Source organism: Alligator mississippiensis, chromosome 7 (genome assembly GCF_030867095.1).
Source record: "Alligator mississippiensis isolate rAllMis1 chromosome 7, rAllMis1, whole genome shotgun sequence".
In the NCBI taxonomy this organism is placed as follows: domain Eukaryota; kingdom Metazoa; phylum Chordata; order Crocodylia; family Alligatoridae; genus Alligator; species Alligator mississippiensis.
The window spans coordinates 48654760-48726848 of record NC_081830.1 but is presented as its reverse complement, the minus strand read 5'-3'; positions in this window follow the sequence as shown (position 1 = coordinate 48726848).

The following is a 72089-nucleotide window of genomic DNA, read 5'->3' as shown; positions in this document are numbered from 1 at the left end:
GAGAAGTTCACACTTAAACATCAAGTAATACCAATTTATCCAACATCCCAAATCAGTCTCCAGCACTGACTTACGTGACTCAATGAGATTACTTTAAATAGTAAGGATCACACATATCACTCAGGGCTGGAGGACTGTGCACTTGCTGTACAGCACTACACATACTGCAGCGTATAATTTGTATCATCATAACAGATCAATACAGTGGACTGCCATGTTACATTTTAATAGCACAGAAGTAGCCATTAGGTTATTGTGTTTCAGTTCCATGACTTGTTGATTGATGAGTTCATGATACCCATTAGTGCAAAACATCAAAGCTATTATGATGTATTTTGTGTCAATAATCTGTGGCACACAGTAAAGACTAAAATTTAATACCATGCATTGTTGTCATGATTTATGCTCAATGGCTAAAAATTAATGGATTGATTCAATGCCTAGGCTAGACACATTGTAAAAGTAACATGCAGCAATGCCTGAAGTAAATGATTATCAATGGCTTGTAAATCCAACCCTACCTCTAACTATTAGAACCTACAGATAGCTCTCTATTCATATTCAATCCTTTAGTATTTAAGAACTAAGAATATACTGTAAGTGTATCATATTCTCTTGCTTTGGAACCGCACCAAGTTACTGGGACCACAACATATCCCCCACACTTTTCTGCCACGCCTTGATGGAAAGTATGTTTGGGAGGATGGATGTTCTGGTGTGATGGCTGTATGTGTTGTATGGCTTGCTACCACTGCCCTGAGCCCGTCTGCCTACAGATGGTGACAGGGTAGACCTTGGCTTTGGATCACCTGGTCCGCCAGGAAGTTGGTCTGATGTTTTCTTGCCTACCATGACTTTGATGAAATATATTCCCAGGAGGCACTGTCCATGGTGATCCTGCCTAGTCTCAATCCCTGTTTGTGGATTAGGTACACCCTTCCAGGGCTGGTCTTGCCCTGTACTCAACTATCAAAAGAAAAGGCAAAAAAAACAAAGAAAACCCCGGCTGCTCTCAGCCTCCTTGTCAGGCTCCATCCATGTCTCCTTTTACCCGGGATCAGGTTCTCAAAATCTCAGTCACAACGATCAAGAAAATCCCTTAGTCCAATCTTTGTTATGCGCCAGCCTACCCTGCACCCCTATGAACATTCACAGTCTACTTGGGGTCTCCCCCACATGCAGGAAGGCTCTACCTGTAACTGTAGTTTTCTCTCAGGCCCTCCTCTGGATCCTCTGTTGAAAACTCCACTCTGGAGATTATCACAGACCTTGTGGACTCCCTCTCTCCGGATCCTCAGCTGCAGCTCTGATCCGGAGATTATCACCAGCTTCATGTGTGCAGGCCTCCCCCTGCCTCCTGCTCAGGGTCACTCGCGCAGCATTCCTCTGGCAAGTTCTGCAGCCCTTGCCTGCCAGGATGCTCAGCTCCTCCTCTCTCCCTGTGGCCTGCCTCTGCCCCTCTTTGGGGCTGGAAATACCTTTGGGCAGCCTCATTCCTCCAATCCTGAGCAAGATGCTGCTCCAGAAGTGTGGTGGGTATTTTTCTTCCCTTCCAGTTTCCAGCTTCAGCCCTGCCGGCCCTCCATGCTGTGATTTTTGTCTCACTCCTTCACATCTGCCTTGGTGGCCCATCTGATCCCATCACAGATCTTCTGTAGGGCTCCAACCTCCCCTATACCCTACCCCTTTAGTCTCAGGTGGATGGTCACTATGCTCCGTGGGTGGTGAGCGGAGACTGTTCTGGTCCATCTCTCTCCATCTTCAGCTCACAGCATTTCTATCTTTATCATCAGTTCATTCACTCTAGGAATATATGACTCTTCGTATCAAAAACTCATCATTTCTCCAAAGTCCCTTGGAGTTATTCCCATGTAGGTCTCCATCCTTTGACCCTAACTTTCTCAATTGTCCCCTCTTCGGGAATCCGGTCCCGCTTCTTTCTTAACTATAACTCAAATCTTTCGGGAAGGATTTTCCCTTTTTCTTGCTCCCCTCTTAGTATTTGTCTCCAGTGGGAATGAATTAAATCAACAACAACAACTAAACCCTCTTAACCATGGCTCTCAACCCAGTTATTACTTTATAGACCAATGTTCACAAGTACATCCCTCAGAATTTTTCTCCCTCCTCTCGGGTAGGTTCTGCCATAGACTCCAAGCCTCTGCTTGGTTCCCCTCACCAGCAGTGCAGGTTAACCCTCACCTTTAAGCCAGCTGCCTCAGTTTCCCTCTCACTTCCCTCTCTTCCTGGTACGCTGGCTTGTTTTCTCTCTCTCTCTCTCTCCTTCTCTCTCCTTCACTCAGCTGGGGTATACCAACAATTTCCCATGGGATTCTCCTTCCCTAGAATCCCAGCTTGTGTTCCTGCAGGGGCGATTCTCTGTATCACTCCCCACTGTTCCAGTTTACTTATCACCTAGGAAGGATGATCCTCACTTCGGGTTGTCCTGGTCCCAGCAGCTCCTGAGGATGTGTAGGGTTTTTCTTTGTAGGTTTCACCTTCTGCAGGCACTAGTGTTTTTCACCTAGGAATGCTGAATGCCAAGCTTCCCTTGGCATCCTCCTTTTAAACTGTCACTTGCCATAGGCCAATCAGGGCCAGTTCCCCAGAGTGCAGGTTCCTGCACTCCCAGAGTTGCTAGCAGCTGTGCTCCTCCAGACACTGGAGCTGCCCTGCACATCAGGACCAGGACACGTAAATTCTCCTGCCTGCAGGACTGTTTCTGCGGGAGTGGCAGGGGCCAGGACCCTGTCCCTATGACAATACCAAAAGATTCTGATAGGATTTGTCTTGGCATGATTGAGTACATTAAGGGATGAGTCTCAATCTTAGCTCAGAATCCTTATAATTTTTTTTTTTTCACATTTCATTTAGATCCTAAGGGGAAAACTTAGAGGTGAGTTTCTGCTTGGCCTATAATAATGTAGAAAATTATGTAGACTCTGCACCCATATTTTCAGGTAAAAGTACTTGCTAAGAACATAAGAATGGCTATTTATTGGGTAAGACCATAGGTGCATCATGCCCAGTATCCTGTGTCACACATTCCAGTGTAACACAGGATGCCCTTCCGCCACCCTCCCCCCCACCCTCCCGCCCCCAACCTTGAAGCAAGATCCTTCTATTGTTCCTCACAGTCCACCATGGTCTTTACCACTGTGAATAATTCTATGTCATCTGCAAATCTGGCCACCTCACTACTTGTCCCTTTTTTCAGATCATGTATTAATACATTAAACAACATTGGTCCCTGGCTCTTTACTTCGTTCCATTCCCAAAACTGACCATTTATATGCACTCTTTGTTTTCTATCTTTAAGCCAATGTCTAATCCACAAGTGGAACTTCCCTGTAATTCCAGAACTACCTAATTTCATTAAAAGCATTTGATGGGGGAGTTTGTCAACAGCTTTTTGGAAGTCCAGGCATACTATGTCAACTGGCTTACCCTAATCCACCTGTGTATTGACATTCTACTCTAACAAATTTATAAGGCATGAATTCCCTTTGCCAAAACCATGCTTGTATATGTTACTGTAAACCTAAAAAGTCAAATTCTGATCTATATGAAAAGATTAAATCTTGAATACAAATTTCATTGATCTAATGTAAAGTAGAAATACAGATTCTAATAACTGCAGACATTTCAGGACTTAAAGGGTTTTATCAGGTGTCAATATGTGGCCAAAGATATTTACCTATGGTGTGCATGAGAAAATCATTTGCTTGTTGATAAGAAAACTGCCCTTTGAAAATTCCATTGTTGACTACAATCTGATGTCCTGGATCTGATAGCATTTAGTGTCACTTTCATCAAGTCTATATAATGGACAGTTGTAGAATAATCCATCCTAAACTAGATTTAGTGAATGCCTTATGTATAGTTTGTAACAGAATGGTTTAACTCCATTTACTAGACTGTCATGAATGTTCATATAACTATTTTATTTTGTTAACATCCTACTAAGATCCTGGCTTCAGTGATAACTTGTGGCAATAAGTTCCATAAGTTAATGTGGTATTGTTTACAAATATCTTGGTATTAACAGTGTTACCTATTTTAATGGTGAATATCCTTGCATGCCCTTTTCTTTTTTTGTGTATATGAAAGTATAAGTAGGAGCACTCAGTCAGTTTCTTCTAACTAGAAAAGTTCCTTATGACTCTTGATTTTCTGGCTAAAGCATACATGCTTTGCAGTAGAAGTTAAATTCTGAGTTATTCACACAATTACAGCATTTGTCAAATGACAAATATATATAGTTAATGACCCTTTTCATTAGCTTCAACTGTTCTCCTACTCTCTCCTAACCTATTTAGGGATTCACACAGGAAACATCTCCATACTAAATAGCTCCAAGAGACAATGGAATCCCAAATAGGATTTGGAATGGTGACTTTTCTTTTGAAAATGTAACCTGTTGCCTTAAGGAATAGAAATATGATCACAAGCTATTTCTACTAGAGCTAGTCAATCCAAGATTATTTGATTCAACATACATGAAATCCACCAAACAAAATATGTTACAATAAAAGAAATGGCAAATCAATGTTACTGCTAAAAGAAAAGCAATAGGTTTAAACACAGTTATTGTACAAAATTGGGGAAAAATAGGTAAACCTTGGTTGTTTTTTTTTAATTTAGCAACTTTGGAGTTCAAGCCCCCATTCTTGCATGACTATTCTTCATAATCTCCCATGATACAAAGACAAAAGTGAAGATTTAAGTTCAGTTTCAACTGTCCACTGGAAAGCTTGGGTCAGGCTGCTACAATTTAAGATTTGTCACTGTATGGGATAAATTAACTGTTCCTTACAGCTCTAATCATGATGTACAACACAATTTTGGCCATGGCTATTTCCTCTCTGTCAGACTTCTATCCATTGTTACTGTGAGACTCCCTGTGCATGAGTGGATTGATTTCTTGACATTCTGTCAGTGCCACTTCTCCCTGCATGACCGCTGATCTGATTAGAAAAAGAAATTTGCCTTGGTGAAAGGCATGTGTTCCATTTCCTGCCCTTGGCAGCAATAAGCTCTGCAGGGTTCCCCCTTCAGCTAGTGTTCAGCAAATCTCCTTCCCTCCCTACCCCTGAACCCACTCCAACATGGAGTGATTGAAAAGAGGAAGAAAAAGTTGTAAAATAAATAAACAGCCTAAGGAATTAATAGGGGCAGGGAGTTACTCTCTGTCCTTAATCCCTTTTCTCCTCTTTTAGGAACATGGCAGCTTAGATTAGCTTGATTTTAATATTTTTCAGCCCAGGATGACACACAGTAACAAAATGATAATGGTGCGAGATGCAGGGATACAATATATTCCCATGCTGTGATTTTAAGCAACACAGTACATGAAAAGCAACACTTACCTAATTTCCCCACACTTAGCCTTTGAAGAGCAGTCTGAAGAAAAGTGGATCAAGCTGAATGACAAGTATTGCTATAGTGAGGAAGGACTGCACACTGGAAAATTGCCTGATTATTGGTCCTAATAAGCTCTTCACTATAGAAGTCTGCAAAGGTGTGACAGGGGACCTTCCTGGGGCTAAATCTCAAGGTAGCCCACCCACCTGCCTAGAGCAGTATGCCCTGACATGCCTGCCACATCTTGAATATTACTCTGATATATTAAGTGGGAGGCTTCCCATTCACTACCCCGATGCCAGGGGGTGCTATCCATGGCTCTGAACCTCCCTTACATCATGGTTCATGCCTCACAGATGGCATCCAGATTGGTATTGCTCCTTGGTCTGAGCCTGAAGCAAGCTCAGTCCTTTGTTGGCCTCTTCCACACACACTCACTCACACTGCTCCCCTCTCACAGGGGCCTCTAGAATACTGCCCATTGCTGGGCCACTCCCTATTGCCCTTCCTCCCCTTGAGTGACCACTTTGGGCCTTCAGGCTTCACTATTCACATCTCCAGCACTACCATGCAGCAACTTTAGATCCTGGGAGGTCGCCTACTCTACATGGTGTCACTTTGTGCCGACACTGGGCTGCTTCTGCCCCTAGCTCCCCCACCACACTGTCTCGGACGGCCGCAGCCGACTAGAGGTGATTTAGAAATTGCTCGTTCGTCAGGGCGGGCTGGTGAATGGAGAGGCAGATGAGGTTTAATGGTTGTAAAAAACTTTACTTACGTCGCGGGTGGTTGCGACGGAAACGGTCTGGTCGTCTGAACAACAATGCAAGTTGCTCCAGCTGGCGAGGCCAAAGCCAGCAAATTCGTCCGTAACTTAAGCCAGCGGGAAAAGGGTACGTCTGGGATTGCGCTCAGTGACGGGAAGAAGGAGCGATAGGTGATCAGTCTATCGACCAGCTAGCCACAAGTCAGATCTCTTTAGAGGCACTCTGCAGCATGCTCAAAGTTCTTCGACTTGGGCGGAAGTCGCGCTAATTTTTAAATGGCCAGCAAGCCAATTACCGGCCGCCACGTGTGAATAATTTAGTACTAGCCAATAGCGGGACACAAATTTGCATTCGAATAGCAGGAACTCTTTGCACCGTGCATTTCTGTGCTGCAAAGGGAAAATGCATCCTGCAAAGACAGCTGCAAATTGGCGGGAACTCTCTCCTGCACGTGGGTTCTTTATGCAGCAAAAACCCTCGCTGTGCAAGAGGCTCTCATGTGATAAGAAAACTCCGTAGTGCCAAGGCACCAAAATCACTGGGTTATGACATGCCCCCTTGCCGACGGCACAACTGGAATTTTCGACACATGAGCACATCATATGGCATCTTTGTTAGAGGATTCACTGACTTGGCAAAGCCTTCACAACCAATATCTATCTATCTATCTATCTATCTATCTATCTATCTATCTATCTATCTATATAAATACATAAACAAATAACTGTGAACACATAACAACAACTGTTGATCATTGTCTGATCGGAGAACATCCGTTTCGGTCCACCTTCTCCTATAACAGACAATGTCAGTAAACACTTAACAAATGAAAATAGTGTCATAACAAGTCCTGAGCAAATGGGCTTTTTGCCATCTCAGTGTCTCCCTCACAGCCATCACTCTTTAGCTTCGAATGGACTGCAGTCTGGTCTCACAATCAAGTGGTTGTGGATTACCGCTTTTGCTGGGGTCAAACCCGTAAAAAAAAACAAAATAACAAGACAAAACAAAACAAGAAAGAATCATCATTGGCCTCACTGTAAGGATACTGGGTGAACGTCGGAACGGCGAGTCATCCAGTTGTGAGGAATGATAATAGGAGGACAATCAGGCTTCTCTTCCAATTGGACAGAATAGGTATTGGGATATTGTCCCGACCGTTGAACTGTCCCTTTGTGAACTTGTGGATGAGACTGATGGGGGTGCGGTATTGAGATCCACACTAACTCGTCAGGTTGGAATTTGGGCTCCCAAGGTGGGGGCTTCCGGACATTAGCTTCATCCCATAACGGTTTAGCAGTGTTTAGTGAGATAAGGACATCGTGATTAAATTTAGTCCAATTTTTAAACGTCCCTCCTCCTCTAAGGCGAAGCTGCTCCTTGTATAGACCTATGTGTCTCTCCACAACGCCGTTGGACTGCGGGTGGTACGGCAGATGAAGATGCCAGGCTACATTATGAAGACGAGCAAATTTATCCAGAGCATTACAGTTAAACGGAGGTCCTCCATCGGACTGAATTTCATGAGGAGTTTGCCAGGTGGCAAATACAGCAGTTAAGGCAGCAATAACAGCAGTGGCATTGCTCCTCCGTAAGGGAATAACCTGCAACTGTCTGGTCCCCAAATCAACCACAACTAGTCCTTTATTTGGTGGTTTAGACCCTGGGAGGGGTCCCAGCAGGTCTACCTGCCAAACTTTTCCTGCCTGAAACCGTGAAGAATCGAAAGCTCCGATCTGATGTTTGGTTTTATGACACTTCTCTTTAGCACATGTTTCACAAGCCTGACCTACCCTCTCCCAATCACGCCGAGCCCCATATGAGGCTGGCTCTGTAAGGGTTCGACACCAACGTTGATGACAAGCCCGTGGTCCTGGGTGACCCCAATTTTCATGAAGCCATGCGAGGAATGGATTTACTTCAGGACCGGAAGCAGATGTGATAGGCAAAACCACGTCAGTCCAGAGTGGATTTTCCAAAAGCTTATCAATAACCTCATGTACTGGATCAGTATCCGGACAGTGGGACTTAGTGTGCCTAACTAACGGAAGGCGTACAAATCCAGTTAACGTCCTCCAGATGTTCTGCCAATCATCCAAGTGTTCGGTGGGAAAAGCTATGCCAGTAAGAATTTTATAGATATACTGTGAATCAATGGCGATAATTGGAACGGGGAGTGTATCGTCATGATGTGTCAGACAATGCTCTAGTACCTTTAGGAATCCTAATAATTCACATTTTTGGGACGAATTATCATCTGGGTTGGCTTGGAATATTTCCTTATCGTGACAAGCTTTACAGTAGTATCCATAGCCTCCGCCATGTCTGGAGGTTCCGTCTGAGGCCATCCACGCTGGGGCTGAAGTTCCATACAGTGTAGGAACCTTCTCCTCATCTTCTGGGCTTGGACCAGGTACCGTGTCTTCCAACTTCCAACAAAGACAATTATAATGGTGGGTAAGTACTAGCGTATTCCAGGTCTTAGACTCCCCTTGAAAATGTGGGTCGATTCTTCCCGCGTCCAGCAAGGGTAACAATGTGGCACCAGGAGCGCGTAACATCCCATGCCCCCTTGCTAATGGCTCCACCAGTTGTTCAGCTAGAAGAATCTTTCCCATAGCTCCATACCGATGTTGTGCCGCTTGAAACGTTTTATGGGCCGTGTATACTAGCTCATCGGGGGGTTGTGCACGACAGCCCACACGTGGTTGGTGGTGAATCCAAGGGTTACGGTTAGTGACTCACCCAGATCAATGGCATGGAGTTGTGTACCTTTAACCGTGGTTAGCAGGTGAAGCAGATTCTGCTGATCCCTTTTCCATCCAAGGCGTGGACTTTCAGGACTTGTCACGAATCTGTCGCTGTAATTTAGTGAGGAGTGCCAAATCGCTGGGTTCAACATAATGTTGATACCAATTTAAATGACCCAAAAGCTGTTGGAAATGCCTCTTAGTGACAGGGTGGAATGTTTTTAGCGGATCGATGTTAGGACCCTCATGCAAGACTCCGTGGCGGATGGAACCGGTGTATCAAGTGCCAAGGAACGTAATGTCATCTACAGGATGTAGGCTTGACTTTTCCTCGTTGATTGTCCATCCCTCACTTTGAAGGTGAGCAACTAGTTGGTTTGCTACACTGACAACTATGGAACTATCACGACCCATGATGGCAATATCATCAACATAACTCCAAATTTTTAATTCTTTTTCTGGGGGAAGAGAGTGCAAGGCTCGAAAATTCTTCAGGGTGTTATTCATGGCACCAGTGGCTAATGATGGAGCACTGCGATATCCTTGCGGACAAACTGTCCACCTGTACATGATGCCATCAATACACTTATTTAATATTCCTTCCGGGTCAGTTATTGGGATGGAAAAGAACATATTTTTCAGATCCAATGTGACTCCGACCCACTGACTTTGCTGGAACTGTGCCATCTCAAACATACACTGTGGCAGCATAGACGGATTAGGTTGTTGAAGTACCTGACACCTTTTGTTGACTTCTCTATAGTCCACAACCAACCAGGCTTCATTAGGCTTCCCAGGTTTCACAACTCCCCATCCTGATGATAGGTAGGTACTGGCTGTTACGGTCTTAATACAGCCTCGTCGCTGCAGAAGGTCAGTAAGGGACTGTTTTAGAGAATCCTTAGTTGGGATTGGCCGATATCGCCAGGTGGAAGTGTTACGAAGTGTTGGTTGATGCCAGTCCTGTTTTGGGATAATAATGGGTAATGCCCGTAGCACTTGTTCTTTAAGGTCAAGTGCTTTTATCCCTGGGATTCCTAAAATGTTGATGCCCCCTAGAACAGCCTCTAGGGGATATCGGCGATCCTGGATCCAAAACTTGACCTTCGTTGTGACGGCGATAGCGTTAAGCCCTTGTACCTTGATCGTCTTGGTGGTCTTTTGATGAGGTATCATTGAGGTAATCACATTGGTCTGAGCTCCAGTATCAAGAAGGAAGAATACCTGTTGTTGGTCATCCGGATCGGTAGGGTTGTAAACAGTGAGTTCAGTGTATGGACAAGAATCAGTAGGATCGGGTTTGAATTGGTGAAGGCCGCCGGCAGAGCCGACGGCCGTCACTCATTTTTTGGCGAGTCCTCGAAATTAAATCCCAATGCTTCAGCCATACTGGCCTGGGCCTTGTCTCCCAAAAGTCTCAACTGAGCCTTTTTTAGTCTGGAGTAAGTGAGAAGAAATCCGAACATAGTTCTTTCCTTCAGAGTTCTTTCCTTTGAGGTTCTTTCTTTTGGGGTCCTTGGAGGTGACCCCCATGGCTCTCGCCGAGGGGTATACCCTTGACGCCTAGGCCTCAATGTTGCAGCTAGGTACGCTGAAGGTCGATCCCTTATGTCATTAGAAGCTTCCTCACCTTGCTTCATAAGTGCCTGCAATCATGGGAGATGGCCTAAAAGATTTCCTACTGGTTGACCTGCCATCAGGTTCAAGAAGAGTCGGAGTGTAACAGCATTCGCTCCTCCGTATACCTCCACGTAGGCATCTATACCTTCCAAGGTCGTTGGAATTGCCCCGGGGTCCGATAAGTGACGATGAGCCCATCTCTCCTTACGCTGGACTGCTGTTAGTCCCATTGGATTTGTTCTTGGGCTCCATGAGAGATACGACACTCCAACTATAGCCAGGAGAAGTTGTTCTGCAGTAGCCTTTTGCGGGCAACCCTCGTGCCAGGTGTGAAATTTGTGGGTTACCTGTCCTACCACAAGTGCCGGGAGCAGGATGGGCCAGTGGGCACTGTCCGTGACCACATTCAAATCAGTAGCGCGCCCTCCACTCCACGCTGCTTGTCGTGTCAGGGCACTCGCTTCTTCCTTATCCAGAGTGTCGGATCCAAATTCCACTATCAATCTTCCTAACCACATGGCCAAGGTTTCTCCCGGCCTTATTTTAGATTCTTTGCAAAGCTCTTGAATCTCTGGTCTGGTGCGTGTGCGTGAGATAACAGTGGTACGCGTGGTACCTTCTTCATCCTCAACATGCTTCGTCACAGCTATCGGGTGAGCTGCGGCAGAGAGAGGGTTAAATTCTGTATCTGGGAGCGTTGGGTATATCCCTCCTCCCATTGCCCCCTCCCCATGGTAAAGAGGCGTGGCCGTTGGGACCAATGTCACCTCAGGGGGTGGAGTCACTAGGCGGATCCCCGCCGGGTCTTCCGAAACTCCGCCCCTCTTTTCCGGGTTCCCCAGATGGCTCGCGCTCCTTTCGGAGCCATTTTCTGCTAACAGCATCATGCGGCTGGCACTGTTAATAAATGCTGCTCCGGAGCCCTTTGCTGTCCGCTCCAGAGACTCTTTACCCGCAGTATGCATCTGAGCCTCCAAATTTGCGTATTCCCTTAGTAGGCCCGTTACTGTACGGAACAGCACATTTATCATCTTCCCCTTTTTCCATTTAATTAGACCCCACTTCGGCTTGTGACGGCCCTTAGTTTCCAAATCCTCCCGTAGCTGAATGAGGAGCTCATGGCCCCGAGACTCAGGCACCAAATCCGGACAGTTGAACCAGTCCGCGGGGGTGGGTTCCCCCCCCTCCTTTAAGTATCGGGTGCATTGGGCGAACTCCTGAGCGGCGGTCAGCTTTTCTGCTTTCCGCACCTTCACCCCGGCTAGGGATATGGTTGATGTGTCCTCCGGGGGCCGATAATAAACCCGGTCACTCCCCATTATGCATCTGAACTCCCCAAGGGATAGCTTTGTTCTCCATTCTTTCACCACGGCTTCTTCTCTTTTTACGGAGAAGTAACCATCAATACTTCTTTCCTCCCCTCCTACCGCCTGGTGATAAGCGATATGCGCCCATAGATCGTTAGCATTCTCTACGTGGCGGTTCCCGGTGCGCCAGGGGTAGCACCCAATCAGGTTCTTCTCCATCACCGTGCCCTTTGATCCCATCCTCGTCGCCATGTCTCGGTCAGCTGCAGCTGACTCGAGGTGATTTAGAAATTGCTCGTTCGTCAGGGTGGGCTGGTGAATGGAGAGGCAGACGAGGTTTAATGGTTGTAAAAAACTTTACTTACGTCGCGGGTGGTTGCGATGGAAATGGTCCGATCGTCTGAACAACAATGCAAGTTGCTCCAGCTGGCGAGGCCAAAGCCAGCAAATTCGTCCGTAACTTAAGCCGGCGGGAAAAGGGTACGTCTGGGATTGCGCTCAGTGACGGGAAGAAGGATCGATAGGTGATCAGTCTATCGACCAGCTAGCTGCAAGTCAGATCTCTTTAGAGGCACTCTGCAGCGTGCTCAAAGTTCTTCGACTTGGGCAGAAGTCGCGCTAATTTTTAAATGGCCAGCAAGCCAATTACCGGCCGCCACGTGTGAATAATTTAGTACTAGCCAATAGCGGGACACAAATTTGCATTCGAATAGCGGGAACTCTTTGCACCGTGCATTTCTGTGCTGCAAAGGGAAAATGCATCCTGCAAAGACAGCTGCAAATTGGCGGGAACTTTCTCCTGCACGCGGGTTCTTTATGCAGCAAAAACTCTCACTGTGCAAGAGGCTCTCATGTGACAAGAAAACTCCATAGTGCCGAGGCACCAAAATCACTGGGTTATGACATGCACAAGTAATTTCCTGGTCTCAAGCTTGGGGTTGCCCCATGTACTGTCCTTCAAGCCACCCTCTGCAGCCCTACTCACACAGTCCTTCAGGTGCCCCAAATTACAACCTACCTTGTGTGGGCCTTCACCACAACACCACCCACTCTGGACCTCTGGGGTCTCACACCCTGGCTGGGCTCAGGTGCCTCTTTTTTAGTGTACCTGGCCCACACTACTCTACACTCTCACAATTGCCCACAAGATAGTGAGGACTGGGGTTAAGGTGCCCCTACCCACCTTTCACCAGGGAGGTGGTAAGTGGTCTGGTATTTCTTGGGGGCTCTCCTACCACAGACAGTCCCACCAGATGTCCCCTTTCCTGGCAGGGTGAAGTTTCAAGTCATGCCCAGGACCAGGAGCCTTCTGCCAACCACATAGCTCCTTGCCATTACCTCCAAGATGTTCCTTGAGCAGTAGCTCAGCCAGATGAGGTTACTCCCTTGGCGGCTGGCAGCAAACTGCTGCCCCAGCCTGTGTGAGCTGGGTCCTGGCTGCCCTAATCAAGCACCTAGTCAAACCAGCTGCCTGCCTCCAGCCCTTAAAGTGGCTGGAGGCACCTAAAGGTACACTGCCACAACAGGCCTCTTACAAACAATGAAAATTTGGCCATATTATTAAGTAGAAGTATATATGAGTATGCCCATGTAATAGGCACATGTACAGACCAGATCAGAAAGGCCAAATCATAACCAAATCATAAACTGAGATTAAGCTAGTAAGGGAAATGAAAAGTAACAAGAAACATTCTAGAATTAAGTTAGAAATGTGAAGAGGAAAGTGCAGGAAATCATGGGCAACTGGTGCCTCCTGAATTTGGGGACACCCGCTCGCTGAGCAATGGGGTACCCCAGAGGCTGATCGCCAGGCCCAGAAACACTGGCAGTGAAACTGTAAGTGCTGGCGGTGAAACCAGAAGTGCCACCAGGGGATGGTACGCCACTGTAGTGGGGGCACGTTGAGCACCTGCTGACACCACTGGTTATGGCACCAGTGGGGACAGCCCTGTTGGGGGGGCATGTGCCCTCCCTACGCATCACCTATGAAAGAAAGTCTAACAAATGGGGCAGAAAAGCTAAAAATGGACCAAATTGAGCCAAATGAGACACCTCCCTGGAGAACTCAGAGGTAGCTCAAGAAATTCCAGAGACATTGGCTATTCTCTTTAAAAACATGTGGGCATCAAATAAAGTTCCAGAAGACTGAAAAAGGGCAAATAAACTCCCCATATTTCAATAAAAAGGGGGTGGAGAGGAGTGCAACAGAGATTTCAGGCAGTTAAATGCTAGCTAATCTAACTTTCTATACCTGGAGAGGCACTGGAGCATACCATCAAAGAATAAATTTCTAAGCACCTAGAAGCTAACATTGTAACAAGTAATAGCTACATTAATTTGTCCAAACCAAATCATGACTCATCAAACTGCTTACCTTCTGTGACAAATTGGCATGCTATGTGGATGAGGAAGAGCAGGGGGTATGCTGTGCCCCATCTTTAGTAAGATATTTGACACGTCTACAGAATTCTCACATGTAAGCTAAGGAAATATGGCCTAGACTGCACTTTTATACAATGGGTGGATAATTGCACTCAAACAGTAATCCCCTTCCTGCACCTCATTATACAGGTGCCTCAGCACCCACCCTCATCCTCTCAACTGCAGGTATCCCTGCTGTGCAGGCACCCCTTGCACCCCAGGCTGCATTGTGTTCTGCTGTGCTACCCTGCCCCTGGGGTGAGGCACAAAGCAGATAGCCTATAGGAGGAAGGGGTACCCCAGAGTCTCCAGCTGCTGCAGCTAGAGTGATGGGGAGAGTGGTAGCTAGGTAGGAGCTTGGGGGCTGACAGGTATCCTCTATGTGCCACGTTGGGCCTACAGGCCACAAGTTGGACACCCCTGTTCTACTCTCATTGATGATCAGGAGGTTGGAATTTATGGATAAAGCCAAGTTGAGCAGGGTGACAAACATTTTAGAAGACACAGATTGGATCCAAAATTCCTGGATAAATTGGAACAGCCATCCAAAAAATAGAGGGAATTTCAATAATGACAAATGCAAATAGTATAGTTAGGAAAGAAGAATCAAATGCACAGACATATAGTAGGGGATAACTGGCTAGGCTTCAATACTGCAGCAAGGGATTTGCAGGTTATAGTAGATAACAATTTGCATGTAAGTCAATAATATCCAGGTCTGGGCACCACACTTCAAGCATGGTGAGGCAAATTGAAGGAAGTGTAGAGAAAAGCAAAAGTGGCAAGAAATTTAGAAAACATAACATATGAGGGAAAGCTACAAGAACACAAGAACAAAGATTATGTATCTTAGAGAAGAGATGGCTGATAACAGGCTTCAAATACAGAAAGAGTCATAATAAAGAGAATGGTGATCAGTTGTTCCCTGGATCCATAGGGAACAGGTCAAAAAGCATTGGTCTTAAAGTGCAACAAAGGAGATCAATTTTAGAGATTAGGAAAAATTGCTGACTATAAGAGTAGCTAAGCACTAGAATAGATTACCTAGAGAGGTTTTGGAATCTCTGTCACTGGAAACTTTCAAGTGCCGGTGAGACAAATGTTTGACTAGGATTGTTTAGACAGATTGGACTAGATGAGGTCTTGAGGTCTCTTACAGCTGTATTTTTTCTGTGACTTTATTTCTAAAAGACAATTAAACAATATTTCAAGCTTATGCCTTTGCAGCAGTGTTTGTGCTTAATTAAAATAATCCTAAGAGGTTTAAAGACTTCCAGGATGAATGGCGAAATGAGAAAAAAAACAATTCCACTTTGATAGCATTACAATGTCAGGAATTTCTTTTAATCAATTCTTATTTCTTCAAGAAAGCGGTTTGCATATAGTAACTGCAGAGAACACATCTTCATTGTAAGAAGAGATTTGGGTTTTTTGGTTCTGGAATCAGTCAAACTTGCCTTATTCAAATGTAAATTCCTTTTGACTGTAATGGGGGCTACTTCAGCAAGCAATGTGAATTTGACTCTGTATAGTAAGACATTTACCATCTGTATGTTGAAAACATGCCACAAAAACAAAAATGAAGGCATGTGAAATATGAAGAAATAAAGACAGGTGGAATTCTCTGTTCACTGATTAGACTTGAGACGTATTTAGAGAGGGGAAAAAAAAACAAGATGACTGCTTTTCTACAATCTTCATCAGACTATGCTTTGTCAAATTCAGCTTAAACCACACAGTCTGTGGGTCTGGGTTCCATCTTATATAAAACATCACAGGCATGTGTTGAGCCCTTTACTCTAACTGGTGAACAGTAAGCACAACTTGTACAATCAGTGATACTGTCCCCAAAATCAATTGACTCATATCAATAGCCTCAGATTCACCCTCAGACTAAGAGTCAAGAAAACTGAAGGAACAGTAATAGGGAGTGAAATATAAAGAAATAGTTGGGTTTTTTTTTCCTTTTGTCTTCTAGATATAAGCAAATGATCATATTTATTATGTCCATATAGATATACAGAATTTTATATAATGATATTATCTAGTATATATTATGTATACTATTATATATATATATATATATATATATTTATGTACATAAGGAAGTACATAATGAGTATAGCGATATAACAAAGAAAGTAAACACATTTGAATACTAGGTCTGTTTCTGATCTCACACTGGATAAAAACCACTAAAGAAATATACTGTTATAAAACTGGTATGTGAAATCAGATTTAAATCTCTTGCCACCTCTGTTCTTCTTCCTTCTAGAATAGTGGTGATCAACTTTTTGACCCCATGGGACAGATGAGTGACACTGTAATTGGGCCTCATGCTGACCTGTGCCCCCAATATAGCATGGACCAATGGGGAGCCTCTACGGCCATGAGGCATGGCACCAGGGAGCAGATCTGCCCTGTGTGCTAAGGGTTCAGCACCCCTCTCCTAGAAGAACTGGCAATGAAAAGGAAAGTTTTTCTTCACTTTCTAGTCATGGTACTCACTAGTAAAAAAAAAAAAAGTTTAATTTCACCAACTGATAGCAGACCTGATTATGGCTGACTGGAGACCAGAATTCTCATTCTGCAGGCAATTCCATCTGGGGGAAAAAAATCATTCTGCCCCAGAATATAACCCCGACATTCCCCATGGAACAGCGATTCCTGAGTATTATTTTAAAAGGATCAACACTACAGGCAACCCCTGCTTAACGCAGTTTTGCTTACCGTGGTTTCGCTATAGCAGTCATTTAAAATACCTTTCTGGTTTCACTTAGCACTCAGCACATTTCATTACAACCCTCAGCATGGGAGTGGGGAGAAATGGTGACAGCAGCATTGACTGAAGCAGTGAGTGGCAGCTAGCAGGGGGCCAGGGCGGGTGGCAGGAGCCCAGGATCCACTCTGGCACGTGGTGCTGGAGTGGGCAGGGAGGAGTGGTAGCAGCGAGAAGGGCTGGGTGGCGGGCCAGATAGTGTGAGTGTGGAGCCCAGGCTGGCAGGGCCTAGGGCAGGGTGACAGGAGCAAAGGGTCTGCTCCAGCACCAATGCTGGAGTGGCCAGCAGGTGGGGAGGAGCAGCGACAGAAGAGGTGGACAGGGGACGTGAGTGCAGGGCCTGGGCTGGTGGGGCAGCAGGAGCATGGGGCCCGAGGCCAGAGCTGGCGGGAGTGCAGGGCTTCGGCCCATGCAATCCAGTGCTCAAGGACATGTGCGCAGTGTCCCACACCCCAGGCCACAGCGGGACCGAGCCTGCAGAGCTCCCCTGCCCCACTCCCAGGCTGCAGCCTGTGACACGTTCCACAGTGGTCATGCACTCACCCACAGGGAGCAGACACCATCCAGAGCCTGCAGCGATCTGGCAGTGATGGCTAGTCCCAGTGCCGGGTACCCTGGAGGGAGCCCTCACTGTGTAGTGTGGGGCACAGGCGCTGGTGGGTAGGTGGCCTCACTGTCTCCCCCGCACTGGCCACAGCCCCACTGCCTTCTCATCATAAATCCCCGTGGGTAGAGACGCTGGGGCTGCGTACAATTGCACTGGTGGCCAGCAGGTGTGAGCCGGCAGGGGCCATCAAGGCAGCAGAACAACAAGACCAGGAGGAGGTGGTGCCTTCCCTGGCAGAGCCTGTGCAGTGCCTTGCTGGGAGCAGCAGGGCCAGTGCCAGCGGAAGCGCAGGGCCCAGGCTGGCGGGGCCCAGGGCGGGGCTGCAGGAGTGTGGGGTCTGGGCCAGCAGGTCTTGCGGAACCAATTATATTTATGGACATTAAATCCTATGGGGAAATGGGTTTCGCTTAACACTGTTTTGCTGAGCACTCCATTTTTCCAGAATTAATTTTGACTTTTTGCAATTAAATTGATAAGTTTTCCCAAGATGCCAGACACTGGGAAGCTCTAGTTCCAAGCAACCTTCTGCACGGATGGAGGCTCCTATGGTTTTCATGCTTCCTATCATGAAACTAGATGCTTACAAAACCCTGAAAACCTCAGCTCAAGCCAGGATTCCCAAGTTTCCTTTTATGTGGCCTGGAGGTTCTGAACACATTAGCATGAGTTTGGGCTTCTAGGGCAGCAAGCAGGAGGATTCCATTTTGTCAGATCAATAGTCTGCTGATGGAAAAAGATAAAAAGTTTCACCAGGAAATTGCCTGACAGCTCAACTTAAGATTTTTATTGTTCTCCATGTGAGTTCAGTGATGCAACCACTAGGCCAGACATTCAGCATACTACACATTGATCTTGCAATATAAAATGTACTTAAAATGTATTTTTCACTGTATTTTAATTAACACAGTTTTGGTTGTATAAGGGAGAGAAAAGCAGCATTATGGTTTTATTACTTTGCCTATCACAAGCAGCATGTTGAATGCATAGGGCACAGGACTGGTTCTATTCCAATTACTCTGGCACTGACTTGCTGTGTTTCCTTGGGCCACTCATTTCTCTATGCCTCTTCCCTTTTGCACCAGATGTCTGCCTCATCTAAGATTACATGCCTTTTGGACCAGCAATTTTCTCATGCTGTTATGAATGACAATTGACAATACTGACAGATATTGACTGGGGCCTGTGGGCACTTATATAGCACAAATAATAATTCTTATTTTGTAACCAATGCATCGGAGTAAAGTAAGTAGCATGGACTTATTATGAATCATTAGGAATTAGTCTCATTAGATTTCACTGTCTTCACTCCATTAGCTGGTAATTTATTTGGAAACTGAAAAAAGTATATGCCACAAATTAGTGCAAAATACTTTCCAAAGACAAAGAAATCAAGGGAATTTTATTTTGATTCCACACTAGTGTAAATCACTGCTTTTAGATAATTACATTACACTAGTGCAAATTAAATGTGAGCTCTGAATACTAAATAGGCACTAATATGTTCAAATTCATAGTTGCAAAAAAAAGTATGGCTGGTTTTCTGTGCTCTACTCAAGGCTTGCTTAGTGCATGAGTTAGGCCTTACCAAAAACTCACACGGTGTAGACACTGAAAAGTAGTACTTCCTCCTCCCTTGGGCAGAGACTTGTTGGTACATTCTTCTCTTGACCAAACAGAGGCTTGAAAGCCAGTGCCTGGAATTTTATTTACTTGTTATTTGGTCCTTCATCTCACTTCCCTCAGCTTGCAAGGTTTTAAACTGAACTCTGGGAACAACTCCCATAGCTTGGGTCAGCTCCTGTGCTGAGAGCACTAAATGACAATTAGAGAAGGAAAAAGAAGAAATCCAGGGATGAACAGTAGTGGAGGAAAATGCAGGAGCTTATACCTTAAAAATGCAGTAAATTTAAACATTAACAATGCAAAGAGGTCGTTCAGTCTCTCAATGAACAAGAGTATTCTCATTTAGAGCTAATAAGAACTACATGCACATACCCCAGCCGAGACAGTAGTGAACTGACTACAGGTGCCTATACACATGCAACCAGGCTCAATTAATCGAGTTTGCTGGAGCATGATAGTTACCATGGTCCAGCAGACTCCAGCATCATGTACATCAGCAGCCCCACATTGAAAAACAGCAGTGGGGCACTTTAACTAGAGTTGCATTTTTCAGTGCAGATATGCTGATACACCTGATTCTCTGGACACTTTAATTAAAGCAGCTCTCAGAGCCGCTGTAATTAAAGCACCCTACCCCCCACTCCTGGAGTGCGTGTATAAATTGCTGTTTTCTTTCCAAGGTGTGTAAACTAAATGAACTTGCAAAGTTAAGGATGAATTATATTGATTCAACTACATTAATAACAGTACTGGCTGACAACTAGATTTCACCCACAGGCAAAATCCTGCTATAACTACTTGCTCTCTGAAGGCATGAAAATTGCTTACTAAAAGCAAGATATTTTGTGCCAAAGCATTTATATTTTGTTAAATGCCTGCAAATTTTAAATTATATTCCAATGGACTGTTATATTAATAGTCAAGAAATATTATAATTCAGAGCTGAGCAGTACAAAAGAGTTGCATGATGGACAGCTGAAACCTATCAGCAGCTAAAATACAAAGGCTGGGTGGAGGGAGGCCCTCTCTACTTACTTGTTTTCTGCTTTTGAAATGTAAAATATACAGTCCAATGTGTATTTTTTTTTTTTTTTTTTTTGCTTTATCAATGAGTTATTTCAGCTTGCTACTTCCCTAATCATAAGGCTGTTCATTCAAGGTCAAAGTTTCCTCTTATGTCCATTGGTGCAAATGCAGAGCAATTTTGTTGACTTGGACAAAGTTAATCCATTCTACATCAGTAGAGAGCAATGATTTTCCATAAGAGTCAAGTCAAGCATCTATTGAAATTAATGGGAGCTTTCCTACTAGGAGATGGAATGGAGCCTCAAACAATTGCAACAACATATGGGAGGATTTCAACATTACTTTTGAATTGCTAGTAATAAAGTGCAGATGACAAAGCAATTCTCCCACAAGCAGCATGTGGTTAAGACAAGGATCTGATGCATCAAGATGATGTGGGATAAGCAATGACTAACTACCATAGTTATCTTAATTCAGCAACCCTTGCTGTTTAGAGGTTTGGATTCTTTTAATCAGGAATCAGAGTGGTCACAGTGGTTTAGTCTGTTTACAGTTTGTAACATCTGAACAGCTTATGTGGTACAATGCCTGAACTGACTGAGCTGAGCTCAGCATATAGCCATGCTTCTCTCTCAAAACATTATGAACTCCTGTTTCTAGAAACTCAAAATGAAACCCATCCAGTAGCAAAATGGCAGCTAGAACAGTGAGTAAAAAACTCATGCAGTGATGAGGTGATTTTTTTTTCATAACTGTCATTGGCTCCTGTAATTAATCATAAGGTAGAAGCTGTAATGTATGCTACTTGACAATGTATAATATAGTATTTGTACTACAGAACCTTATGATAGAAGTATGTAAATGTTATTTGAGATTCCAGGTGAATAACTAATGGAAAAGAAAGTAGAAAAGTTGGCTGGGGGAAAGTATAGTTTAGGAAGCATGGGGTCTTGTATTAGAAGATAGGAAGAGACTGTAAGCAGCAGGATCCAAAGCAGGTGTTAGAGTGGAAAAGCATGGGGTGGGAGATTAGTAATAGGGGGGCATAGCCACATGGGAACTGCAGCCATAGTTAGGAACATGTGGTGATGACAGATGCTAAGTTTTGTCATGTGATCAGCCACTGAAAGTGCTCTACAGATGTGCACTGATGGAAACACATGGCTGCAAAGCACTTTAAAAATGCGCTATTGCATGACAATCTGAACCTTCATTATATGAGGGTTCAGATGAAGGCACTTAGAAGTGGAGCACCTTCACTAACATCTGTTAGCATGTACCAGGAGCAGACCTGGGCTGACACAGTCCAGCCTTGCTCCTGGCATGGTCTACAGAATGGGAGGGAAGAAAAGAAGGGAGTGAGTTTGGTCTGGGGTTTGCCCAACCAGCCCTGGAGGGCAGGACAGATGGACTAGAGCCCCTCCAAGGTGGGGCCTCCAATCCACCCCCCCCCACACACACACACACCAGAGTAGGGTGGGGAAGCCCCAGAATGGACCTTTCTCCCCTGCTTTCCCTCCCTCCCATTCTGAGACAGCATGAAAGCTTGGAGATGAGAGCAGGGCTAGGGGACAGACACTGAAGACATGCAGCCTCTCTCCCCAGATGAGCTCCAAAGTAGAACTCAATCACCCACCCTTCTGATCCAACTGCCAATGTCTGTTGGGTCAGGAGGGTCAGTTTAACTCATGGCGCTGTCTGTGAAGTGCCAAGAGTTAGACTGGGGAGTTGCATATCTGTCAGCACCCATGTTGTAGGCACCATGTTATTATAATGGTTGAGAGACTGGCCAAGTGGAGCACCTGGGTAGAGAGGGAAATGGCAGCACTCAGGGTATTTCTGCAGCTTGTGTAGACATGCTCAAGCAAGCTTTAAGTTAGGTGGTAGTATAGCCATTGAAGAAGAAGCTCAGTGCATACTAGGGAGATTTGTATTCTCCCCACTTCTTGCATATACTGAGCATGCTGCCATGTACTCAACCTAGTTTGTTTAAAATCAGCTTACTTTACATTGCACCGATGTCCTCTAAGATAGCAAAACTGGAAAAGCTGGAATCAGAAAATTGGAAAACCTGGCTCAGAAACTGAAACCCATGGATGGGGCTGGATGGAGAGAAGCTGTAATTGTGTAGGATCCGAGGAAAAAGCAGGAGGTAAGGCAGGTGTAGAAAAGACTAGGAAGTGGAAGGGCTGTTGTATACTGAAACTCTTTCAATACCATATACTTTAGAAAGATATAATGGAGCTATATCAACTTGTGCTCAGTGAAAGACATTTTCCTGAGCTTTTCATTTTCAAATGGTTTTTCAAAGATGCACAACTAAACATCATAGGCCAGATTCTCAGTCAAGTTAAATAAATGATGCTTTACTTAAGCTAAAGGAACTAGACCCTCATACCTACCAATCAAGTTTTTCAAATCTAGGTTTATGTCAAAATTCTGCAATATAATCAGAATTTACAAAAAGTTGAAGTTAAAAAGGCCTTTTTGAATGTGTCCTACTAACTCTTTCTAAGAGTTAGGAAGATATGCATAGATGCAACAATTGATTGCATTCCTGCAGAAATGCCCCTAATAACTCTTCAGAAAGAGTTATGGCATTTTTCCACTAATTGTAGAAATAACTAATGGGTGCCTGCAGCATGTGTTATTTATCTCCATGCCAATTTTAAGAGATTTTGGTTTGGAAAAACTACAAGGCATTTTTCCTCTAGAGTAGAGGCTCTGTATGAGTTAAAAATAAAATAGCCAGAGCAAATGCAAAAAGAGAATAAAATAAAAGAAAATAGGAATATATAGGATAGGACTGTAGTGTTGTTCAAGAGGCAGTTACCTGATCTCCAGTGAACAAAAGATTAACTTCACTTCAGCTTTCCCTCTGCTTATAGAGGATCTCAGAAAAGGATTATAGGAGTGTTTTGGTGAGTGGGAGATTGCACATAAAGGATCACAGAGCTGAGATGAACTGAAACGATGACTATGCTTTTGGATATAGTAATATATTTTATCTGTTCCTTCTGTTTATCCTGGATGTGAGAAGCCTTGCTAATTGTTTTATTTTCAGGTCCACCATTCTATGTCTCATTTCTTTCTTTCTTTCAATACAATTCAAGACCTTGATTGTAAAAACATCAAATATGCCTCTTCTGCAACTGAATGTTCTAACAAAACTCCCCCATACTTCCAGGCTTTTATTTCCATCATCCTGCAAAGACCATGAACTAGATACACCAGACCTTAGAACTGGGCAGAAAATAGTTCTCTCACTCTATGAAAGTGTGAGTTTAAAAAAGGTAAAAAAAAAAAGTACCTGTTCTGCATCAGGATAAAGCCTGACATGTTAAACATGTTTCAGGCAGTATATGTCCTTCAGGTGTTGAAAAGAAACAGATACAACCTAAGACCATCCCATTTACTTCAAATTTGCACTGCCATAATCCAGGACTTGGCCACATGAATAGACTTGGATGATCCAGGATTTGGTCACATGAATAGACTTGGATGAACAATCTTGATGTAAACAGTATGCAGCTGAATCATTCTGGTTGTCTTTCCTGTCTTTCTAGGGCACTCATTTACGTGGCTTTGTGAAATAGGCTATTGTCCATTACTGGCTGGCATTTAAGTCTTCAGAATGCTCATTTCTTCTTATGAGACAATAAAATACTTCCTTTGCAACAGCAGGTAAGCACTGAAGGCATCTTAAAATATCTGACCCCAAGTGGTAGTTGCTTAATAGTCTTTAAAGTTGCATACAATATCATTTCCCCCCTGTTACCAGGATGTTGTAAAATGTCCTAATTAGTCTTTATAATAATGCTGACACTTCTGCAGCACATAAAAGAAGACTTTTAATTTGTGAAAGCCTGGTTGTCTTGATTTTTACCTTTAATTAGGCCATAAGAGCCAGCTCCATGAAACTGCAGACTAACTTTCCATTAATTTGGCTGTAAACTCACATGTGAGGTATCAGTTGAGGGTACATGTTAGATTTCTGAGACTCGTTTTTTAAAATGTATTCTCATATTTTGAATGGATTTTAATACATATTGTTTAATGGATTATTTAACCCTATAATGAGGTAGAAAGAAATATTAAAGACAAATTTTAAAAGCCAGGCATATGACAAAGCTAAGGCAAAGGAGGATTTTTTTTCTCTTTGAGAAGGATCAATGACAGCCTAGGTTTTGGAACTGGCTTTGTGATGTTTATATTTTATATTGGCATAATAACTGCACACAGTAGAGTATTGTACCTATTTATTACATTCATTTAAAAATGAAATAAGCACAGTGAAAAATACAGGAAACTCAAATGCCCCAGTAGTAATATAAATAATTTTGAAAGTGAACAAGTTTTCACCAGTAGAATTACATTTTATCAGACAAAATGTGCAATGCTAATAGCAACAAGTAAGTGCAAATGTTTGTAGAAAAGACTGATAGAAATATCACTCTTGGTCTATTATATGGAAAAGACTATGAGCACTACATCTTAGTATTGAATAAATATTATGAGCTAGAAGATGGTTTTAATTCCAATTATGAGCTTGCTTAGTTATGCTGATTCAGAAGCAGACCAAGAACCAACTTGGAATAAAATATGGCTTCTTTTCCTGTGTAAGGAGAGAAGAGAGAAATGTCCAACCCCATCCAAGACAATTCACTTCCCTCTCTTTGCCAGCTCATTTTAGAAGCTGATAGAATGAAGGTTCCATTCTTTCATTACTCTCATTCATGAGATGATGATTAATAATTTTGAGGCTGGTAGCTTATCCCCTGGCTGGGGCCAATAATACAATAAGTTCACATAAGACAAAAAAGGCTTCTTGTGTATCCATATGGCATATAGGGGGAAAATATCCTTCTACTTGACTTCATACTAAGAGCCGTCTTACACAGTACGTTTAGGCAGCTTCTGGACCTCTTAACCCCTGGACTGGCTGCACATTAACACATTTTAAGTGGCTGAAAGCACACATTATTTGGTTTAGAGTTATGCCATTCCAGGGCAGCATTATCTCCAATCTGCCTCATTTTGTTATTGTTCTATTACCATGCAGCCATTTCCAACAGCTATTCCACCTAAGCTGAAGTACTTTGGTATCCCAGAATGCTCTGAGCTCTGACGGACCCGACCCTTTTTTCCCCAGAATGTTTGGTGGCTATAGTGTCTCCCACTGCTGCCTAGACTGACTCTACTCCCATCAATGGTGGTACAGGGGGCAAGCACTACCTGAGCTCCAGCAAAAAAAGGATTGGGCCGCTCAGAGCTTAAGCTTAGAGTGAGCATGCCCCCGGGGTGCAGCCCTGGAGTTCTCCAGTCTGGCTGAAACTAACGTAGTGGCTCTGTGCTGAGAACAGGGCTGTCAGGGTTTAAGCCTGTTGGCCCTGTGCTCAGTCTGGACCCTCTGTGTCAGTTTCAGCAAGAAAAGCTGCTTCCTCACGTCTCACCAGCCTTCCTGAAACTGACATGGTGGTGGGCCTGCTCTTTGCCCGGTGGGAACAGTGAGCTGCTCCTAGTGCCGCCCTGCTCACCAAGGCTCTAGTGGCAAGTCACAGCTGTATAGGTGAAGGACCATCAGAGCAGGTTTTTTACCTTAACAAGTGACTGCTAGACTAAGCCAAACGACACTAAGCTGACAAACATTTGTTTGGCTTACAGCGCACTCACACAGCTAACTATATCTCTCTGCTTATGGATAGGCCTTTCACAACATCTGATGAAATGATCTTTGGCTAACAAAAGCTTTATATATAGATATATACACTTAGAACAATCTATAAGGTATGAATCTACCCTACATTAATTTTATGCAGTTAAATCTTTTTCACTTCCATCCCATTAACTAAGGTTCAGGATTGTCCCACAGATCTTTTATGATTTGAGTGCTATGCTAAGCAGTTAAGTTTTTAAAATAAAAACCTCTCATAAAATTCCACCCTTTTCTCCCACTCCTACCCTGTCAGCTTTTGAAGAAATCTTTGTCCACACTGTTGTTAAAGAGGTCTAAATCTATGTCTAGGAACAGACATCACATTTATCCCAGGACAACTTGTGTCTGTGTTTGTCCTGTAACAGGAAAGTTCCAGGATTGGTGAGTATACACATCACCCTTCAAACTGGGGTTTAACAAGTGGTTGACTGCTGTTTTCCATTAGGACAAGTGTGACATCTGTTTGTAGACTATGAAATACTAGAGGTGCTCAGCACCTTGGAAAGCTGGCAAGATTGCCAACTGTCCAGAAATTTATGGACACATCATAAATAACCAAGTTAAAATGCCTATCTGTAAATCTTGTAAGAAAATTCTGCCATCTATAAATCACAAAGTAAAAATAAATCTGCAAAATCAGCTCTGTAAAAGCATGTTGCTGATTGAATCATTGTCATCAGAAAATGAGCTGGATGCATTGTTGAAGCACAGATTGGAAACAGTAGTCCCATCTACTATCTGAGCAGAAGCACAGCACCCCAATGGCACCTCTTCTCAGCACATTGTGGCTTCTTCCTCAACCCCCTTCCCCAGCCATTTGTTGCTGGTGGTGTTGCCTCCCAGCTGCCTATAACACTGGTTGGCAGCAGTGGTCTCCCTTGGGGAATGGGGCTGGTGAGGTTAAGGCAGAAGGGTGGGCTTCAGAGGCAGCATAGTACAGGTTGCAACTCTGAGCACCAGAGTGTGGGGGTGAGTAGTGATCCTGGGGGTGGGAGCAGCATGGTATAAAATCATTGCTGGAGTCATAAAATTGCCAGTCCAAGGCTTTTGTTTTAACTGATACCATACAGTTACCCTGAGGAACTCATTTTCACATTATATTTATAGGCTTGGCTAGTAGCACTGAATAAGCCAGGAATGTCACAGAAAAAGTATTGTGCAATTATGTAATTAAATTCTGTATTATAATATAATACATGTACACAAAGGGAAGGAGTGAAAAATAAGATTGCAAAGACAATCTTTTATTCAGGCTTTTGCTTATTTCTGGGTGCTTGACTCCACAATGCCTTTTAACATAGTTTGTCAGTACTATGCAGGAAGTAGCTTAGTTAAACCTCAAAAACTCAAGGATTAGATATAAATAAAAACATTTTGATTATATCAGATGGAATACAGTTACAAGGGCTATCTGATCATTGGCTGTACTCATAATATATTTCAGTCTCATTCTTCCCCACTCCCCTCCTCCCTCTGTACACAACTGCACTATGGCAGGGCTTACAGAAACATTTAAGCCTTTTGACATGACACAAGGAGGCACAGACCAGCAAATTCATTTATCCCAGTATGATATTTCTCCTGGACCAAGTCCTGATATCCATATTCATAGTCAGATTTGTGCCCACTGGTAGAAAAAAACAGGGAACCAGGAAATTCTTCAAGATTTCCCCTTATGGAGTTTGCTTGGATTCATCCATTAGGAAGAAATAATTTTCCATTCTTCAGAAGAAACTGGAGGCTAGGTCACAAATCTCCTGGGTCTCAATACTGATTAGTATATTGGATACCTACTTAAAGCACTGTGGAAGGTTTTGCCTCTATAAAAGTGTAAGGGCTCCTCAGTTCTGCCACAGCACAATGCCCCTGGGAAAGTGGCTGCCCTAATGCAGCGGGGACTCCACTGCCCACATTAAACACAGCCTTTCTGTGTTTTGCTGTGTATGCTTGGGAAAATGTGGGACCATGTTCCAGCCCTGCTTTTTTCTGTGGATTCACATCTTCATCTACAGATATCCCTCCTATGTCAGATCATAAAGGTACCTGATTTCATTTTCACAGAGGGAGAGGAAGAATCATGTATTGTGAGTTCATGTCCATGACTAGAACCTTAAGGAACAAACAGGGCTAGAACTGCTGTTAAGAACTGAAGAACAATTGCAGAAGCTTCCCTTTTATTGGTATTTGCTGGTTATTGCCTAGGTTATATTTTTTATGTCTGTACAATTGGTCCAAAAGTCAAGAGAGAAAGTTTAGGTTTTTAATAATTGAAGAAAGCACTTATCTAGTTGATAACACCTAATTAAAAATTTAGAAGCTTCATAATGATGGCCTATTTACTCCAAGTGGAAAAAAAAAGATAGGGGATTAAATATAAATAAGTTAGAATAACAAAAAAGCTATATTCAAAATCTGATTTTCATCATAATATAAAACACTAGCAATATTTGGCCACACATCATCCTCTATAAAGATGAATATTAGACTGCATAAAGTATAGAATGGAGAATCATATCAAAACTAATATTATGCATTTTATATGAATCTATAATACTGGCTTACTCCAAGGATTGCATAGTACTGGCTATCCCATTTTAAGGATATTACTGAACTTGTGTAGGATCAGAGAAGAACAATAAAACTGATTAAAGACTGCAAAAAACTCTTATATGAAAATTGGTTGGGAAGTCTGGCATTGCTTACTTTGGAAAGGAGATTACTAATATTGGACATGGTAGCAGTATTAAAAGTATATACAAATAATGAATAACTTACGGAAAGTAGTTAGGAAAACAAATTCATAACATAAGACCAAGGGAACACTCAGTTACATGGATCGGTAGAGAAGTCAAAACGGATAAAATAAAACACTTTATTATACCTGTGGAACTAAGCTGTGGAACTCATTGCCACAGAAATCAATAAGTTCAAAAGCAAACCATTAAAAAAATGTAATATTTCATAGATTCATAGATTCATAGATGTTAGGGTCGGAAGGGACCTCAATAGATCATCGAGTCCGACCCCCTGCATAAGCAGGAAAGAGTGCTGGGTCTAGATGATCCCAGCTAGATACTCATCTAACCTCCTCTTGAAGACCCCCAGAGTAGGGGAGAGCACCACCTCCCTTGGGAGCCTGTTCCAGACCTTGGCCACTCGAACTGTGAAGAAGTTCTTCCTAATGTCCAATCTAAATCTGCTCTCTGCTAGCTTGTGGCCACTGTTTCTTGTGACCCCCGGGGGCGCCTTGGTGAATAAATACTCACCAATTCCCTTCTGTGCCCCCGTGATGAACTTATAGGCAGCCACAAGGTCGCCTCTCAACCTTTTCTTGCGGAGGCTGAAAAGGTCCAGTTTCTCTAGTCTCTCCTCATAGGGCTTGGTCTGCAGGCCCTTGACCATACGAGTGGTCCTTCTCTGGACCCTCTCCAGGTTATCCGCATCCTTCTTGAAGTGTGGCACCAAGAATTGCACGCAGTACTCCAACTGCGGTCTGACCAGTGCCCGACAGAGGGGAAGTATCACCTCCCTGGACCTATTCGTCATGCATCTGCTGATGCACGATAAAGTGCCATTGGCTTTTCTGATGGCTTCGTCACACCGGCTCATGTTCATCTTGGAGTCCACTAGGACTCCAAGATCCCTTACCACCTCTGTGCCACCCAGCAGGTCATTCCCTAGGCTGTAGGTGTGCTGGACATTTTTCCTCCCTAGGTGCAGCACTTTGCATTTCTCCTTGTTGAACTGCATCCTGTTGTTTTCTGCCCACTTGTCCAACCTATCCAGGTCTGCCTGCAGCTGTTCCCTGCCCTCCGGCGTGTCCACTTCTCCCCATAGCTTTGTGTCATCTGCAAACTTGGACAGAGTACATTTGACTCCCTCGTCCAAGTCACTGATGAAGACATTAAAGAGTATCGGTCCAAGGACCGAGCCCTGTGGAACCCCAATGCCCACACTCTTCCAGGTCGAGACCGACCCATCCACCACGACTCTTTGGGTGAGACCCTCTAGCCAATTCGCCACCCACCGGACTGTGTAGTCATCCACGTCACAGCCTCTTAACTTGTTCACCAGTATGGGGTGGGATACCATATTGAAGGCCTTCCTGAAGTCTAAGTATCCGACATCCACCCCTCCTCCTGTGTCCAGGCGTTTCGTAACCTGGTCATAGAAAGAGACTAGGTTGGTCAGGCACGATCTGCCTGCCACAAACCCGTGCTGGTTTCCCCTCAGCATAATTTGCCCTGCCGGGCTCTCACAAATGTGAGCCTTGATAATTTTTTCAAAGACTTTACCAAGGATGGAGGTGAGACTGACTGGCCTATAGTTGCCCGGGTCCTCCTTCCTCCCCTTCTCGAAAATGGGGACCACGTTAGCCCTTTTCCAGTCCTCCGGGACTTAGCCCGTGCGCCACGAGCGTTCGAATATTCCTGCCAGTGGCTCTGCAATGATGTCGGCCAGTGCCTTCAGCACCCTCGGATGGAGCCCATCCGGGCCTGCCGACTTAAAGGCATCCAGTTCTTCCAAGTGATTCTGCACCACCTCAGGATTTACGTATGGAAGTCTGGCGCCTTGCTGCTGCCTCTCTACAACCCCAGTGAGAGACTTGTCGTGTCCCTCACTTAGGAACACTGAGGCAAAGAACTCATTGAGGAGTTCAGCCTTGTCCCTCCTGTCTGTCACCAATTGTTTCTGCCCATTTAGCAGAGGTCCTATTCCTCCCTGGGCCTTCCTTTTACTCCCAATATATCTAAAAAACAATTTCTTGTTGTCTTTTACTTGGGTTGCCAACCTCAGCTCCATGGTAGCTTTGGCCCGCCTAACTGCCTCCCTACAAGCACGAGCAGAGGAGGTATATTCATCTTTAGTGATCTCACCCTGTTTCCACTTTTTATGTGCTCCCCTTTTGGACCTTAGGCTGCCCTGGATTTCTCTGGTCAGCCATGGAAGCCTCCAGGCCCCTTTCCCTTTTTTGCCTCGCTCGGGGATCGTCTTGCTTTGTGCCCAAAGGATCGTTTCCTTTAGGCACAGCCACCCTTCTTGGGCTCCCATCACTTCAAAACTCCTACTCTGCAGTGCTTCTTTGACTAATCGCCTGAGTGCATTGAGATCAGCCTTCCTAAAGTCTAGCACTTTCACCCTACTAGTTACCTTACCCACTCGACGTCTTATGTTGAATTCTATTATTAGGTGATCACTGTCTCCCAAATGGCTACCGATCTGGAGGTCCCCTATCATGTCATCCCCTGCTGCCAATACCAGATCCAGTATGGCATTCCCCCTAGTGGGACCATGCACCTCCTGTGTCAGGTGGAGGTCTTGTATACAGGTTAGAAACCTGCGTGACCGGTGGGACCTTGCTGTCTGCGTCTCCCAGCAGATGTCCGAGTAGTTTAGGTCCCCCATGACTACCGCCTCTTTAGCTTTTATGGTCTCCGAGAGTTGCCTCAGGAGCCCCGCATCTATTTCTTCCCCTTGGTGTGGGGCTCTGTAGCAGACCCCTACCACCAAATCCCTTTCTCCTTGCCCCCCATGTAGCCTAACCCACAATCCTTCTACTTCCTCAACCTTGGATTCTGTCTTGATGAGGGTTGATGTATATTGCTCACTGACATAAAGTGCAAGCCCCCCTCTTTCTTCCCCGACCTGTCCTTTCTATACAATCTATAGCCCTCAATATGTACCGCCCAGTCATGGGATGAATCCCACCAGGTCTTAGTGGGTGTTAGCCCCACTAAGTCATAGGTGTTTAGTGCAAGCAGGAGCGCTAATTCATCCTGCTTGTTCCCCATGCTCCTAGCATTAGTATATAGGCACTTGAGCCCTGCGACTGGTGCCTTTGCTGCCCCCCCGCTCCGAGTCCCAAGGGGCCCATTGTTTCTTACCTTCTTGTTTCTTACCTGTTCTGTAGTGCTGGTCTCCCCATGGCTTTCAGGTTTCCAATGTTCTCCTTCTTCAGGCTGGGCTGTCTTTGTGGGTGCCACATGGTTTGGTGGTCCACAGCTTCCCCTGCCCTCGTACTCCCCTCCCCCCAACGAGCCTAGTTTAAAGCCCGCCGGAGGAGATCCACCAACCTAGTAGAAAACACACGCTTACCTTTGGGGGACAGGTGAAGCCCATCCCAGCTGAGCATGTCCCTCATCGTGATGTGCGGGTCATTGTCCAGGAAGCCGAAGCCTGCCTCGAGACACCACTGCCGAAGCCGCCAGTTGGTTTCTCGGATGCAGTTCTCCTGCCGTCTTCCTCATCTGGTCACTGGTAGGATGGAAGAGAAAACCACCTGTGCACCGAACTCCTTCAGCACGCCACCCAGAGCACTGTAGTCCACCATCAGGTGATCGGGGGTTCTCCTGGCCGCATCATTAGTACCCACATGGACTAGGACCATGGGGTAGTAATCGGTGGGCTTGATCCTGGCCTGGATTACCTCCGTCACATCCCGAATCTTTGCTCCAGGGAGGCAGCATACCTCTCGTGCCGAGGGGTCCTGGCGACAGATGGGCCCTTCCGTACCTCTCAGGATGCAGTCGCCTATGATGAGCACTCGTCGCCTCCTCCTCTGGGTCCTCGTGGATCTCTTGATCTGTTCGGAATGTGAAGAATGTGGTGTTTCTTCTTGCCCAAGGGTTTCCTCCTCCCCTTCCATCTCCTGCAGGGTCGCTAGGGCCTCGTACCTGTTCACCAGTCGGACTGGACAAGCTGGTACCGGTTCGCTGCGAGCTGCTCCGGTCCTGGCTGTGACCGTCTGCCACTCTGCTGCGGAGGGCACTCCCCGGGCTGCTTCTTCCTTGGGTGCCTGGGCCTGCAGGGAAAGAAAATAACTGTCAATTTCCTCCTCCGCCTCCCTGATCCCCCTCAGCCTGCTAACCTCCTCCTGGAGCTTCCTCACCTGCGCCTCCAGAACCCTAAGATGGGCACCTGCCGGACAGGTGTGGTGGCCCCCAATCTCTGCCCCCCCTGGCCCTGCTGGGGATCACCCACAGGCCAGGAGGTAGGGGGACATCAGCTCCCCCATGGGCTCAGTCTGGGTGGAGGCCTCAGACCTGCCCCGGGTAGCCTTGTCCCCCTGGGCAGAGGCCCTAGCAGCACTCCTCGTCGACACCATTCTACAAGCTGCTGTTTGTAGACCTGTGCGGTGTCTATGCCCTACCTCTACAGGAGTCCCACTCCTGGCCCTCCCGGCCCGCCCACCAGCGTGAACGCCTGCGTGCTCTTGCAGAGCGCCCCTGTTTGCGCGCTGTGTTCACGCCGCACGGCTCGGGAGTGCGGCTCCCTACCGGCTCAGCTATATGGGACCCGGGGGGCTTCCCCTCCGGATCCGGCTCAGCTGCACCGGGTCCCTCCGCCCCACTTACCTTTGGGGGATCAGCTGCTGCTGCCCCCGCTGCCGATTCCTCTGCTGCTGCTGCCGCCGCCGCCGCCTCCGGTCAATCAGTTGGTAAAAGGGGCACACGTGCGTGCGGGACCCATGTATGCCGACTCCTCTCCTTCCCGCTGCTGGTTCCCGAGCAAGTATGAATATATAGTGTCATCATAATTACTGACAGTAAGTATTGACTTAGGTGAAAATACACAGTTCTATGTATGCTCACCATGCTAGCTTATAAACCTAAGGGACGGTTTTAGCAATCTATAAATCCGAGATTATTTGTGTTACATCACATAGAGTCTCTCTCTATCCCCGTGACTCTGTTGTAGTTGCTGCAGTAGCATTGTCCCTGATGCACAGTTTAGGTCAGCTTACTGAAGCCTCTCACAAGTCAGTGTTCAAACTTGACACATCCTATCTTTACAAAATATCGGCATAAACCCTGTTGATACATCCCAAACCCAGCCTAGTTGTATAATTTCATTTGGAGCTTAGCCAGACTCTCATATGAAAGAAAGAATACATATGCTTAAGGTCAACAACAAACTTTGTGGGCTTGTTTTCTCTACAAGGACACAGATTTATACTGGCTACAGCCATCCAATAACTTTTAAAGCAGACTATTAAACTGCATACCAGAAAACTACAAGATGAGAGAAAGGGAGAATGGATGGCTGTGCAGTAATTTAGGTTACTGTGCAGTAACCAAAAATGACTGCACAGTACTAGTGCACACCTACACATGCACTCCCGTACTGCACAGTAACTAAGTCAACTTAAGCTGACTTGGGCATAAATTTGATACCTGCATGATGCCGGTATAACATTTATGGCTAGTTAGTTCCTGCACAATACTGCCTTACTGTGCAATAACACTGTGCGTGTGGACTGACTTGGGACTAACTTTAGGGACCTGGGACTCTACACACGCAGTGTTACTGCACTTTAATGGTTGTACATATAGATGGTGGCCTAAAAACTCGCTTACTGTGCAGTGAGGGCTTGGTTTCCTCCTTCTCCCTCCTTTCAGTTGTGGATGAGATGGCTCTGAATCATTTATGGCATCATGAAGGAGAGGTGGGGGAGGGGCAAGGGCACAGCATGCCAAATCCCTTCCAATATTTCTTGAGGGAGCAACATTTTTTCCCTCCTTTTTTTCCTTCATCAGGAACTGAAGTATCTTGTTTTAAAACTGAGATCAAAGAGACAGAAGCATACTTGGCTCTCCATAGGCACAGTGGTTCATTTGCAGGTAGTCATGATACATGAAATGTAATGTAAATGCTTTTTTAAAAACAGAAAACAGCTACAAACTACAGATAAAAAGGCCTCTACAGAGCCTGAGTTACTGCTTTGTCTCCCCCTTATTTGAAATAATGTACGTTGGTGATTTGGGTTTTTGTTATTTACAGTAACAAAACTGGGACTCTTTCGTGTAGGGTGCTATACATATACCAATTCAAACCCTTTGAGACAAAGAATTTTTATTATGTGAACAAAGATTTTATCCTCATTTCACAGGCTGGATCTGAGACCCAGGTATTATGGCTGGGATCTGCAATGACCTACAGGAATTAGAGTTTAAAGCCAATAAAAGGTTCTTATAAGTAATGAACTATAATGCTCCTAGCACAGAATCCAAAACCCAGAGTTAGGTGCCTAGACTGCACTGAATGTTGATAGTTAAGTACTTGAAATGAGTGCCCAAAAATAAATTAATGAATTAACTAATAAACTAAAATATAATCTGAGGTCAAGTCCAGACATGCATGCACATTTATTTCTCTGGGGACAACTAGTAGTGGTACACCTTGTGCTGCTGCTAGTTGTCCCCGGAGAACACCTGTGCCATGTGCGTACCGGCACACAGCAGGTTATCCTGAGTGGGGTAGGTGAGACAGAAGCCAGCACTGGGCTGGCCCCAGCAGCATTAGCTGATGTCCTGGGGCCTCCAGGGGCTGCAGCAGAGCCTGGTGAGCAACAGAGTGTGGCTTTGCGTGGCACACGTAGCTGCCATGTGCGCAGCTCCATGGATATCCAGGGGTCAAAAAACCCTCCACACTGCTCCCTTGAAGCACGGAAAACAACAGAATGTGTGGTACATGGCGCCACTCATCTGGATGTGGCCTCAGTGTGAAGGCATCCAGAGCTAATCCATAGTTCTCTAAATGCAGGGCTGTATCTAAAATGTGACCTATGTCAGAGCAGTCAGAGCCCCACACCCATGGCCTTCCTGGAATCTTCTCCTGAGGGTCGGTACCTGTAACAATTATTTGAAAGAACTGAGCAAGGCTCCCTGTTTTTCTTTTAAAATGGGGCTACTGAATTAGGTAGCCTGCCTCTTATAAGATAGACCACTTACCCAGGATGTGGGAAGTCTTGATTCCAAGGGCCCCTCCACTTCAGGGTGTTCTAGCTTCTTTAACTTCCCTACTGAGTGCCCAGACTATGAAGATATTTGGTGTAATGGATGAAGAATATGCCCCACCTCTCCTGTTGAAGATGTGCCACTGCACAGAAAGAATGAAAGATTGATTGGGCTAGAAAGAAAGAGAAGAGGGGGTATGACGCTAATCTAGTGATTAGGGCACTCAGATGGGAGAAATATCCTGGGTTCTGCTCCCAGATTGATTGGGGGGTGTTTTCTTATTTCATGAATTTTAAACAGAAAATACTTTTCCTACCTGAAGGCTATAAATCACTAGGTTATTACACAGAAGGTAGAAATCTGCTCTGGAAGCTGCCTTTTTTTAAGCAGTATTTTGTGAGAAGTCCAGTCAAGTTAGTGTGTATTGGGATGATTTAAGTATGTTGCACGAGGGAAAAATCACACCAAGTAAGGGTCATTAATCCTTACAAATTACATCAAAAGACTTTTCTTGCACAGTGGTGGTGACCTAAACTCTTGCCAAACCCACTCCTACATCCTGGATTGAGAAGGCAATAAAATAATTAATTAATGACAAACAGCTGGGTAGGGGTATCAACAATAACAAAAGTGTATTAAATAACAACAACACAGTAATCAACAATACTTACAATTACATAAAAGTACCAATAATACATTATCAACACTATCCCCAGTTACCCCAAATGGCACTGGAGAGCAATTATGAGCTCTTCCCCTGTAGCAGCTGCAGGCACCACCACTTACACAAACTCCAAAGGAGATTTTGGTCCCCCAGGCCCTCACTCTACACACAATCAGCCAAGGAGATATTGGTCTCATCCAGACCCTCATTTTACACACAAATAACAGCACACAATAGAGGAGGTATTGACCAACACATGGGTCCTCACTCACTCTCAATCTGCAGGGAACAGCTATTGGCCTCTGAAGGCTGTCTAGCTCTCACCCACAACAGCATGAACCTGATGCAGACACTCCTGAGTCACAGCCAACTACTCCTCCAGCCACACATGATTCAAGCCCATCTGAATACCACTTGAACACACAACACTGGACTTTTGGATCTTTTATATCAATTCATCACACCACTTCTGTCAATCATCATAAAGGCCAATCATACTTTCTGGTGTTCCACCAATCACTCTTTGATCCAATCTAATCCACACAAGTATCTATCAAAGTAACAATTACCTCAGAGAGCAGGCTGCAGCACTTTTGAACCAAAATGTTTTGCTCTCTGGACACACTGGGCATGCTCGACCACTCGAAGTAGGTCATTACAGCATAACAGTGAGAGTGTCAGTAAGTCCAGAATGCTCTGGCCTTGCTCCTCAATGAGCATGCTCTGACCTACTCAAACAGTGTAATTTATGCAACTTCCTTACAAAAACTAACTAAACAGTCCAGGAGACACTATGGCTTCTCAGCCATCAAGTACACCTATAGGATTCTGCATTTTAGAGGATGAAAGTACCCCTTCATCTAGTTTCTGGCTTTAGCTGTCTGCCCAGAGAATCATAGAGTCATAGAGAAGTAGGGCTGGAAGGGACCTCCAGTCCAACCCTTTGCCTGAGGCAGGATCATCTAATCCAACCCCTTGCCTGAGGCAGGATCATCTCTATCCAAACCATTCCATACAACCATAATCTAAACTCTACAGAAGACTACCCTCAATCCTGACACAACATAGACCTAATACCCAACCTGTCAGAGGTAAAGCAAGGGAACTACAACAGTCAATGTCCTGCTTCTATAACATTTCATCAATAGATAATCAAGAAGTCCTGGGGAGATGGAAGTGCCCCCAGCTACAGAGGAAGGCAAAACCCCCCACAATCCATACCAATCTGTTCATTCCTTCCTGACCCCAAATATGGTGATCAGTCTGATCATGAATGGAGGGGAAGACAGCATAGCCAGGAAACTAGCAGGAGAATTGGCAACCCAGTTGAAGTCCCAGCCTTAGTTTTAGCCAACACCCAGTTCCTCTAGGGAGGCTTAAAAACACCCTGCTTGTATACATGTATAGCAGAAAAAGCAGGGGAGGGGAGACTGGATGGGAGCAGCAAGAAAGGGAAGAAAATAGTAGAATTATGCCATGGTAGAAAATAGGCATAATTACTTCTAAATCATTCCCCACTAGTGACTACCCAATCTTTTCTTGAATACTTCCAGGGATAGAGAGTCCACAGCTTCCCTAGGCAGCCTATACCATTGCCTCACTACCCCAACAGTGAAGAAGTTTTTTTCTGGATATCCAATCAAAATTTACTTTGCTGCAACTTCCATCCATTGCAGCAAGAATAAAGGTGCTTTACATCTTCTTTATGGCAGCCTTTCAGGTATTTGAAGATTCCTATCATGTCCCCTCTTAAGCATTTTTTCCACAAGCTGAATATGCTAGCTCCTTCAGCTTCTCCTTGTATGGTTTACCCTTGATCATCTTTGTTGCCCACCTCTAGACCCTCTCTAAGTTCTCCACATCCTTTTTAAAATGTGGAGCTCTCATTTCCTTTTCCATAGAGCTTCCAGCCAACCAAGTGTCTCCCATTTTGTATTAGTGTTTTTAATTATTTCTCTGGAGGGGTAGTACCTTGCATTTGTCCATGTTGAACTTCAAACTGTCAGCTCTAGCCCAACTTTCCAATCAGTCGAGATCCTTCTGAATTGCATTTGCATTCTCCAGTGTGTTCACAATCCCTATCAGTTTTATGTCATCTGCAAACTCGCTCAAGAAACTTCCAAATCATTAAACAAATTGAACAGCACTGGGCCGAGAACAGACCCCGTCAGGCTCCACTTGTAACCTCCTGCTCTTTTGACATGGACCCATTAATAATTACCCTTTGCTTATGGCTATTGAGCCAGTTATCTATCCAACTTGTAGTAGTTTTATCTAGCCCACACTTCCCCAATTTGTTCATGAAAAAATCATGCTTGTCAAAAGTCTTGCTGAAGTCCAGATACATGATATCCACAGCATTCCCTTCATCCACCCAAATAGTTACTTTGTCAAAGAATGACATCACATTTCTTTGACATGATTTGTTCTTCATAAATCCATGCTGGCTGCTTGCAACCATCCCATCCTCCTCCAGATGCTTGCAAATGGCCTTCCTTAGGATATGCTCCAGTAACTTCCCAGGTATTGCGGTGAGGCTAACCAGTCTAGTTACCCAGGTCTTCCTTCTTCCCTTTTTAAAAGAGGGGCACTACATTCACCCTTTTCCAGTCCTCTGGTACCTAACCTGTCTTCCATGATTTTATGAAGATCATTGCCCAGGGCTACAAGAGATCCTCTGTCAGTTCCTTGAAGACCCTGGGATATAGCTCATCCAGTCTTATTTACATGAATTAATTCAGACCAAACAAAGGCAGTGGGGATAAGAAAGTGGCAAAGAAACAGGGGGTCTGGAGGCAGAGAGGAGCTCAGGACAGGTGTTGGAGGTGGCAGTGAGCCAGAAGCAGGAGAGGGAGAAATGAGATAGAAGTTAGAGGGGCGAGGAGTGGAGATGGATTCATAGATTCATAGATGTTAAGGTCAGAAGGGACCTCAATAGATCATCAAGTCCGACCCCCTGCATAAGCAGGCAAGAGTGCTGGGTCTAGATGACCCCAGCTAGATACTCATCTAACCTCCTCTTGAAGACCCCCAGGGTGGGGGAGAGCACCACCTCCCTTGGGAGCCTGTTCCAGACCTTGGCCACTCGAACTGTGAAGAAGTTCTTCCTAATGTCCAATCTAAATCTGCTCTCTGCTAGCTTGTGGCCATTGCTTCTTGTAACCCCTGGGGGCGCCTTGGTGAATAAAACCTCACCAATTCCCTTCTGTGCCCCCGTGATGAACTTATAGGCAGCCACAAGGTCGCCTCTCAACCTTCTCTTGCGGAGGCTGAAAAGATCCAGTTTCTCTAGTCTCTCCTCGTAGGGCTTGGTCTGCAGGCCCTTGACCATACGAGTTGCCCTTCTCTGGACCCTCTCCAGGTTATCCGCATCCTTCTTGAAGTGTGGCGCCCAGAATTGCACGCAGTACTCCAACTGCGGTCTGACCAGCGCCCGACAGAGGGGAAGTATCACCTCCCTGGACCTATTCGTCATGCATCTGCTGATGCACGATAAAGTGCCATTGGCTTTTCTGATGGCTTCGTTACACTGCCGGCTCATGTTCATCTTGGAGTCCACTAGGACTCCAAGATCCCTTTCCACCTCTGTGCCACACAGCAGGTCATTCCCTAGACTGTAGGTGGGCTGGACATTTTTCCTCCCTAGGTGCAGCACTTTGCATTTCTCCTTGTTGAACTGCATCCTGTTGTTTTCTGCCCACTTGTCCAACCTATCCAGGTCTGCCTGCAGCTGTTCCCTGCCCTCCGGCGTGTCCACTTCTCCCCATAGCGTTGTGTCATCTGCAAACTTGGACAGAGTACATTTGACTCCCTCGTCCAAGTCACTGATGAAGACATTAAAGAGTATCGGTCCAAGGACCGAGCCCTGCAGGACCCCACTGCCCACACCCTTCCAGGTTGAGACCGACCCATCCACCACGACTCTTTAGGTGAGACCCTCTAGCCAATTCGCCACCCACCGGACTGTGTAGTCATCCACGTCACAGCCTCTTAACTTGTTCATCAGTATGGGGTGGGATAGCGTATCGAAGGCCTTCCTGAAGTCTAAGTATCCGACATCCACCCCTCCTCCTGTGTCCAGGCGTTTCGTAACCTGGTCATAGAAAGAGACTAGATTGGTCAGGCACGATCTGCCTGCCACAAACCCATTCTGGTTCCCCCTCAGCATAATTTGCCCTGCCGGGCTCTCACAAATGTGAGCCTTGATAATTTTTTCAAAGACTTTACCAAGGATGGAGGTGAGACTGACTGGCCTGTAGTTGCCCGGGTCCTCCTTCCTCCCCTTCTTGAAAATGGGGACCACGTTAGCCCTTTTCCAGTCCTCCAGGACTTGGCCCGTGAGCCATGAGCGTTCGAATATTCCCACCAGTGGCTCTGCAATGATGTCGGCCAGTGCCTTCAGCACCCTCAGATGGAGCTAATCCGGGCCTGCCGACTTAAAGGCATCCAGTTCTTCCAAGTGACTCTGCACCACCTCAGGATTTACGTATGGAAGTCTGGCGCCTTGCTGCTGCCTCTTTACAACCCCAGTGAGAGACTTGTCATGTCCCTCACTTAGGAACACTGAGGCAAAGAACTCGTTGAGGAGTTCAGCCTTGTCCCTCCTGTCCGTCACCAATTGTTTCTGCCCATTTAGCAGAGGTCCTATTCCTCCCTGGGCCTTCCTTTTACTCCCAATATATCTAAAAAACAATTTCTTGTTGTCTTTTACTTGGGTTGCCATCCTCAGCTCCATGGTAGCTTTGGCCCGCCTAACTGCCTCCCTACAAGCACGAGCAGAGGAGGTATATTCATCTTTAGTGATCTCACCCTGTTTCCACTTTTTATGTGCTCCCCTTTTGGACCTTAGGCTGCCCTGGATTTCTCTGGTCAGCCATGGAAGCCTCCAGGCCCCTTTCCCTTTTTTGCCTCGCTCGGGGATCGTCTTGCTTTGTGCCCAAAGGATCGTTTCCTTTAGGCACAGCCACCCTTCTTGGGCTCCCATCACTTCAAAACTCCTACTCTGCAGTGCTTCTTTGACTAATCGCCTGAGTGCATTGAGATCAGCCTTCCTAAAGTCTAGCACTTTCACCCTACTAGTTACCTTACCCACTCGACGTCTTATGTTGAATTCTATTATTAGGTGATCACTGTCTCCCAAATGGCTACCGATCTGGAGGTCCCCTATCATGTCATCCCCTGTTGCCAATACCAGATCTAGTATGGCATTCCCCCTAGTGGGACCATGCACCTCCTGTGTCAGGTGGAGGTCCTGTATACAGGTTAGAAACCTGCGTGACCGGTGGGACCTTGCTGTCTGCGTCTCCCAGCAGATGTCCGGGTAGTTTAGGTCCCCCATGACTACCGCCTCTTTAGCTTTTATGGTCTCCGAGAGTTGCCTCAGGAGCCCCGCATCTATTTCTTCCCCTTGGTGTGGGGCTCTGTAGCAGACCCCTACCACCAAATCCCTTTCTCCTTGCCCCCCATGTAGCCTAACCCACAATCCTTCTACTTCCTCAACCTTGGATTCTGTCTTGATGAGGGTTGATGTATATTGCTCACTGACATAAAGTGCAAGCCCCCCTCTTTCTTCCCCGACCTGTCCTTTCTATACAATCTATAGCCCTCAATATGTACCGCCCAGTCATGGGATGAATCCCACCAGGTCTTAGTGGGTGTTAGCCCCACTAAGTCATAGGTGTTTAGTGCAAGCAGGAGCGCTAATTCATCCTGCTTGTTCCCCATGCTCCTAGCATTAGTATATAGGCACTTGAGCCCTGCGACTGGTGCCTTTGCTGCCCCCCCGCTCCGAGTCCCAAGGGGCCCATTGTTTCTTACCTTCTTGTTTCTTACCTGTTCTGTAGTGCTGGTCTCCCCATGGCTTTCAGGTTTCCAATGTTCTCCTTCTTCAGGCTGGGCTGTCCTTGTGGGTGCCACATGGTTTGGTGGTCCACAGCTTCCCCTGCCCTCGTACTCCCCTCCCCCCGACGAGCCTAGTTTAAAGCCCGCCGGAGGAGATCCACCAACCTAGTAGAAAACACACGCTTACCATTGGGGGACAGGTGAAGCCCATCCCAGCTGACCATGTCCCTCGTTGTAATGTGTGGGTCGTTGTCCAGGAAGCCGAAGCCTGCCTCGAGACACCACTGCCGAAGCCGCCAGTTGGTTTCTCGGATGCAGTTCTCCTGCCGTCTTCCTCATCCAGTCACTGGTAGGATGGAAGAGAAAACCACCTGTGCACCGAACTCCTTCAGCACGCCACCCAGAGCACTGTAGTCCGCCATCAGGTGATCGGGGGTTCTCCTGGCCGCATCATTAGTACCCACATGGACTAGGACCATGGGGTAGTAATCGGTGGGCTTGATCCTGGCCTGGATTACCTCCGTCACATCCCGAATCTTTGCTCCAGGGAGGCAGCATACCTCTCGTGCCGAGGGGTCCTGGCGACAGATGGGCCCTTCCGTACCTCTCAGGATGCAGTGGCCTATGACGAGCACTCGTCGCCTCCTCCTCTGGGTCCTCGTGGATCTCTTGATCTGTTCGGAGTGTGAAGAACGTGGTGTTTCTTCTTGCCCAAGGGTTTCCTCCTCCCCTTCCATCTCCTGCAGGGTCGCCAGGGCCTCGTACCTGTTCACCAGTCAGACTGGACAAGCTGGTACCGGTTCGCTGCGAGCTGCTCCGGTCCTGGCTGTGACCGTCTGCCACTCTGCTGCGGAGGGCACTCCCCTTCTTCCTTGGGTGCCTGGGCCTGCAGGGAAAGGAAATAACTGTCAATTTCATCCTCCGCCTCCCTGATCCCCCTCAGCCTGCTAACCTCCTCCTGGAGCTCCCTCACCTGCGCCTCCAGAGCCCTAAGATGGGCACCTGCCGGACAGGTGTGGGGGCCCCCAATCTCTGCCCTCCCCAGCCCTGCTGGGGATCCCCCACAGGCCAGGAGGTAGGGGGACATCAGCTCCCCCATGGGCTCGGTCTGGGTGGAGGCCTCAGACCTGCCCCGGGTAGCCTTGTTCCCCTGGGCAGAGACCCTAGCAGCACTCCTCGTAGACACCATTCTATAAGGTGCTGTTTGTAGACCTGCGCGGTGTCTACGCCCTACCCCTACAGAAGTTCCACTCCTGGTCCTCCCGGCCTGCCCGCCAGCGCAGACGCCTGCGCAAACGCCGGTGTGCTCTTACAGAGCGCGCCTGTTTGCGCGCTCTGTTCACACCATGCGGCTCGGGAGCGTGGCTTCCTACTGGCTCAGCTATATGGGACCCGGGGGGCTTCCCCTCCGGATCCGGCTCAGCTGCGCCGGGTCCCTCCACCCCACTTACTTTCGGGGGATCAGCTGTATTTCATCTGTATTAAGTTCTATATTTTTTTTCCCATAATGAGAGTGACTAATGGAACTGATAGGGTCATAGGGCTGTGAAGCACAAGACTGAAGAAAACAAAAAAGGAAAAGAAAAGGTGGAGAGACTTTTCATACATATGAGAGAAAGGTGATAGAACTGCTGTTGAGGAAACCTCACACAGCAAACAAACCTCCTTTGTTTGTGGAAGCTACAGTTTTCTTCTACATACTTATGATTCACTGCATATCACAGTATGGAACAAACCACAGATACATAAGGAAGCTTAATCTTACTATACTACTGGCTACTTTCCTGCAAAACCTCTTCCTTTTGCAAATTCTTTAGATCATTTCAATAACCCCCACTATTCCCTGCTAGGGAAAAATAGCTACACTCCTCAGTGTAAAAACACTGAGAATCAGGCAGCAGCTTTGACTTTAGTGAACCTTTCATTTTCAGTGCCAAGAAAACAATAGCTAAGTGCTGGTTTTAGCTACCATAGAGACATACCTGCCAAACTGATCTGATGACAATGGAAACAGGAACTGAAATGACTAACCTTGCTGCTGAAAAGTTCTTTAAATTAAGAAAACACTGACAGTCAGTTGTTTGTAACTAAAATACTGCTAATTTAAGTAGGGCCCTCAGGAGAAATACTGTTCTCCCTGAACTCAAACAGGGTTTGTCAGGGACTTCAATGAGAGGCTTGATTCTTAATGATTTCATCATTATAATACTGCTCTATTTTGATATTGCAAATCAAAACCCACAACCAATCAACAAAACATTAACAAAAGGAAGCCTTGGAAATCATTGCTTTTGCTCATACGTTGTCTACCGGAAATTAAATGCCTCTCTCTAGTTTCAGTTTCTGCTGTTAGGAGAGTTGTGCTGAACTGTATTTCAGCACATTCTGTTAAATCAATCACACTGTAAAATGCATTAACACTACTAGCCAGAACTTACTTTTTCATGGAATATTAGGGTTGTGACGACAAGAAGCAACCAAAGCAACAACATTGACATCTGAAGTGACACTCCAAACTCAGCTAATCCTATGGCATTTTGGGGTACATATTATATTCAGGCCTTATACCACATGCATCACAATGGCTCCTTTAATAGAGTACCAAGCAACACAACGAGTATGTCACATGGGTTCGTTCCTAGCTGCTTATTCCTAGGCAAGGAAATCACTTATGGAATGAAAAAATAAATAAACTTCATGTTAGCTATAATAGGCATTTTTTTTAGAAAGCTAATTCAAGGTTGAAGAAAATGCCTTGCACCTGGAGTGAAATATGATGGTTGGTGATGGTGATGGTGATTCTCAGCTGGTCAGCACTCAGAATTTCCATTGTATGAAGCATTCTGACATTTTAGAAAGAACTGTCATTCCAGTTCAGAACAAGAAGCAGAAATTCTGAAATATCCTATGGAAAGGAAATTTCAAAAAGTATTTGTTTGGAAAGAATCAACATATTCATTTTGGATTTCTTCCCTAAATAAAATAGATTAGCTGGCTCCCTGTTCTGATCTAACTCCTTGGTGAATTCCTTGATCTGCTCTCTGGAAGTCAGGAGCAGGCATAAGGGGCGTGTCCAGATGAGTGCAGACATTTTTTCCCCAGGGGACAAGTAGCAGTGGCATACCTTGTGCCACTGGTACTTGTCCCTGGAGAATGGCTGTGCCATGTGTGCTCTAGCACATGGGAGGTTACTCTGGGTGGGGTAGGGGAGGCTGGGGCCAGCAACTGTGCTGGCCTCAGCAGCCTTACCTGGGGTCCAGATTGCTTCCTGGGGCTGCAGCTACAGCAGGAAACCTGGCTGGCAGCTAGAGAGTGGCTCTGGCAGGCCAGCCTCTGCTTTTGGGCAATGTGTACTGTCACCACATGCCCGCCCCATCACGCTTTTTTTTGCCATGGGTTTCTTTCACCCCAGGATCTCCCGGGGTCAAGCCCCGCATGCTGCACATTAGGACTGTGCGAAACAGCACCATTCTGTTTTGACTTGCATTTCGATGTTTCGCCAGAACAGTGTTTCATTTTGAATTTTGCTTTGATTTGAAACCACTGATCTGTTTCGTTTCGTCGAAACAGTTTTGCTTTTTCAACGTTTTGCCTGTAAGCTATAATGGGGAAGCTCAAAACAGCCTACAACTTTGTCATTTCTGGCCTGATTTAGATGAAACTTGCAGAAATGGTAACCCCTTCAGAGGGCATAAAGCCTGCCAAGTTTCAAGGAGGTAGGTGCAGGGGTTTCAGGGAAATGGCACTTCAAAATCTTGAAAGCAAAACTCATGTCACGTGTATGTGTTAAGGCACATTGGAGTCAAAACTGCAGACATGCTAGCCCTTGCATAGCATGGCATAACAGCCACAAAGCCTGCCAGCTTTCAAGGAGATAGGTGCAGGGGTTCTGGGTTCTGGGGCCCTGCACCTCTGACTGCTGACAGGCAAAACTCATGACATGGGTGCTTGTGGACTGTGTGTGTCTTGGGGCACAAGGGTGTGAAAACTGCAGGCCGGCTAGGCCCTGCTGCAGCCACAAAGCCTGCCAGCTGTCAAGGAGATGGGTGCAGGTGGAGTCTGGGTTCTGGGGCCCTGCACCTTGAGCTGCTGACAGGCAAAACATGTGACATGGGTGGGTGACACTGTGTGCTAAGGTGTGCCCTCACTCAACTGACACCAAGGCAAAAAGCAAGGCAGTTCAAACAAGGCTGCCTTTTATGCAGTTTTTCCATCCCTCCCTCCAATCGCTGGGATTGGAAGAGACCTCAGGAAAGGATGACAGTCACTGGCCAGCTACACTGTCAATAATGAGAGCACTCCTTCCTCCCTCCTCCCCTCCCTCTCCTTCCTTTAGTTTCTGTTTCCCTGCAGGCAAGCCCAGCTTGAGCTTTGAAACGTTTTGAAAATTTCAAAATGTTTTGGCTTGCCTCGTTTTGTTTCGAGGCTGTTTCAAAGCTCTGTGTTTCATTTTGATTTCACTGTTTTGAGCTCAAAATTAGTTGAAACCGCATCAAAATGAAACTGCCAGCGAAATGTCGCACAGCCCTACTGTACATGTCTGTGCTGATTCTGATGTGGCCTAGGAGTCCCACAATTAGAAAACTTGCCTAGTGTCCATGAAAATAAATCTTCACAACTGAGTTTCCCCTCATAATATTTTGATTTTGTAAAACTGCTATTTTCCGATAGAAACAATTTCTGTCAGAAAATTTTCTGTCTAGCTCTAGTTTTCAAATCATCTGTCTATATTATAGGACCAGATCCTGAAAAGAGCTGCATCTCCTAAACAGATAGGCTTTGTCCTTGTTACAGATCATTCTGTTGTTCTTGATGAACAACAATAGGAACCACAGACATTAAAAAAATAAAAACCTTAGTTCTTTAATAGATGCAAGCTAAGCTGATAAAAGTAGATCTGGTCAGTGTTCAGTATTACTACCTCTGGAAAAATGAGACTTCAGGTTTTGTTTTTGTCTGAGTTGGGACATAGGAGAGAGCCTTTAACTTTTTTTATGAAATGAAACATTTTGAAACACTTTATTTTGAATATATTGAGAAAACTATCATTCACATCATGGGATCAGAATCTGAGTCTCTATATTTATATTTGTGATAATATTTATGAATTATATTGTCATATTCTTTTGCTTAAGACTTGTATTGTGGTAAGAAATTGGGTCTAAGAACCCTCCTGAATATCAACAGTGTAGCTTAAAGTGTAATAAAAGTATGGAAGTTTATAACACTGCCAAATAAATAATGAATTGAATGTCAAAATAAAGAGACTTTTTAAAAGGTTTCTACTGTATTAGATTTTGCACCTGTTGCATGGCAGGCAGAAAACCCTGATCCATTCTGTTGGAGCATTTTTTAATATGCACACAGGAATCAAATTTCCAGCTCAAAGGCAACAAAATGGCCTACCTAATTTAAGAAAAGAGCACATTCTGATTGCTGTGGTTAAAAGTCTCACCAACCCTGTTTCAGGACCTATAACTCCACTAAATCTCTATTCTTTACAACTAAACTTTAAGATTTTTGTTTAATACATTAAAATATGCATATGTATACATAGATTAATTCATTATTGCACAACTGGAAAAAGCACAAAACCTTTAGCTGTACAAGATATTATTTTAGGTTTGTCCAGTACCAGAGCGATTACATTGAAACAGAGAGGTCTAAGTTACTTATGTAAATGATTGCCTGAATAGTGAAAAGCTCAGAGACCCACTTTGGTAAAACACCAAAGGTCCGTGTCTCCAAGGTGCTTAAGTACATGCTGAACTTCAAGCATTTCAATAGCCCCATTGAAGACAATTAAATTAGCCACATGTTTAAAATTAGGCACGTGTACCTTGCTGATACTGTGGGGTAATTGTCTATAAGGCTGCAGACAGACACTGCATTTATCCAAGGATAAACCATTTTATCCCAGGACAAAGTGTAATTGTGCTGATGTCTATGTCCGTTTTCTCAGGATAAAACCTACCAAAGTTTCCCAGATAAGAGGTAGCAAGTTTATCCCAGGATAAGGCAAAGTATGTCTGTAGAGGTATTTTGGGATTGCATCATTGAATCAGTGGCAGAAAAGCAGCGCTTCATTCAGACACTCACTAAACCCAGGTTAGAAGTGGGGTAGGTGGACAAGCTAATTCTGAGATACGTTTGTTCCAGGACAGACACAGGTCCAATTTATCCAGCCATGAATACTTGCTTCTTGATAATGCAGGGGAAGCCCTAAGGCATAACTGGATCTAATGCATGATCCCACAATTGTGTGGCATGGCAGAAGGCATGATTTTGTGGCTCACACATTAGATCCAATCACTCCTCCATTTGCACATGTAAAGTGGGCCTTAGAGAAATAAAAGCCAGCTGCAAAATTAAGATCTCAGCCTACTTTTTTGAACAAGAATAAAATTGGCTTATATATGCAGCAGCCTTCCTTTAAAGTTCTGCCAATCACGATGCCAAAGCAAAGTTTGGGTAGAAAATGGTGTTAAGGTCTGTGGACACGTAAATGGATGAGGAATAAAGCATCACTGACAGCAGGAGTGAAAATGATGAAGATAAAAAGGGAGAAAATGGAAACCTATAGTCAGAATTCAAAGTGTTGTGTCAAATTATTTTTCAGTTAAATGGTATTCATTCATTTTAGGATTTAAATGTTCAGTTGCATGGAGAATCAGGCCAGTGAGAAGAAAAAAATCTGAAGATAAATCAAGAGGACTTGAGCCCCTATATGTCAGTATACAACACTATTACAGTGCAGCTTTAACTTTTAAAGCAGTTCACATCTGTATGTTAGTGTGAATTTGAAAGGGGACTTTTGTCAATCAGTAGGGGCTTTTGCCAAATATAAGTTGAGAGGAAAAGGCTGAGAGGACTCTCAAAGGTCTAGCATGCATTTCTGATGCCTTCACACTTACTTACTTAGGATTTAAGAAAAGCTGAGCCTTTCAAGACTAGAGAATATCAATCTAAAAGCTCCTTATTGCAAATGTTTTTCATTACATCCACTGCCACATATGACTGTAATGTAGCATACATTGGGGGAGGGGTCTCATGTAATACTGGCAACTTTCATTCTTTCTCTTCCTTTCAGTCACTACCTTCAAAGCTGTTTGTGAAAAACAGAGACACCCACCACCCAAGTAGCCCACAGCCTGGTAGTTAGGATGCTCAAGTGGGAGACTGACCTGTTGCAGTCCCTACACCCATGAACTTTTAACTAGAATATATGAAGCAGACCAGGTTCAAAGTATACAGGCGAGAACAAAAGTCTTACATTCTTGCAGTCTCTCCCATCCCACCTGCAGCCTAATACTCCAGCCAACCGACTGTCAGTTAAGTTAGGTAATTAGTATCACTCAAACACCTTCCTGCCCCACTTTCAAAGATGGGGGAAACACTCAAAATAAGAATGAAAAGAGATTTTTTTTTCAGTGATATATTCTCAAGTGGCTTGTGAAAGCCACAAAAAAACCCTCAGCCTGTTCTTGGGCTTTCTTTGCAATCTCTTTGGACAACAAGGTCTCAAGATACTAAACTTAGAATTCAGAATTCAAGGAAAGATCAGATCAACTAGATCTACCTTATAAAGGCATGATTCATGTTCAGCTATTTGTATAACTCCATACTATCTTCATTAATGTGCTTCCTGTTCAGATCACACAACTCAACTGTTCCTGTCTTTCATTAGATTTTGTCCTTCTTTTCCACAGTCTTTCAATTTATCTGAGCACAATGCATTATAAATAAAATTGTTGACTCAAAATCATAGGAAATTTTAAACATACAAAAATTAAGTGTTGGCTATTAATTTAGTTGTTTGTACCATTCAGGTAAAAAGCCAATATGATGACAGACTATTTAAACAGAGTCTGCAGCTGACATACTGCAGGTTAGAAGTTTGGTTTCAGTTTATTGTTTGTAAAATGAATATTATTAATTTACTATATGGACATTTGTGATAATTAGTGCTCTACTGTAGGTTTTAATGTGACTACAGTAATAGTGTAGTAATGCCAGCAATAGCATTGTAGGATGGTGGCTTAAGAGTCAGTATGTCTTTCATTTCAATAATCTTGTTAACATTCTTCAAGATTACCCTAACTTGATTAGAAATAAAATGGGAATAAAAATAAGTGGTACAAGCTGAAGTTGGTATTGTAAAAACTCTGGCAAATGTGCAAAACTTGAGAAGTAATTTATTTTTTTAAGTCCAACAAAGACAAACTTACGTGAACAAATTGAGGGATTTTAATTAAAAGCAGAGGATCAGGATGGGTTCTAAGCATTTTCCAGGATCAAATGACCCCTAAAAGAGAGGGAAAAATCCCTGTGTGGATAAAAAATGTTTACAGTATAAATGAGAAAAAATAAATTCCAAATAACAAATTTAAGAAATTAAAATTGTGAAGGGCACTTAAAAAAGATTTTATATGAGAAACTCTGGAAATTATATACACAATGATATCTGACACTTTATTTGTACAAAGACACTTCCTTTTTCTCTCAGTTGCATGTATTCCTAACCTTCCATTTCCTGCCTTTTAGTGACTACAGTAGCTTGGTATCCATAGTTATATTCACTTTGGGTGATCACCATTTGCATTACAGTAGCTCCAGTTGAGACTAAAGCCAATGTGGGTACTGTATATGCACAAAGTAAGAGAAAATGTGTAATCCTCCCTTCAACTTCAATAGGATTTCACCTGTATGCCCAGTCCTGAAGAGTTTACAATATAAAATCTTGATTCTGTTCAAAGATAGCCTTGTAATTGTTCTTTTCAATACAGTAAGAATTCCATATACTTATGTACCAAAAGTCAGTAGGTATTTCACCTAATTAAAGAGTGGTGATTCCTTTCGCCTGTTTTGACTGTTTAAACTAAAAAAAAAAATCTTTGAGAGGGAATATATGTTACAAGGTATGTATCTATTTTACAAGGCAACTTAACCTGCTGAGGTTCTAATTAAGATTGTGTTGATACTAAAAGCTTGTGCCAATTCAACCAATAATAAATTAGATGCCAAAAAAGAAATTTCTGAATCTCCAGGACTTTGCAGGAAAGAGAGAAGAAATCACTACCACTCTGAGGCAGAATTTGCATTGAAATGTTCAGGCTCCAAGCTCTTAAAGCTAGGGCAGGGGACTGAATTGCAACCTCCTTCAGATCCTCAGCTATATAGAAAGTCACACCTAACCCAGCACCCCTCATCCGCAGAAGCTTAGGGCACCATTTATCATCCCTGCTAAAATTAATTTCAAAGTACAAGCCCTAACAGGGGAAAATACCCTTTCTGCAAACTGCCTCAAGTTCTTCACTGAGGGAAGTTCTCTTGCCATGAGACAAAACAACAAAACCCCCATCACAATCACTGTGCAGAACATGAGAAAGTGTACGTATATTACAGGCCCTGTAGACTTTTCACTACATCTGCCTCACCATCAGAAAAGCACAATTCTGACTTTCAGGAACTGCTTCTGCTCTGACCGGAAGGCAAATTTCCTGTTGACTTTAATAGTAGGGTGACAATTATATTACGGAACAATGTACCCAAGGACCCATAGATTCTATCTACAGGACAGATGCATACAGTTGAACTACAGCCCTGGTCTGTATAATCAAGGAAAGTGAACTGTAAGCTTTCATGACATAAAAAACACAACTGAAATAGATCAAGAGCTGCTCAAGCTTATATGAATGAATAAATTAAATAATCCTGGCTCTAATTTTCCCTCCCTATTTCCCAATAAGAAAAAAAATACAACAGATTCAAGGCAGGCTTATTCCAGTGCTTAACTAATTAAGAGTTCTAATTAGTGCTTAATGGCAACCATGATTATAATTATATCACTGCAAATCTATGGAGGTTGCTACGTAAGCTGGATCCCTGCTTATTTTTATCCCTAGAACTCATATCAGTATCAGGTGGAACCTGACAGCATCATTTCATGAAAAGTGACCAGTCATTGCTAATTTCTTTGATAGGCTGGGGAAAGCACATTGAATTGGGAAAAAAAAAGAATGAATGGTGAAGGGTAAGATAATTACTGAAAGAGAGCACTGATTGGAGGACCCATGCTGTTGAAATTAATAAAACTAAGCCACTTGTTGTCCATTATTTAACCTTTGATTTGACATAGTCAAATACAAATGTGCTCAACGATCTAGCTCCACAGAGAGTGAAAAATTAAAATGACTCTACAATAGAACCTGCTTAAGCCCAAAATCTGTATATGCCTATCCTCTGACCTAGAGAAAGGTTAGTGCACTCTTTTGAAAGACCCATCCACAAAAGCTTCTGGATTTAAAACAAACCTATTTTCAGTGCCCTGGCCACATAACTAATGGAATTAACAAAATGTCTGTGCAACTCTGTCACATTGATTAATATCCAGGCACAAGTGGTCTTCCCAAACAGCTGGACAAAGCTTTAGGAATACATTCTGAGAAGGACGTCTTCACCTCGAGATGCCAACAGAGAAACACTGCAGCAACTAAGTTAGCCCTATATGTGAAGTAGTCTATCTAGTACACTAACTTGGCCGTCACATGGGAATAGAGAGGAAAGGTGAGGAATCCATGTGGCAGCAGACCCTTAAACCACCCATGCCCTCTTGTCCAGGGATTTATATGGACCATTATTTAGATTATTCAGAGTATGTACACAGCCCTACCAAAGAGTGGTATTTCACCAGTTGTGCTGCCTTGCAACCAAAGAAAGATAGGCTGGATTTAACCCATTATCATTTTGATCTACAATAGGCTAGACAAACTGAAATCAGGGCACGTCAACAAATAAACTCTTTGGTTTTGGATAGAATACTTGGAAATCTAAACCAACATCTTCTGGACTTGCTGAGCAGTATTTAGAACAAGCCTGACATGGGCAAAAGGGGTTATTAAGACAGCTATGAAGCTCTTGCATGAATTGGTCTTGGTTCCTACAGACAAAGTACTTCACTAAACCTTGGATCTTTACACAGATATGCTGTGCATGTGACCTTTGGTGAGTAACCTCACCTCACGTCTCTGTTCTCTCATCTATCAAATAGAAGCAGAAGTCATCACAAGGGCCTATTTTCACATATTTTATCTTTAGGACCTGAAAACATGTTTTAAAATTCACAGATTGTATTATGCCAGTTAATTACACCATATTAATTGATGACGGTTCCTTTCAAGTATTCAACAATCATGTGTTTGATATGTCAAATCTGTGATACTACTTTAGTGAAATCCCACACACAAGTATGCATTGGGAGGTTTCTGAGTTATCTAGAAAATGTTGAGGACCACAAAAATTGCTAAACGTTTTTCATATATTAATTTGTTGTGCTGTGTCTACTCTGAAACTTTCACAATTTTGAAATGGTAGTGTTGAGGTGATGCCATTGCCATAAGGGTCCTGGAAATATGCAAAAGGTAAGAATTCTTGTGGGTGTTATCTTTTATTGGACCAACTGCATGGTTGGATAGACATAGGTAGGGACTTACTGAATTCATGGCGGACGTGGGGTGTGCTGTGGCTCCTTTATTCTTGCAGGCTCTCTGACATTCTCTCCCCCCCCCCCCCCCCGCCCCACTGGCTGGTGCAGTGCCCCCACTTATGGCTTGTTTCTGATCAGCAAGGAGGCAAACATTGTATTTTAAATATGGTGCCATTTTTGTCTTCCATCACTGATTGGCTGTGGGGCTCTGGATGGCCCTGCTGTTTGCTGCTGACTGGCAGGGAGGCAAAAACTGTGCCATGTTTAAAACTATGATTTTAGCTTCTCTGCTGATCAGGAGGGAGTGGCAGCATCCTCTGCTAATCAGCAGCAGATGGGCGGTGGGGGGCAAGAGGAAATGCGTGTGCAGGGGAAATGCAAGATTAAAGGAGTCTCTGCACACTCTACCTCTGCCATAAATTTGGTAGATCCCTAGATATAGTCAACCTTTCAGGTATCACAGTAACTTCCTAAAGCCTCTGAGGGAGAAGTAGACACAGCAGTATTAAGTAGCAGATGGAACAAAAAGCTTGTATAAGTTCAGAACATTGGCCTTCTCCTCATATTCGTTGACCTAACCAAAGACTTTGACATGGTGAACCAGGAAGCCCCCTGGGAAATCATGAAGTATGGATGCCCTGGAAAATTCATAAATATGGTTCAACAGTTCCACGGTGGCATGATGGCATGCATCCTTGTGAATGGCAAATGTTCAGACCCCTTCCCGGTCACAAGTGGCATCAAACAGGGCTGTGTTCTCGCACCTACCCTCTTCGGCATGGTATTCTCTGCCATGCTGTTGGATGCCTTTCAAGATGATGACCTTGGTATGGGGATCAGGTACCATTTTGACAGAGACACGATCAAGCTGCACAGGCTCTGAGCAAGCTCCAAATTCCAGACAGCCGTGCTTCGCAACTTCCCTGACAACTGTTCATTATGCACAGGCTCACAGGCTGACATGCAACGGTTCATGGACCTATTCTCATCAGCCTGTGATAACTTTGGACTCACTATTAACATGAAAAAATGGAAGTGATGTTTCAACCTGTACCTGGAACAACACCCCAGGAACCACACGTCTCAGTTAAAGGCCAACAACTGTCAATGGTCAGCAAGTTTGTCTATCTTGGCAGCACACTCTCCCGTGCTGTCCACATCAATGATTCATAGATTCATAGATGCTAGGGTCGGAAAGGACCTCAATAGATCATCAATTCTGACCCCCCATCCTGGGCAGGAAAGAGTGCTGGGATCAGATGACCCCAGCCAGATACCTATCCAACCTTCTTTTAAAGACCCCCCATGGTAGGGGTGAGCACCACCTCCCTTGGAAGCCCATTCCAAATTCTGGCCATCTTTACCATAAATATTTTTTTCCCAATGTCTAGCCTAAATCTGCTCTCTGTCAGTTTGTGACCATTGTTTCTTGTTATCCCAAGAGGTGCCCTTGTGAACAGAGCATCTCCAATTCCTTGCTGTGCCCCCCTAATGAATTTGTAGGCAGCCACAAGATCCCTCATAGGGTTTGGCCTGCAAACCCTTACCCATACAAGCGGCCCTCCTCTGGACCCTCTCGAGGTTATCCACATGCTTCTTAAAGTGCGGCACCCAAAACTGGATGCAGTACTCCAACTGCAATCTGACCAATGCCCGATAGAGGTCACCTCCTTGGTTCTATTTGTCATGCATCTGCTGGTGCATGATAAAGTGCGGTTAGCTTTGCTGATGATTTCATCACACTGATGACTCGTGTTCATCTTGGAGTCCACTATGACTCAGAGATCCCTTTCTGCTTCTCTGCTGCTGAGAGGGTTATTTCTGAGCCAGTAGGTGTGCTGGCTATTTTTATGCCCTAGGTGCAGCACACTGCATTTGTCCTTGTTGAACTGCATCCTATTGTGTACTGCCCACTTTTCTAACCTGTCCAGGTCTGCCTGCAATCATTCTCTAAACTTCAGAGTGTTCACTTCACCTCACAATTTAGTATCATTTGTGAACTTGAACAGAGTATACTTTACATGCACATCCAAGTGAATGATGAAGACATCGGAGAGTACAGGTCCAAGGACTGAGCCTGCAGGACCCCACTGCCCACACCCTTCCAGGTTGATACCGACTCATCTAGTACCATTCTCTGGGTGCAACCCCCAAGCCAATATGCCACCCACCAGACTGTGTAATCATCTAAATCACAGCCTCTTAATTTATGAGAATGGGATGAGATACCATATCGAAGGCCTTCCTAAAATCCAAGTAAACGACATCCACATCTACTCCTGCATCCAAGTGTTTTGTGACCTGGTCATAAAATGAAACCAGGTTAGTCAGGCATGATCTACCTGCTACAAGTCCATGCTGGTTGCCCTGCTGCATTATGTTTCCCACTGGACTCAAACAAATATGATCTGTATTAATCTTTTCAAATACTTTTCCAAGGATGAAGGTAAGACTGACTGGCCTATAATTACTCGGATCCTCCTTCCTCCCCTTTGTGAAAATAGAGACCACATTGTCCCTTTTCCAGTTCTCCAGAACCTGACTTGAGTGCCACAATCACTCAAAGAGCTGTGCCAGTGGTCCTGCTATGACTCTGGCCAATTCTTTCAGTATTCTCAGATGCAGCTTATCCGGGCCTGCTGACTTGTACACATCCAGTCCATCCAAGTGACTCTACACCAAGTCAGAGCCAACAGTTGGTAGGCTGGTGTCCCTCTGATGCCCATCTAAGAACCCATTAGCAGACTTATCTTGACCCTTGTTCAGGAACACTGAGGCAACATTCACTGAAAAGCTCAGCCTTGTCCCCCCTGCCTGTCATCAATTGCTTCCACTTCTTCAGTAGGGGCCCTATGCTACCATGAACCTTCCTTTTCCTCCCTACATACCTAAGAAAAGATTCATAGATTCATAGATGTTAGGGTCGGAAGGGACCTCAATAGATCGAGTCCGACCCCCTGCATAGGCAGGAAAGAGTGCTGGGTCTAGATGACCCCAGCTAGATGCCTATCTAACCTCCTCTTGAAGACCCCCAGGGTAGGGGAGAGCACCACCTCCCTTGGGAGCCCGTTCCAGACCTTGGCCACCCTAATTGTGAAGAAGTTCTTCCTAATGTCCAATCTAAATCTGCTCTCTGCTAGCTTGTGGCCATTATTTCTTGTAACCCCCAGGGGCACCTTGGTGAATAAAACCTCACCAATTCCCTTCTGTGCCCCCGTGATGAAATTATAGGCAGCCACAAGGTCTCCTCTCAACCTTCTCTTGTGGAGGCTGAAAAGGTCCAGCTTCTCTAGTCTCTCCTCGTAGGGCTTGGTTTGCAAGCCCTTAACCATATGAGTGGCCCTTCTCTGGACCATCTCCAGGTTATCCGCATCCCTCTTGAAGTGCGGTGCCCAGAATTGCATGCAGTATTCCAACTGTGGTCTGACCAGTGCCCAATAGAGGGGAAGTATCACCTCTTTGGATCTATTCGTCATGCATCTGCTGATGCATGATAAAGTGCCATTAGCTTTTCTGATGGCTTCGTCACACTGCCGACTCATGTTCATCTTGGAGTCCACTAGGACTCCAAGATCCCTTTCCATTTCCGTGCCACCCAGGAGGTCATTTCCTAGGCAGTATGTACGCTGGACATTTTTCCTCCCTAGGTGCAGCACTTTGCATTTCTCCTTGTTGAACTGCATTCTGTTGTTTTCTGCCCACTTGTCCAACCTGTCCAGGTCCACCTGCAGCTGTTCCCTGCCCTCCGGCGTGTCCACTTCTCCCCATAGCTTTGTGTCATCCGCAAACTTGGACAGAGTACACTTCACTCCCTCGTCCAAGTCGCTGATGAAGACATTAAAGAGTATCGGTCCAAGGACCGAGCCCGGTGGGACCCCACTGCCCACACCCTTCCAGGTCGAAACCGACCCATCCACCACAACTCTCTGGGTACGACCCTCTAGACAATTCGCCGCCCACTGGACTGTGTAGTCATCCAAGTCACAGCCACTTAATTTGTTCACCAGTATGGGGTGGGATACTGTATTGAAGGCCTTCCTGAAGTCTAAGTATATGACATCCACCCCTCCTCCTGTGTCCAGGCGTTTCATAACCTGGTCATAAATAGAGACTAGATTAGTCAGGCATGATCTGCCTGCTACGAACCCGTGCAGGTTTCCTCTCAGCATAATTTGTCCTGCCAGGCTTTTGCAAATGTGAGCCTTGATAATTTTTTCAAAGACTTTGCCAAGGACGGAGGTGAGACTGACTGGCCTATAGTTGCCCGGGTCCTCCTTCCTCCCCTTCTTGAAAATGGGGACCACGTTAGCCCTTTTTCAGTCCTCCGGGACTTGGCCCGTGCTCCACGAGCGTTCAAATATTCCTGTCAGTGGCTGTGCAATGATGTCAGCCAGTGCCTTCAGTACCCTCGGATGGAGCTCATCCAGGCCTGCCGACTTAAAGGCATCCAGTTCTTCCAAGTGACTCTGCACTATCTCAGGGTCTATGCATGGAAGTCTGGCGCCTTGCTGCTGCCTCTTTACAACCCCAGTGAGAGACTTGTCTTGCCCCTCTCTTAGGAACACTGAGGCAAAGAACTCATTGAGGAGTTCAGCCTTGTTCCCCCTGTCCATCACCAATTGTTTCTGCCCATTTAGTAGGGGTTCCTATTCCTTCCTCGGCCTTCCTTTTACTCCGTATATATCTAAAAAACAATTTCTTGTTATCCTTTACTTGGGATGCCATCCTCAGCTCCATGGTAGCTTTGGCCCGTCTAACTGCCTCCCTACAAGCACGAGCAGAGGAGGTATACTCCTCTTTGGTGATCTCTCCCTGTTTCCACTTTTTATGTGCTCCCCTTTTGGCCCGTAGGCTGCCCTGGATTTCTCTGGTCAGCCAAGGAAGCCTCCTGGCCCCTTTCCCTCTTTTTCCTCGCATCGGGATTGTCTCCCTTTGTGCCTGAAGGATCATTTCCTTAAGGCACAGCCACGCTTCTTGGGCTGCCATCACTTCAAAACTCCTACTCTGCAGTGTGTCCTTGACTAATCGCCTGAGTTCATTGAAATCAGCTTTCCTAAAGTCTAGCACTTTCACCCTACTAGTTACCTTACCCACTCAACGTCTTATGAAGAATTCTATTATTAGGTGATCACTGTCCCCCAGATGGCCACCAATCTGTAGGTCCCCTACCATGTCATCCCCCATTGCCAATACCAGATCCAGTAAGGTATTCCCCCTAGTGGGACCGTGTACCTCCTGTGTCAGGTGAAGGTCCTGTACACAGGATAGAACCCTGTGTGAATGGTGGACTTTGCTGTCTGCGTCTCCCAGCAGATGTCTGGGTAGTTTAGGTCCCCCATGACTACCGCCTCCTTAGCTTTTATGGTCTCCGAAAGCTGCCTCAGGAGCCCCGAATCTAGTTCTTCCCCTTGATGTGGGGGTCTGTAGCAGACCCCTACCACCAAATCCCTTTCTCCTTGCCCCCCATGTAGCCTAACCCACAATCCTTCTACTTCCTCATCCTTCGATTCCATCTTGATGAGGGTCGATGTATATTGCTCATTGACGTAGAGTGCAACCCCTCCCCCTTTCTTCCCCACCCCTTTCTGTACAGCCTATAACCCTCAATATGTACCGCCCAGTTGTGGGACGAATCCCACCAGGTTTCTGTTAGCCCTACTAAGTTGTAGGTGTTTTATGCAAGCAGGAGCGCTAGTTCATCCTGCTTGTTCCCCATGCTCCTAGCATTAGTATATAGGCACTTGAGCCCTGTGACTGGTGCCTTTGGTGCCCCCCAGCTCCGAATTCCAAGGGGCCCCTTATTTCTTACCTGCTTATTGCTTACCTGTGCTGTACTGCTGGCCACCCCATGGCTTGCAGGTTCCCAATGTTCTCCTTCTTCAGGCTGGGCTGTCCTTGTGGGTACCACATGGTTTGGTGGTCCACAGCTTCCCCCGCCCTCATCTTCCCCTCCCCCCGATGAGCCTAGTTTAAAGACAACAAAGACTTTTTGTTGTCTTTAATTTGTGTTGCCAGCCCCAGCTCTGTAGTTGCTTTGTCCTCTTTCTAACTGCCTCCCACAAGTGTGGGCCAAGTATGTATACTCTTCCTTGGTAGCTTCCCCCTGCTTTCACTGCCTATATGACTCTTTTTTAGGCTCCCCTGGATTTCTCTGTTTAGCCCAGGAAGTTTTTTGGCCCCTTTCCCCACTTTTCCCTTGCAATGGGATCATCTGCATTGACGATGAAGTCAATGCAAGACTAGCGAAAGCTAACATGACCTTTGGCAGACTCTGCAAGTCAGTCTGGGACTGCAGAGGCATCAGAATATCAATTAAACTGAAGGTATACAAAGCTGTCTTTCTCCTGACCCTCCTTTATGCCCAGAAAACTTGGACTGTCTACCAGCGTCATGTCAAGAAACTAAAGCACTTCCATCTGTGCTGCCCAAGAAAGATACTGAAGATCAAATGACAGGGCAAGATTCTGGACACGAAGGTGCTCAGAAGATAAGCTCTCCTCAGCATTCACACTCTACTGAAACTGACACATCTAAGATGGGCCAGCCACCTTTCAAGAATGCCTGACACTCACCTTCCAAAGAAAATCTTCTACAGTGAACTGTCAAATGGAGTATGCTTTTGTGGTACACCAAATAATCGGTACAAGGACTCCCTAAAGGTGTCCCTAAAGAGTTTTAGCATTGACCTGGAGTTGTGGGAGCAAATTGCTCATGACCATCCTGGAGGTCATCAATCCAGAATGGAACATTGTCCTTCAAACAGCAACACACAGCAGAAGCAATGAAGAAACATGTGGCCAAGAAAACAAAAACTTCTCGTACCCAGTCCTCATTGCTTTCCTGCCCCTGCTGCAATAGACTGTTCAAGGCCAAGATTGGGCTTATAAATCACCTACATACCCATGCGACCTAGTCTCCACCCCCCTCCTTTGTCTTTCCTCTCTCTCTTTTCTCCTTTCTCCTTTTTTCATGTCTCCCTCCCTGTGTTTTTCCCACTTCTTTTCTCTCCCCCTCCCCCACCAAGATGTGGTCATCTTTGCCTGTGAAGGATGAATCTTCAGCATTAGTTCCCCCCACAATCTTTAAATATTTGCTCCCATTTTGCAAAAAAAGTTCTCAATCTGAAGTGCAAAATTTTTGTTATAATATTATGAATAGCTAGGTTCATCCATAACTGTAATCCCATTTTCAGTAGTGACTAAAGACCTGCTTTTACAATTAATTGGACACATATACAATTTTATGCATGCTAATCATTTCATAGAAATTCCCACAAATTGAAATCTTTGAAAGAATGGTGCCTAAAATAAAACTATCATGAATGAAATCTCTGTTAACATATAGCAGGGTTTCAACAAAGATTATATTAAGGGTATGTGTAGGCATTATACTTCAATTAACTTAATCAGGGTTAGGTGCATCTAAGTGCCAATCTATACACATGTTCAGGGAGGTTAAAAAGGGCCAGCCTGATCATACAAAGAGGTGAACTTAGTTAGATAAGGAATGGCTTAACCCCATCTAGTGAACATATATATGTGTTCGGAGTGCATCCCCAAGACTGGGAAAGCCCAGCTCCTAGCCCTAACTCTGGGACTGCACCCTTCTACCACCCCCACCCTGACCAGGTGCTTTTTACTCCCCTATACCTATGCCTCCAGACAACCAACCCTGTCCCCCAGCCCCACCCCACAGACCCACTAGGCTTCTCCCAGACCCCAATCCAACCCACCCTGCCCCCAACCCTGATTTACTTAGATCTGGTCCCAGAATCAGCAAACATGTACACAGGCCACTCCTGATCAAAAATAAGATTCACGATCATAGATGGGGTACAAAGAAAGTTTTCAAATGTCCTAAGAGAACAGGGTACTAACTCATAATAGAATACAGGCCTGCAAGTAGGTATTTAAAAAAAAACAACACACACACGCAACTCCCCCCTCCCTCCCCCAAACCATGGGACTAAATTAGAAAATTCCTCATTGTTGACCAATCAACACAATAGTTTCTTTAAAATTTTATTCCTTGAGAGGTTTGATTCTTTTTACTCATAGTCCTACACCTCCCAACTAAAACATGGTATAATACTTTCAAATACTATGGTCAGGTTTTTGGCTTCAGCTCTGGTTACCTTGTACCACAACAGTAATATAAGCTTAGCATGGCTGAGACTAGTCAGAAATTTAAAAGCAGGTCTGACACATATAACACAGGTACACAACACAAACACTTCAGAAGCTCATATTATTTCATTATAATAATAATAATAATAATGAAAATACCTAGCACGTACATAGTATATTACATCTGCAAAGCACCATACAAACATTAACTAATTATAACCACATATAACAAATTAATTTGCTAATGAATTAATCACAGAGTATTATGCAAGCTGCTTAAAACTGCTGCCACAATTAAGTAATTAAATAATTTATTACAATATTAACAATCAGTCAAATTTAACAGAGCATAATTTAACCCATATAATTTAATCCATAGTTTAAAAGAAAATAATAGGTAAGAGTTAAATCTAAAATGTAGATTTGCTTCTGAACATAACTTGAACAAGTGGGGTCAGATTATGATCTTATATAATTCTTTGCACTCTACAAAAAGATGAATAGCTTACATGCATGGACTTGAATGGAATATATGGATTATCATCTTCAAAATTACTGTATTTTGATCTCTGTTAATCTTTCCATGAGGTGTGTTTTAAAGATTCTTTTTTTTTTTTGGCCTATTAGGAATATTATCGTTCTTTTTAATATTTTTCTACTTCCATATAAATACAGTACACAATTGAAACGGTTATTACTACACAGTGGAAATAAGACCAAGCATTACCAGTAACAAACTAGTGACCAATTGCTGGCAAAATGTGTATTCACAAATTCAATCTATTTCTAAAGCATCAATGAATAGCTCTCTAGAAAGTTCACAGCAGTATTTTGTTGCTCTTTCATATTAGAAAATTGTAACTGAAACTGATTTTTTGTTTTTTTTTTCAGGGGGGTTGTTTGTTTTTATTGAGCACAAGCTTCAAAAATTTTTTCCTGCCTTTTTTGGCTAAAATTAAGTTTTTATTTCATGTTCATGACATTAATCTTATTCCTTTGAATTCTTCACTTCTTGCAAATTCAGATCAAAAGTTTCAAATATTTTATCCAGTGTTCTGCTGAATATGGTAATAAGCACCGTCAATAAAATAATATTTTCAATAGTGAGCACTTTAACTTGATAAAATGGGTCTTTAAGAAAATTAAAAACTTTCTTACCATAATGAATTTTAGTTGGAAATTTTTGAAGGGAAGTGCTGGATGACTTCTAATTTTTCATTACAAATTAAAAACATAAAAAACTGGAAGAGACCTTTTTTACTCTCATCATTTTTGAGGGGGGAAAAAAATCACAGAAAATGTACAGTTTTTCACAAAAAGCATACCACTTTTTCAGCTCTACTGCCCACTATTAATAAGGGCCTCACTGAGACAACACAATATTTAGGGGAAGTGAACACCAAATTATTAAGGCCATTCATGCTGGGTGCCCAAAACAAGAAGCACCTGATTTTAGTAGGTTCTTTAAACATCTCAGCATCTGCAAATCATAGAAATAAGGCATTTGAACAGGAGGCTATTTAAAGAAATGTGGTGGTAACAGCAAGAATGGTTCGGGCTGAGGCAGAGGACTAGGCCAGGTAAGCTCCCATCGTGACCCTTTCTGAACAGTAAGGCAACCAGATCTCCACCGTTTCTCCCCTGTTCTATAGAGGCATTCTAAACAGGTAAGTAGAATGAACCAGTCTCTTCCCAGAGCACAACCCATGAGCTCTGTGTTCATTGGAGGTTGCAATAGAAAAAGCAACGTGAAGGAAAGGGAACACACCAAGGAGTTTTTCTATGCCCCAGATCTTTCCCCCAGATAAGAGTTTACTTTTTCATGTATATAATATGCATTAAAAAAAACCCAAACAAAAATCCTGTGTTTGAAACCTTTTTTTCTTTGGAAAACTGTTGCTCAAAATCTGTAACGGAAAGGTGCCTTGATCCATCTCTGCAATCTACATGTCAACTTTATTAATGAATTGATAATTCAGTGTGTTTCTCCTTCAGCTCAAATGTCAGTCAGGAAATTGGTGATGTAAACCAGTCTAAAATAATTCTGTTCTCATGTAGAGCAATTACTTCCAAAACTGTTCCTGCAGAACGTATGATCAAATATCAAACAGATACTGTATAATTAAGCAGTGAGGCACAACAGGGAGCATAATATGGGTCTTAGTGCTTTATTAAGCATGAGACTGAAGGCTGAGACTGTCAAAGCAAATAGAAATGTATTATTACATTGCACAGCTTGTAACATAAAGTAATGTTCTTTGGGTAACATCCTACACCTGTTGAGATTTTGCTGCATGTACCACATCAACCTCGGTTGGCTTTCTTCTTTACCTGGCCCATCCTTCCTAGCCTGACAGCTTTGCTTCCTCCTGATCCAGCTTGTTTGATTCTCAGTTGTCAGCATCAGAGCTGACAAGTATCCCAGAGATCAACATCACATAACACAAGAAGAGTTTGAAGTAACAGATTTTTGGAAAATTTAGTTAAAGTTTGGGTCTGTAACTCACCAGGCACATTGGGTTTGCTGATAGTTTCCTGAATGCCAAAAAACACATTAAAATGTCAATTCTAGCAGTGTGTACCATCTGATATACTGTACAACACAGAATTTAAGAGCCTTACTTAGAGCTAGTAACATAAGGACAAGCCATTTGAGAACCTTTCTGGCCAGTGAATGTTGCATTTTACACTCCCTAGCAAACAAAAATTCAAGCAGTCAGGGTAGAATTAGTAGTGAGAAGAGTTTATTTTGCTGACCTTAAGCAGGTGCTTACACGTACTAACTATAAGGAACAGAAACAGCTAGTGTAGTCCTACCTCTTTCAGAAATGAGCTGGTAAAAGAACCAAGTGAGGCAGAGGGCAAGGGCAGAAAGATTTCACTTGGAAAACCTAAAACAAAGTAGGTAAATAAAAGCAGACTCCACTTTGTATACTGTCTCAATGATCTAAAAGCTTGGGGGTGCAAGATCTGGGCAGTCTCCACTCCTCCATACTCCTGTCTAAGCATACACATGGAAAGCCCTGGTGACTTCTCATGTATACATCATGATCCAGAAGGATCAACAGTTGCCTACTACTACTAGGACTGCTATCAAACTGATACTAAGCTTGAATAGTCAACGCTTGATTCTAAGCTTTGACTTTGCTTTTCATTTGTGAAATGACTTGGGTTTTTATCTGCAAAAAATAAGACAGATCAACTCACTGTTCTCCTATTTGTCTGGATAATTTTATTTCTGAGCAGGTATGTCATTCTGGCGCACATTCTCTCTGGATAGGACAATTAAAATAAAACATAATTTCCATGAGTGGTCTTTTCCTTCTTTCCTTCATTAAGCAGAACAGCAGTGTGCAAAAATAAACAAGATATAGTAGTTCTTTATTAAATGCTATCCACCCTACAATGGGAAACAGCCTTAGGAATCTATCAGCTCCTAGAGATATCCAGAGAACTTCCCTGAACTAGAAGTGTGTGACCAATCTAAGCTATTATAAAAGTCAAATATTGGATGTCCATGTTGGAGGGATTACAATCCAACAGTTGTACTGGACATAAATTACATGTATACTGTAACATTTCTCTTTTTCATGACGTCACAGGGATGGATTTACAGTCTATTGCACTCCATTCAAGTCAATCCGGAGGCCACTGCAACCATTGGAGCACTTTAGATACTGTAACAACCCTCGTCCACTCTACATGAGGTTAGCTGAGTAGCTTTGTATCATTGGTGATTCTTTGGGCAAAGTGACCTGGTGGCACCCATGGGTGGCACCCATCTTCTCTCCAGGTATGGATGGCCATTTACTCAACACCCTTTGACAGGTCTTGTTTCTAGTCCTGCTGGGTGTCCACACACCCTCCTTACCCAGGCTAGCCCAGGTGGGGGTGCCAGTTTAGTCACCGACAGTCCAACCATGGTGGTACTGGTTTACATGGTACCAGTAACAGACCAAGAGGCATCTGGCCTGACTATTGTTGTAGTCCATTGCCTATTCTTTATATAATCTCTGACACTGGAAGGAGACATCAAAAATGTAATTCTAAATGTAGTCTGTGAAAGACAGTAATATACTGAACTCCTTTATCAGTTAATTTACTGGGAATTGTAGTACTTTCTTACAGGACTTGTGAAAGAGGTGAGTAAAAATAGCTGCCTATTCTTATTACAGGCCAAATCATCACACAGTAGGCATCTTTCACAAAATAAGGATCATTACAAGGTACATCTTTGTGACAAATGATTGAAAATCTAGGCACTAAGAGATGATACAAACTTAACTCATTCCCATTACATTTTTTAAACTATAGCTTTGCAATGCAATTATGGTTCCATTATACATAGATGTATTACTTTCAGCCAAAGGAAAGTCAGGAACTCCTTCCTACCTTAGATAAACAATGTTAAATTCTTCAAATTTATTCATACCCTTGACCATTATCATGTAGACTGTTTTCTTCCTCTATTTCCTCATTCACTGTCAGATTAAGACCTCATGCACTAGTATCCATAAAGGCAATGGAAGAAGTGGTTTTGTAGTAAAAGTACAGTACAACTTGGGTATTATCATTTTTTTTTAATCAAACACAAACAGACATTCAATGGAGCAAAATATGGGATTCTGTCTCTAAAAGATAAAGGTTTCCTCCTCCCTCCCGGTGACCTCGTTCTGCCCTGACTTTAACGCCCCCCCAACACCACACACACACAATGTTGTGCATCTCTTCAGTATTTTTCAATGCCTTCACTCAAGCAATCAATTACCATGTATTGGCCTATTGGTCTCCCAACCCCTTATGGTTTAAGATCTCTCCTGTCATGTGAAAAAATTAAACAATGAACCTCAATAAGAGGAAAGCAAACATAATTAGGAAGGGACAATGCTGTTTGAAGTTGTAGTAAAACAATATTCAAAGTCAAGTAGCAGTCAAATATATCATATTTTAGAGTCATAGAAAGTTTGGGTTGGAAGGGACTGCAGGAGGTCATCTAGTCCAACCCCCTGCTCAAAGCAAGACCATCCTCAACTACATCATCCCTAATGCTGGCACTGGGGTGTGAAGAGGGGGTGGCATATGATCTTTCAGTTCCTCTGAAATCTACCTGGAGTTACTTTAGGGATTCAGCATCTGATGTTTCTTCTCATTTACGTCAGAGCAAGTCAGAACAAGGTTGGAGTCATAAGGTTTAAGTTAATTGCAGATTGAGCAATGTCACAGAGGGTGTACTTGCATAATCATCAATCAGCAAGAGAAAAGTTTTTTGTTTTGTTTTTTTACTCTATACGTAACATAACTCCTGAACTGAGGGGATATAATCTTCTGTTCTGACAGTGAATTGCAGTGAAGTTTACTTAATTCTCCCACAGCATGAATTCCATATAATGGTCTGCCCTGTGGGAGAATTTCAACCCAAGTACCGGGCTGTTTCAAAGAGACCACTTGTATTTACATGAATTAGTTGGTATGCTATTTAAATAGAGATCCACCCACTGATTTCTTTAAATACTTGTTTTTAAATGCTTTAAATTACTGTTAGTGCTTGTTAAAGAAAAATGGACTGGTGGGTAAAGGAAGGAAAGGTACAAAATAGGTATATCATCATGACCCAAGAAAAACAAACTGATATTAACCTATAGGTCCATGATGGGTTCAGGGATCCTGCTTTTCTCTGATAAAAAATACCAAATTCTCTGATTTTAAAAGCCCAGAACCACATTTTCCAGTGATTAAAATGAAACACCACTATATATATAGGTATCAACTAACCACAATGTTTTATTGATATATTTACAATTTTAAAGCAATTTGGAAGCCTACCAGTGCCTCAATCATTATAATGGAATAAATTCTGAATACCTATATATTTTGGCATTTAATTTTGGTTATTTTATCATGGAAAATTGAGCTCCACCTGCCCTATTCACTCACCAGGATATGGGTCCAACTGTGGCTGCCCACCTTCCATCCGCCCCTGCCACTTTGTGGCACTGAGCAGCCCTGATAGCTCTGAGCAGCATTCCCAAGCCACAGCATTCCCCAGCCCTGCCAATGTGATCCGCACCACCCTGCCCTGCCACCATTAACCTTGACAGCATGACCTGCAGGCAGAGCCAGCCTTATAGGTGGACAACTGAGGTGGCAGGCTCTGAGGTAGCACCCAGGGCACTGAGGTGGTGTGGGGGCATCATAGCATCCCAGGGAAGTGCCCTGATTCAGCTTGAGGGGTATGGAGGAGGCAGCGAGGCAGGGGTGCCCCTCATTCCCAAACCATAGCTCCCTGCCCCCCCAGCCCTATCAGAAGAGGCCCCCAGGCCCTAGCCCCCCTCATGTGTCCCCTGCCCCGATGATGTGGGGCTGCTCCAGACTCACCACAGCTTGGATCCTGATGACCCAGACTGCACCACTGGGGCTGTACACCAAGCTCTGGCATGCCCACACCACTCCTGTGCCATTGCCACCCCTCCAGATGGCACAGGGTCAGTCCAGGCCATCAGGGCCAAGCTCTGGTGAGCCTGAATCAGTCCTGCACCATTGGGTTGCTACCCCGCACTGGCACAGGGATGGCTCAGACACCCCCAGCAGTGTGATCCTCACCCAACCCACAGCCACCTCCCCCACCATGCCAGTGCTCCTCATTCCTGACCCACAGCCTCCTGTCCCCTCCTCCCCTACCCTACTGGATGGGGGCCCCAGCTGCCCTCAGTCCCCAGAATGCATATTTACCCCAAAGGCCACAGGGGGGACAGTGAGTCTGAAGCAGCCCTGACTGATTCAGATTCTTAGCCCCCGCCCCCCCCCCCCCACAATCTTTGCTTGCAAACAGGACTTGGGGTTTTCTGCCCTGGAAGTCTGCCAGCCTGCAGAGAGCTCTATGCAAAAGGGGAAAGCCATGGTTTCCTGCTGCAAAGGGCAAAATCCATGATTTTGCCATGGGAAACAGATCCCTGATGATGGCCATATTAAAGATAGTCCAGCAAGCTATATTTGAAGGGTAGCTTTATTTTGGTGAGACACAGAAAAAGCAGCTAGAGCAGAGCAGCAGCAAAAGCAAACAGAAGGACTGGGGAGCCTTCGTAAGTTATCCTGGTTGCTTGATGTAAGTTTGTCAGCTCAGAGTATGTTATTCACATTAGAAATGGGAGAAAACCTGATGGTTGGGAAGGGGCAAGAGGAGAATTCTACCATGAAAATCCTGCAGAATTGGTTGAGAAGGCCCAGCAGCATACAAAGCAAAAGTTGCAGTGACATGGAATCATGTACTCTCTGGCCTGATGGGATACCAGGGTTAATATGACATGTATGAGTTTAATAAAATAAGCAATTGGGCCAGTATCCAGTGTGGTTCAAGATGAAATCACTAGAACAGAAAATGATGCTCTGTTTCCGTGTCAAATAGGTATTAGAAATATGTTACTTTGGCCCAACAATTCAGAGGTATAAACCCCATCCATCCACATGCCTAGGCCTAATTGCCTTCAACGGCTGCAGGACTTGACTATAACATCATCTGTCCTTGGAGTCCCCATTCCTTTCTCTTCCACTGTACTCTGTCTTTTATAGATATGCCAACTACCTCAGTCTGTTATAAAATTCACCGGTGCTAAAATTCACTCCAAGATTTATAACCCTTTCAGATAGCTCTGTGGCCTTTGCTGTTTCTATATCACCACAAATTGTTTTAGAGAATTGTTTAAATTCTCAGGTGGCACAACTACAGAGAAGCACAAAATGACCCTGCCTGCCACAGGAAGCGATAGAGAAAAAGATACTAGAAGGCTTTTTCATTAAAACTAGAATATGACTGTCCTTAGAAAACAAAGGAAAAGACTCCACTTTGAAAAGTCTTTTCCACCATACAGAATGATTCTCTCAACACTGAAAGGACCTTCTTTACTATAAACCCTTACCCTGACTCATCAACAAAAAAGTCATCTAAAAATTATAAAATAAAACCCTGGTCTCCAAAACAGCTTCAAGCAAGAGACTCCAAGAAGTCAAACAGGGAGCTCACTATTGATTTTATGTGCAAGGTACTCAAATATTGTGGGGATGGGTGATGATATAAAGCTTTGAGATAGTTAAATATTGATTATACTGCAAATCACAAATTTGCCAACATACAACCTCCTTCCTCTGAAGTGCAAAGTAACAGACATATCAAGACTTGATTTTCCACAAAAAAAAGCAGCTGGAAAAGTTAAAAAATTACTTGGGAAAGAAAATTTCTACTTGTTCTCTCTATTTTCATGCAATTTTTCTAAGAGGGAGAAGAGGCCGTATTCTGAAAGCCCCACTGTCCTCCCTATCCACCCACTCCATTGTGTTTCATTATCTGCCATCTAAAAGGAGTAACCACCAGTTTTTCCCTTCTCTCCATTCGTATACCAAAGTGGGTTGATCAACCCCACATTTTAATCATTTATCTGTGGTGAACAGCTATTATACTCTGTACTGTTACCCAAAGGTAAAATGTTCTGAAGCACCTATGGATGGGATATAAAAAAAAAGGGCTCAGATACCTACACTGGAACGTAGGCAAAATTTAGGCACTGAAATCCAAAGCTGTGATTCTGACAAACTTCACCCACCTACTGCCTAACCCAAGAGACACCTTAACTATAGATACCCCCGATTTTTACTTTTAAGTTCCCGAAGACCATAGAAGTACACCTCTGGATGGGAACAGTACTCTCAAAATGTTGACAGGACTAAGCCACTCATTGCCTAGTACATCCCTCAGCCTGATCAGAATATAGAAACTAGGAACTCCTCTCTCCTCATGCTCCCTTAGGGGCTTAATTCAATACACATTTTCAGAGCACTCCTAGCACATACCCACAGGTTTGAGATCCTCTCAAAATGCAGCTGTGCCTACCCTTTACTTCCTTCCTCCCCTCCCCCAGCTCCAATGGGACTTGTTACATGATCATTTCATGCAGCTCCTGAAGCTCTTAACACCTGTTTTGTCCACCTATTAGCACCTGAAACTAGTTTTAAGCACTCATTAGGTCACTCAAAACTGTGTTATTCTAGGGACGGATTATTTCTAAACTGTGTAATCCAGCTCATGTTACATTAAGATGCAGATCCGTCCCTTGGTGAGGGGGGGCAGAGAACTGGGGCAACTGCCCTGGGCCCCGTGCTTTGGGGGGGCCTGCAGACAGTACTATACAGGCCCCACCGAGGGCACCATCACTCTGTGTGGTCACTGTACACTGCTGGCCACCTCCTGTTCTGTGCTCTGGCTGCTCATCCCCCCACAGCGCAGGCCCCACACAGGCTCATACACCTCAGACCCTGTACACCCCTAGGGATGACTCCGCTAAGATGTAGCCTAGAATGTAAATACCTGACTTGCCCCCCTCCCCAGCTGGCTCAGATCAGGCCCACTACCCCCACCTGCCCACCTTCATACCCCAGATCCCTGCCCACTGCCCTCTCCCCAACTTTCCTCCTGCTTACTTGTGGCTGCCTGTGATGTCTGTCCCAGGGAAGCAGGCAGGGAAGCGTTAACCTGCCTACACAGTTTCTGCCAGGGCTGCTGTTCTCTGGGCCTAGCTCAGCCTGGAGACCAACAGCCCAGCTGCAGCAGAACCCAGGCAGGCAGGTCACCCTTCTCTGCTTGCTTCCCCAAGACAGACAACACAGGCAGCCACAAGCAAGCAGTAGAGGGTGGGTTTTGGGGACCCCCAAGGAGCAGGGGAGGGCCCATGGGAGCCCCCAGGGAGAAGGTGGGGGCAGAATGGGAGGGACTGAGGTTCCTAGGCTGAATGTGTGACTGCTCTAAACTCGAGCTAGCACTGAAACTAATCAACATTTATGCAGCTCACAGTGTAACGTGTAGCCAGGCCCAATTATATAATGCCCAAACAGTTAAAGCATTTGTTCAGAAAGTGGATGGCCGGGGTTTAATTTCTTCCCCTGACAGAGAGGATTCGAGTTCTCATTTTCCTCATCTCAGGCAGGCTCTAAGAGCCAGACTCATCTGGGTGGAGGCACTCTCCCACACTTACGATGAATCTGTACCACTGTGCAGAAAATAATTCAATATTCATGGGTCCAGAGAAAAGGAGCAAGGAGGAAGATGGCTCCCTAAACTTAGTGCTTAGGAGGGCGGGGGGGGGGGGGGTCCTGGGTTATAGTTCCTGCTGACATCCCAATTTCTGTAGTGTCTTAGTCTTTATAAATGGGGTCTACTGAACTTGAGAACACTGCCAGCTGATTTCACAGGCAAATCCCAGGGCTGGCAA